The 72,089-nt window shown below is 35.3% G+C and overlaps 4 protein-coding genes and 1 pseudogene across 6 annotated transcripts in view; 2 read left to right on the top strand and 3 right to left on the bottom strand.

The window, feature by feature from the left end:
* Window positions 1–10,332: 10,332 nt before the first annotated feature.
* LOC120267005 (cysteine synthase-like) lies at window positions 10,333–15,949 on the top strand. The gene is made up of 10 exons (XM_039274684.1): window positions 10,333–10,640; window positions 11,234–11,343; window positions 11,432–11,489; window positions 11,958–12,221; window positions 12,318–12,455; window positions 12,576–12,627; window positions 12,708–12,787; window positions 13,490–13,549; window positions 15,389–15,469; window positions 15,704–15,949. The coding sequence occupies exons 1-10, from the start codon at window positions 10,425–10,427 to the stop codon at window positions 15,794–15,796; spliced, it is 1,152 nt and encodes a 383-aa protein (XP_039130618.1). The 5' UTR covers window positions 10,333–10,424; the 3' UTR covers window positions 15,797–15,949.
* Window positions 15,950–35,710: 19,761 nt separating this feature from the next.
* Window positions 35,711–36,613, bottom strand: LOC120267359 (annotated as a pseudogene).
* Window positions 36,614–50,998: 14,385 nt separating this feature from the next.
* On the top strand, window positions 50,999–63,767 carry LOC120267004 (probable serine/threonine-protein kinase BSK3). 2 transcript variants are annotated; one of them, XM_039274682.1, is made up of 11 exons: window positions 50,999–51,105; window positions 51,211–51,474; window positions 51,546–51,766; window positions 52,840–52,975; window positions 53,366–53,499; window positions 53,598–53,703; window positions 53,902–53,987; window positions 54,420–54,608; window positions 55,767–55,931; window positions 62,337–62,450; window positions 63,051–63,767. In XM_039274682.1, the coding sequence occupies exons 2-11, from the start codon at window positions 51,393–51,395 to the stop codon at window positions 63,300–63,302; spliced, it is 1,485 nt and encodes a 494-aa protein (XP_039130616.1). In that variant the 5' UTR covers window positions 50,999–51,105; window positions 51,211–51,392; the 3' UTR covers window positions 63,303–63,767. The 2 variants fall into 2 exon arrangements, with proteins under 2 accessions (XP_039130616.1, XP_039130617.1); XM_039274683.1 differs by having other exon boundaries at window positions 51,022–51,105; window positions 51,214–51,474.
* A 446-nt stretch (window positions 63,768–64,213) lies between these two features.
* Window positions 64,214–67,337, bottom strand: LOC120267007. Its single transcript, XM_039274685.1, has 2 exons — window positions 67,061–67,337; window positions 64,214–64,962 (listed from the first exon to the last, which is right to left on the bottom strand). The coding sequence occupies exons 1-2, from the start codon at window positions 67,255–67,257 to the stop codon at window positions 64,326–64,328; spliced, it is 834 nt and encodes a 277-aa protein (XP_039130619.1). The 5' UTR covers window positions 67,258–67,337; the 3' UTR covers window positions 64,214–64,325.
* Window positions 67,338–70,296: 2,959 nt separating this feature from the next.
* The window catches only part of LOC120267003 (vacuolar protein sorting-associated protein 53 A), a 10,928-nt gene continuing 9,135 nt past the window's right edge, over window positions 70,297–72,089 (bottom strand). For both annotated transcript variants that reach the window (XM_039274680.1, XM_039274681.1), the window contains exons 23-25: window positions 71,895–71,963; window positions 71,722–71,817; window positions 70,297–70,876 (exon numbers count right to left, since the gene is read on the bottom strand). In XM_039274680.1, the coding sequence (XP_039130614.1) occupies window positions 70,556–70,876; window positions 71,722–71,817; window positions 71,895–71,963 (486 nt within the window). In that variant the 3' untranslated portion in view covers window positions 70,297–70,555. The remainder of the gene's footprint in view (window positions 70,877–71,721; window positions 71,818–71,894; window positions 71,964–72,089) is intronic.

Genomic DNA, 72,089 nt, shown 5'->3' with positions numbered 1-72,089 from the left:
CAGTTGTTAGTAAATGTCATTTTTCTTTTTTATCTTTTTCTATTTGCACAATAGATCATTCATTCCAATGATAGTTTAATAAACAGCTAAAAAAGTGCAAAAAGAAATGAAAAAAGGCAGATAACATGTGCATGGCCCCAACTTACAATCTTAATTAGATTCCATGAGTAATTGGAGTGAAACTCTTATCAACTAACAAATTATAATAATATGGATGCAGTTGAAGACTAGACATCCAATAAAAATCAACTTTTTCCTTAAGCTTAGCACTTTATAATAAATTTAACTCATTACATTTAACGTGGAAAATTGACAATAGTGGCAGTTCACTTTACTAAAATTATATTTATTATAATAAAACTTTAAACTGTTTTCAAAAGATTTTATTTTTATTACAAGTTAGATAGGCCCTACTTTGATGAAATTGTAACACAAATTTGTCTTTTTTTTTGTGTGTGAGAACAGATTATTTACTTGGTAGTTTGTTAGACTTGAAACATGAATAGGGATCGATCTCGGATGTATTGACGTAAGGATCGGGCATCATTCATCAATGATGAATTTGTTAAGGTAGTTGAGGAATTTATTTCCTTTTCATAGAGGAAGACATTGGGGCAAGAAGAGAGAGCAACAAACTCAAGGTAATTGAATGTACCTTTATATATTACTTTTACTTTGTTTGTTGTTCACAATTGCATTTCTATAACAATTTTATTTGATGGCTTTAAATTTTTGTGTTTTTAATAAAGGAAGACAATGGGCAAGAAGAGGGAACAAAGAAACTCAAGGTAAATAAATGTTCATGATGGTTTTTTTACTTTATTGATGGATTAGAGAATTTCTGATGATGGATTTTTGGTTGTGATGGAATGTTGTATCATTTGTATGGATTATTTGTATTTTTGGATATTTAATGAGATAATATTTTTTATGGATCATTTGTATTATTTGTATTTCTATGGACAATTTTTTTTTCATTTGTGTAATAAATTGTGTAGGTTGTGTGAAAAAATAATTTCTGTAGCTAATAGCTATGATAATCAATAATAAATAATTGCGACGTATATTCTGTTGCAAATGACAAATGTAATGGAAAAATAATATCGGAAATTTTGTTGCTAATACATATGTTAAAATTGTATAAGATAACAACAACCGAAATTCCGTTGTTATAAGAAAAATAGCAACAGAATAAAAGAAAATCCGTTGCTAATAAGAAAAATAGCAAAGAAAAAAAAAATCCGTTGCTAATAAGAAAACAACAACCAAAATTCCGTTACTACAAGAAAAATAACAAAGACAAAAAAAAAATCCGTTGCTAATAAGAAAACAATAGAAATTCCATTGCTACAAGAAAAATAGCAGTGAAAAAAAGAAAATCCATTGCGAATAAGAAAACAACAACCGAAATTCCGTTGCTACAAGAAAATTGCAACGAAAATATTATGGATTTTGTGGTTAATGAAGATATAGCAACGGAATTTTCATTACAAAGAAGATAATAGCAACAAATATTCCATTGCTTAAATAAGAAAATATTGTGCTATAATAATAATGACGGAATCGTCTGTTGCTATGCAAAAATAGCGATGGAAATATAGCAACAAAACTTTTACGAATCCTCAAAAAATAAATATTTTATTATTATATTAATGACAGAGTGCTTATGTTTGGCAACGGAAGTCTCCGTTGGGACAACATAAGAAATAACAATGGAATTTTATAATACTGACTAAATTTAAATAGCTACTTGAATATAGCCTTCAGAATGACTCCGTTGCATGTCAAGTGGGAATAAAGAAATTCAAAGACTAGATTAAGGCAATTTATTAAAACTAACCTTTGATATACCATGGACAAAGTCATAGCTGATGACACAAATTGCTTTTGTTTCACATTTACCTAACCTCGCATTAAATTGATTGAGTGCATATTTTTATTTTGAGTTTGATTATGTTTATTAAGGACATGTATATCTTTAAGTGTGGGGAAGAGGTTTTAGAATTCCATGTTGGAAATTTTATTTGAAGAGTTCTATGATGGCTAATTGTTGATAATTGGTAATATGGTCTTTTATTGGCATGATACGTGTTCTCTGGGTTCCTTTTTAAACCCAACTTTATGTTATAAGTAATTTCTAGTTCCTTTACACACATTTGGGCACATTTGTCTCTCTTATATAGCTAAATCTAATTATTGAAGTTGAGCATGTTTTAGGGATTTAATCTGAAAAGAAATTATTGTTGTAAAATAGCTTTGAGGCTTTATGCACAACTTTTCTCTTGAAGTGTGAAGCCACTTTTTAACATATTAAACACTTCAAGAAAGAAACATGTAAGCACATTGCCAACCTACCTAATTAAGGTCAATAGCTGATGGCCACAAAATCCGAACAACTATTTGGGTGCATTAACCTCCTGCTTGGTGCATACCCATTTAAGCATGTATAAAACTTGAACAATTGGTCTGGTGTGCTGAACTCCTAGGCATATCTCGTCGAATATCTTGACGAAGTCACCAATAATAACAATATCTAGATGATAGTGGTGCATGTTAGGAACTAAGAAACAAAGTCAAGAATAAAAGAAAACAAGCAAAAAAGGAAAAACACAGAGATTTACATGGTTCACCCAAAACTAGGGCTACATCCACAGCCGCCGGCTGATTTTACTATTTTCATCCCAACAAACTTTTTTTAGAAGGATGAATATATATATATATATATAAGAGGGGAAAAAATGAAAAAAAAACCCTAGTACAGTGGAAATTTCTAAAATACCCCCTCAAATATTTCCAAATAACACAACTGGGTGTTCAGTATGATCAGGCTCCACATAACTGAACAATCTCCCACTTGGAGACTGATCTTATCCAAGTTCTCAAGCTTCAAATCTTCAAAGAAACACAGCTAAACAATAGACCGGCGACAAAACCTTCTAATCATCAGGTGCTCAAACCAACTGAAGCTTTACATAGCTTTAGTTTGTCAACAATATTACCTTGGTTAACATATCAGCTAGATTTTCACTGCCTGAAATCTTCTCAAGAGCCAACAACTTATCTTCTAATAAAGTCCGAATGAAATGATACCTTAACTGTATAAGCTTGGTTTTTAAATAAAATGCTGAATTCCTAGCAAGATGAATGACACTTTGGCTATCGTTGTATAAAATACTATTCTCCTGCCTCTTTCTCAATTCTGCCAAAAAATTTTGTAACCAGATCATCTCCTTGCTAGCTTCTATAACAGCAACATACTTTGCTTCTATTGTAGAGAGAGCAACAACTTTCTGTAATTGAGAAATCCAACTAACTGCAGTGTCATTCAATGTATAGATGTACCATGTAGTACTCTTCCTGTTATTCGTATCCCAGCAAAATCAGCATCTACATAACCCTGCAGTTTCAAACCTGCACCTGTGAAACAAATACATATATCTAATGAGCCCTCAGATATCTTGTAATCCACTTAACTGCTTTCTAATGCTGCTTTCCAGGCCTACTCATGAATCTACTCACAACTTCCATTGCATGTGCAATGTTTGGCCTTGTACACACCATAGCATACATCAAGCTGCCAATAGCTGAAGCATAGGGTACCTTCCTCATGTATTCCTTTTCTTCTTCTATCTTCGATGACTGTTCTTTGCTCAGTTTGAGATGACTACCCAAGGGTGTGCTTACAGATTTGGCTTCATTTATATTGAATATGCTAAGAACTTTCTTCACATACTCTGACTGTAAAAGCTTCAATATACCATTAGCCTTATCTTTAATGATTCTCATACCAAGGATTTGATTTGCAACTCCCAAATCCTTCATTGCAAACTGTTTTGACAATTGTTTTTTTAGATAATTGATCTCCTCAATGCTAGACCCTGCAATGAGCATATCATTTACATACACCATTAAGATGATATAGGAATTGTCAAAGAACTTGATATAGCAACAATGATCAGCTTCACATCTCTTGAACTCAATTTCATGCATAAAACTATCAAATTTCTTGTACCACTATCTTGGAGCTTATTTCAGGCCATTCTTTATTCAGAATACCCACTTATTGTGCAAAACCTTCTTAGTTGTTGGCAACTCAGTCAGTTCCCATGTTTGATTCCTCAGCAAGGAATCCATCTCATCCTTCATGGCTAACTCCCACTTGCTTGAATTCTTATCTTGCAAAGCTTCATCATAACACTCTAGTTTACCACCATTAGTTAGCAGGAGATAATTTAGTGATGGTGAATAATGTTGAGGAGGTCTAATGTTCCTGGAGGATCTGCGAACTTCAGCTATTGGTGTACTCTGATCAACCTGTGAATCTGCATTCTCCTTATCTTCTTCACTCATTTTTTAAATAGTACTTTCAGTCAATTCGTCTAAGTTGACAAACTCAGATTTCTTTTGATCTGTGACATCTGACAGTACGGTTGACCTATCCTTGTACAAAGCCTGTTCATTGAATATCACATATCTGCTTCTGATGATTTTTCTGTTTTGTTCATCCCAAAATCTATAACCAAATTTCTCATCACCATAGCCAATGAAAAACCATTTTTTAGACTTTGCATCAAGTTTACTTCGAGCATCAGAATCAATGTGAACATAAGATACACACCCAAAAACTTTTAGATGTGAAAACTTCATTTCTTTACTGCTCCAAACCTCCTCAAGAATTCTAAACTCTATAGGAATTGATGGTCCTCGATTTATTAGGTAACCTGCAGTGCTAACAGCATCAGCCCAAAAAACTTTTGGCAACCGAGCATGTAGCCTCATGCACCTAGCACGTTCATTGAGAGTTCTGTTCATGCGCTCTGCCACACCATTCTGCTGTGGTGTCCCAGGAATAGTCTTCTCCATCTTAATTCCTTCTGCAGCACAATACTCACTGAACCCTCCATCTATGTACTCCCCTCCATTATCTGATCTTAAGCATTTTATTTTCAAACCTGTTTCTATCTCAACCATGGCTCTCCACTTCTTAAAAGTCTCAAATAAATCTAACTTATTTTTTTAAAAATAAACCTACATCTTTCTGCTTGAGTTATCGATAAAAGTTCGTAGTACCTTGAACCTCCAAGTGATGCAATCGGTGAAGGTCCCCACAAATTAGTGTGCACTAATTCCAATTTTTCAGCCTTTGGAGTCCTGCCAGTTTTCAAAAATCTCACATTTCTCTGCTTTCCTAAGATGCAACTTTCCCACATGTCAAAATCAATAGACTTTATTTCTTGTAGCTTTCCTCTTGACAACAACATCTTCAATCCTTTCTCACTCATGTGACCAAGCTTGTAGTGCCATAGGTTTGCATCAATACTTGCTTCAGTAACTGCACCTATATCTTTTGGACATGAGGTCATATATAGAGTGTCAGTCTTTTTTCCACGAGCCAATACTCTAGCTCCCTTTGTAACCTGCCAGGTACCACCAGCAAACATGATTGCATGCCCTTCATCATCAAGCTGTCCAACAGAAATTAGATTCCTCCACAAGTCTGGAATATGTCGAACTTTCTCCAATGACCAGATAAATCTATCAGGCGATGATATCCTGACTTCTCCCACACCCACAACATCCAAGGCTGAACCATCAGCCAAATACACCTTCCCAAAATCACATGTAGCGTAATTTTGTAGGATTTCTCGGTGTTGAGTGGTATGAAATGAAGCTCCTGAGTCCAAAACCCAATCATCAAGTGGACTGTCTATTGCAAGAAGTAATGCATCATGTATCTCTTCTGTTATAGCATTAGCAGAAACATCTTCATTCTTCTTATTAGGGCTTTTGCATTGGTTCCTAAAATGACCTGTTTTCCCACAATTCCAGCATTGTACTGGATGACCTGATCTAGATTTACTTCTGTTTTGATTAAAATTTCTGGATTTTGATTTGCCCCGATTTGAATTTTTGTTAATGTTTCTACCTCTTGTCTCAAGATTTAGGGCGGAGCCAGATCCTGATGTTTCACCTGCATCTCTCTTGCGAATCTCCTCCGCCAAAACTAGATCTTGTATATCGTTGTACTTGACCTTTTCTTTTCCCATAGAATTGCTTACTATCATCCTCATTGCTTCCCAACTGTTCGACAAAGAAGCCAGAATGATCAGAGCACGAACCTCATCATCAAAATCAATTTCTACATACGACAACTGATTTGTGATAGTGTTGAGGTCATTCAGGTGTTGTGCTACTGATGCGTTCTCTGCCATCTTCAAATTGAACAATTTCTTCATTAGTTACACCTTGTTATTTGCCGACGGCTTTTCATACATACCAGACAACACCTTCATCAGATCTGATGTGGTCTTCTCCTTCACAACATTATATGCAACAGACCTTGACAGAGTTAATCTGATAACTCCCAGCACCTATCTGTCAAGAAGAACCCAATCCTCAACCTTCATCATCTCAGGTTTTATCCCCAAGAGAGGTAGATGTAATTTCTTTGCATGCAGATAGTCTTCAATCTTCATCATCTAATACGCGAAGTCTGTGCCATCAAACTTTTCTACTCCAGATGCCTTTCTTGCTTCCTCTACCATTGCTCCCACTCAAAAACAAAAAAACCTTACTCTGGTACTAGTTGTTAGGAACTAAGAAACAAAGGCAAGAATAAAAGAAAACAAGCGAAAAAAAAAGGAAAAACACAGAGATTTACGTAGTTCACCCAAAACTAGGGCTACGTCCATGGCCGCCGGCTGATTTTACTATTTTCTTCCCAACAAACTTTTTTTAGAAGGATGAATATATATATAAGAGGGGGAAAAATGAAAAAAAACCCTAGTATAGTGGAAATTTCTGAAATACCCCCTCAAATATTTCCAAATAACACAACTGGGTGTTCAGTATGATCAGGCTCCACATAACTCAACAGTGAATGCCTGTCTAGGTGGCCATGAAACCTAAATAGCTGTTGGGTATGCTAAACTCCTATGCAGACATTGTCGGACATTAAGATGAAATCAACAATAATAATAATAATAATAATAATAATAATAACCAAAAAGCAACGGTGCATATTTGTTTAGGAAAAACCTGAATGGTTAGTTAGGTGCACTAAATTCTGCAAACCTTGTCGAACATTTAGATGAAGTTAACAATAATGACAACATTCGGAGAGCAAATGTGTATATCTTTCTAAGCAGGCATAAAGCCTGAACGGCTAGTTGAGTGTACTAAACTCTTGCAAAAACCTCACCAAACGTTTAGATAACATCAACAATTATAATAACATCCAGAGATTTACAGTGCATCACAGTCTAGGTAGGCATAAAATCTAAACTACTGATCTCGTAAGCTAAACTCTTACACAAACCTGCCCAAAATTTTACACAAGTCAACAATAATTACGACCATCTACAAGAATAAGGTAGTGGAGAATGATGTGAGGGGTGTCATAAATATGTTGTGCTACTTGATATAGTAATTCTATTTTCTACTATAAAATAAACATCTCGCTCGCCAAACATATAAATATTAAATCCAACTAGTCAAACAAGGCTGTTTAGGTGGATATTTAACAGATGGTCAAACAACTAACTTGAACAGCTAACAACTTACCCCTAGGGAATACAAGCCCCCTACTTTTAGAATCTGTACAAAAATAAAAAATAAGACAATTAAATAATTGAAGTTACTTTATGAATATGGAGGAAGATGCTTTCACTTTTGTGCAATGTTCTGAAAATCGGACCAAACTAGCCTGTTCAACAGGTTCAACCAAGAATCGGCTAGTAAACCAGTCCGGTTAGGCACACAAAACACCAAATAACCGGACCGGCTATTTATTTTTTTTATTTTAAAATTTTAAATTTAAACCTGTTTCAAAAAAATAAAATGCAAGATATTATATAGTTGTATTTTATTTTATTCCTCATTTTTTTCATTTGTGTAATAAATTGTGCAGGCCCGGTTAGGCAAACAAAACACCAAATAACCAGACCGGCCAGTTGGTTTATTTATTTTAAAATTTTAAATTTAAACCCGTTTCAAAAAATAAAAACCAAGATATTATATACTTGTATTTTATTTTATTCCTTATTTTTTATTGTTGTTTTTGTTGTTGTTGTATACTTATATTTTACTTAATTATTTATTTTTAAATATTTATTGTATGGTTGTATCTTTGTATATTTGTACTTTGAAAAATTTAATTTTATGTAGAGTGACACTTTGTAACCTTATAAAGGCAATATAACTTTGTAATATGCAATTTTGTATTTTTTTATTTTTTAATTAATTTTTAATTAATTTTTACTAATTTTTATTTTTTTAAAATTTATTTATATGAAAAATATTAAATCCGGTTGAACCCGCCGGTTCAACCTGTTGGACCGTGAACCGATTGCCTAACCGGGTCAACAACCAGTCCAATTTTTAAGACATTGCTTTTGTGTCATTCATTTCCTTAACCTCTGTATCCATGGTTGCTTTCTTGTACATATTGTGAATAATGCACATCTTATAGAAGTCATCCTCATTTGCAATCCAATAAATAGTCTTATGCTCATCAAGGATAATATACTTCAACCTTATAAAGGTCCGTTGTAGCTTCCATTTGGTGCAATTCATCTCCAAAACCGGCCACCACGATCTAACTATAGTGAATATTGTTTTCTCCATGCCTTCTCACCATGTCAACAAAGAAATTTATTAGGTTATTGGAAAACCGAAAAGGAAACATGATAACAAGCGGAAGTGAACACCAAGATAAGAACCAAGATGACGATGAAAGATCTTAATGGATTGTTTAGTTTACAGTAATAATATATTGCCACGGTAATGAGATTACCGTGACTGTAGTAATGAGGTCAGGAATATTATATGCCTGAAAATGTTGTGGTATATACTATGATTTTTCCCACCCAAACGCAAACTAAGGACAATTTTTAGTCTTTGCAATTAATAAATAAACATATAGAATTTGATTTGATGTCTTTATGACTGTAGAGCCAGTTTTGTAAGGGGCTGTTTGGTTGCATGTAAGTAGATGTAAGTGGCTGTAAAGTAAATTATTTTACATGTAAAACTATGTTTGGTTTGCTGTAAGTTATCACTTACATGTAAAATTAAATACATCAACCTAGCATTTTGCTGCATTTTGACTTACAGCCAATTTGGCTGTAAGTGAAAATGCAGTAAAAGCAAAAGTTACAATCACCAGATTCACCCCTTTAATTTTCCCAACTACTTCCTAACTCTCTCAAACCACATCAATATCATTACTGCTTCTCCGTTGACCATAACTCCGGTGAGGTTCTGTCAACCACAACTTCAGTGAGCAACCACACCAATATCAACATCATCTTCTTCGTGTGAGATGACGACAATCGACGATAAATTGTAGGTGGAGAGGGCGTTTGATAGCCAGCGACTGTGTGAGCGATGGCAGTGAGCTTCATCTTCTCCGTGATGTTCAACGTGATCATGGTGAAGCTCAATCTAACCACCGGAATCATCTCCTCCATCAATGTCTTCACCAACCTCCTCGGTTTCTTTTTCCGCAAGACTTAGACCAAGATCATTCACAAATTGTGTTAAAGCAACTCTTAACCCATCAAGAGAACACCATTATCCAGATCTTCACAAATCGCCTTCAATCTTTCCTTTATTCTTCCGATGGCCATGGATTTTCCTTTTTTTTTATTTATTTATTTATTAGTGATGTTAATTTTTCGCCTTCAATCGTTACTCTATCCTTCTGATGGCCATGGATTTTCCCCTTTTATTTATTTATTTATTAGTGATATTAATTTTTCAATTAGTCAAACAAATATATATAATATATCTATATATTGGGCTGATGTTCCACAGTTTAGTTATATTATTTTTCTCTTATTAAATTTTAATTTAAAAATGTTGGATTAATTAACTTTAAAATTAGTATTAATCATAAATAATTAGATTTAAAATAATTAATACTTTTTAGGGATAAAATTGAAGCATGGTATTTAATTAAAAGATTTTATAAATAATATTAAATAACTAGTGTTAACAATATGTGATAGGGTAACCTTACCATTACACTTACATGGTTATTATACCTCTCAACTTACATCAAACTAAACAAAAAAAAACAAATACAACATTTCAACTTACAACAAACCAAACAGCTATAATGTAAGTGAAAATACAATATTTTTACTTACACTGTAAATTCAATTACAGACAACCAAACAGCCCCTAAAATGCAGATCTTCCCAGTAAATAATAAAAATATGAAAGTTGGAGCCTTATTTCATAAGTATGAAATTATTGGGGGACTGTAAATTAATTTTCCAGAAAAAAGAAAAAAGAAAAAACGGTAGCTTTATCATTGACCTAAATTGGCTTCCTCCCAACGCCTAAGAGCCAGTAACTCACAGTGCTTTCTCCTCCTCTTCTCTTCTCTTCTCTTCTCTTCTGCTCTGACGAGCGCGGCCATGGCGACCTCATTCTCCAACGCCATGCCTCCCTCCGCCTTCCTCAAACCCCGATCTCCATCTCCTCGATCGCCGCTCCTCACTTCTCGATCTGCTAAGCCTTTTCAGTCTAGTACAAGGTTCGCATCTCTTCTTCCTGCTATCGTCTGCAAGGCCATCTCGACGAAGCCCCATGCGGAGATTGAGGGCCTCAACATCGCCGAGGATGTCACCCAGGTTCTGGAATTCGGCCTCTATGGGGTTACATGGGCTCTGTTGTTATTAAATTTTCAATTGATTTGCCTTATTGAGTTTTCCGCTAAGTTTTTCATGCGTACCGAGTGAGTAGAAGATCTGAGATTATTCCATATTGATCTCAGGCTGACAAATCGGCGTTCTTTCATATTTTTGTTTTGTTTTGTTTTGTTTCTGTGCTGTCAGAAACCATTGAGAAGTTTAGGTCATGCATATTGTTGTTTGTCATTTTTAATCAAGAGTTAGTTGTGCTCTTTTTTGCTAGTCTGATCACTCTAATGTGTTTCTCTTCTTAGAAAAATGTACCTTTTGAGTAAAATGGTAGACTTGTTGGAAGAAAGTTTTTGGACTAGAAAAATTTTGTATAATGAAGTTAATGTAAGATCTTGTTAGAATGCAAGTTCCTTCTTTCAATTATGGTTTGTTTATTCTATTGAGTCTTCATCACTAGATGCAGCATACATATCCACTTGCATTATTACTTTTGTTGTGTTGAAACACATGCTCATCAGATTAATGTTACATCATATTAAACTGCCCCAGGCCTTAGCTATAACCTGTTTTCTATCCTGCAGCTTATCGGGACGACACCAATGGTTTATCTAAATAATATTGTGAAAGGGTGTGTTGCAAACATTGCTGTGAAGCTTGAGATCATGGAACCTTGCTGCAGTGTTAAAGACAGGTGGAGCTTTCTATTTTTCTCTAGTTTTTTGTTAATTTATGATTGGAAAATGATGCGCTGAGTCATAGTGTAAAAACTATATTTTCAGGATAGGCTTCAGTATGATAGCTGATGCTGAACAAAAAGGACTTATTACACCTGGAAAGGTAATTACATTATTACTTTATGGTTTTATACTGTATACCTTTGTCTGGTGCCTTCTTTGTCATTGAGTAGAAGACCTTAGGTAGTTAAGCATTAGAACATAGCAAATAATCTGATGTTGTAGCCTTCATGACAACAACTCAGATATATACATTATCTAATTATCTAGAAGATCTGAAGCACATAGAATTTGTCACCACTAGAATAATGATGGATTAGAGACAAGTACTTTGAAATTTCTGCTGATGATGCAACTATTTAAAGGAGCTCTGTTCATTAACATTTCTTTATCTAGTAACCCTGCATTATTTTCCTTCTGTAGTGCAAAGAACATGAACGTTTTAATGATGATCATGTAATATCTTACAGCATGTTTCGATCTTGTATCGCATGATAGCTCTTGCCATTGAAACATTTATCTTGCTTCTTTTTGCTATTTAATTCTATCTTTCTTTGGTCTTGATTTCTAGAGTATCTTGGTGGAACCAACAAGTGGGAATACAGGCATTGGTCTTGCTTTCATTGCTGCTGCTAAAGGATACAAATTGATCTTGACAATGCCTGCATCAATGAGCATTGAAAGGCGAGTTTTGTTGAAGGCCTTTGGGGCAGAACTTATCCTTACAGATTCCGCCAAGGGCATGAAAGGAGCAGTCCAAAAGGCTGAGGAGATTTTGAAAAAGACTCCAAATTCTTATATGCTCCAGCAATTTGACAACCCTGCAAATCCAAAGGTTGGTAAAGTAACCAATAGTCACCAACCATTTTGATTCATGTGGTGCTTTATTCTTAACTTTGCTTTGTGGATTTCCATTAACTGCAAAATGAAGGTTCACTATGAGACTACTGGTCCAGAAATTTGGGAAGACACGCAAGGAAAAGTGGATATCTTTGTCGCAGGTATCGGAACAGGTGGAACAATTTCAGGTGTTGGACGTTATTTGAAGAGCAAAAGGCCTGATATAAAGGTTTCTTGTGATCTCAATATTTTTTTTTTGCCAAGTGAATGCTTAATTTGCATAGCTAGTGGCAAACCTTTATTATTCTATTTGAGTTGATATGTTTTCACTTATTTTTTGATTCTTCAGATTATTGGCATTGAGCCTACTGAAAGCAACATATTGTCAGGGGGGAAGCCTGGTACAAGCAAAAATATATAACTTGTCTCTCTTATTGCTCATTTTAGATATTTTCCTATTTCTGTTATCTTCTTCATGCAGGGCCACATAAGATTCAAGGCATTGGTGCAGGTTTTGTGCCAAGGAATCTGGATCTTGATGTCCTTGATGAAGTTGTAGAGGTTTGAGCTAACCACTTTCTTTACATATTAAATAGACATCTTCCTTTTTTATTTTTGCGAAGTACAAGTATTATAACATTTGCTTTGTGTATCATCTTCTGTTGACTTTTCCACGAAGCACTTATCTTCACTTGGGTCCTTTTCAAGCATGAATGAATGAATAACTTCTCTTTGATCCTTCTTTCTATAAGAAGCAGCGTTAGATGAGAGAATTGATCGATCAAAATTCTGGACCATAACTTAGGTTCATGCTACCTCTTTTCCAGAATTTGTAAGTGCAAATATATCTGGATTTTTTCTGAGTACCTTTTTCCAACATCTATTATTTGTGTCCATTTGGATCAGCTCGCATCACATCCTTATTTCCTTTTCCTGTTGTTCTTCTATAGATCCTATTCTTGAGAAAGTACCTTGGCTGTAGTATATATGCTTATTTGTATACGATTATACGAGTAAACAAACGATAGCCTTTGTCGTCCTCTATTGTTTGTATCAGTACAGGTACTATTGATGTCTTTTCATTCAATCAATATAAAGTAATCTCCAAATAAAATATGTAGTCCGTCCAGTGATGTAACTATTCAACAGCCAAGCGATAGTCTCATTCCTTAGCATATGCTTCTGCTGAATTCTATTATGTTTTTTTCTCAAACAGCTTCTGATAAGTACTGGTTTTTTGTTTTCTGAATCTGTATGTTACAGGTATCTAGTGATGAAGCTGTTGAGACAGCAAAGCAATTGGCTCTCCAGGAAGGTTTACTGGTAAGTTTCACTAGCTTTACATTTTTGATGTGTGGACTGTTCTATACCAAACTTGACTGGCTGCCTTTGTGCTAACATCTTACAAACTTTCATGCTATCTTCTGCTAAATTAAATTCTTTTCCTCTACTAATCATGCTTTCCTAGAGGGGAGTACCATTATCATGTTGTCATGATACTTTATTCAGTGAAATTAAACGCGCTAGGCCCCCTTAAAGCGATGAGAATGTAAATTGTTTGAGGCGCTAGGCATCATCCTGGGCCATCGCCCAAGTGACATGAAGCGCTATTTAAAAAAAAGTAAAAAATAAAAATAAAATAAAAACAACATTGTAATTGCATAAAATTGAACTTGAATTAATATAATAATTATCTACTAAAATATTGAAGACCCAAAAAAATAGAAAATAACTATAAAACTTCAAGAGAATCTAAATTTTCAAGTTTAGTATGCAGGACTTAATTTAGAATCATTCCCAACTTCCTTATCTTTCATGTGACTTCTCTCAAGTTCGCCTTTTGTTTTCTTCTGGGTTACCCTTTTTGTTATTTAATCCCTTCTTAAAAATAGAAAGTGTTGTTATTCTCTCCTTAAAAAGTCTATATATTCCTTTTGTTGCCTTAATATTGTTTAAAAAAAAATAGAAAACCTCTTTCCTCTCAGTTATTATATTTTCCAAATATAATTATTTTTAACGCTATTCTCTCCTAAAATTCTCTATATTTCTTTTGCCTTAATTTTGTTTTGAAAAGAATGGAAAACCTCTCTCTATTATTACACTTTCCAAGTATAATTATTTATATTTATATTTTTTTCATTTGGGACGTTCACAAGAATGTCCCCGGATTTTTAAAAGGTTGAGAGAGAATGAGGATGAGAGGGATAGGAACAGATTGATGCATGAACTGTATCATCAACAATGCCCGACCATGGTACTCGGTCCAAATGGCTTGTTTTGGTGTGTTTCAAGTTGAGTTTTAGTTTCAACTGTAGGTTTAGTAGAAATGGACTTGGATGTTGGACGATTGTCAATTGTAGGTCTAGTAACATTGGACGATTGTGGTTGATTCTGTTACTGTTACAATCACGATCTACGCTTCAAAGTGTTTTACTGTATGGCTGGTAATCAAGTTTACTTAGATTTCAAATTTGAGGACGTGTGTAGATGACGCAACTTTTTTTTCCTTTATAACATATATTTATTATTCTATAATATAATTTCCTAAAAAGCATTTAAAAATCTTGTAAAAAAGAGAACTAAGGCAACATTTTTCTTGTTTTTTTTTTTGCCTTGTGCCTGGGTTGAGGCGCTTGCCTAGATAGCAATTCTTTGAGGGTTATAAAGTGCTATAGCCTTGCCTTGCTTGGGCACCTAGGTGAATGTTTTTTGTGTTTTTAATAACACTAGTTTTTTCATAGATGAAGACATCCTCCATAGTAAAGTGAAATTCAAGCTTCCTTTACTAATGCGGTTTAAATAAAACTGTTGGGAATACCATTTCGAATGAATCACATGCTTATGAAATTCCAGTCTGTGGCTAGACCTAAAGTATAGATATTCATGTGAAATAGGATTTTCGAATGTGATTCATGTAGAAGGCCCATTTGGTAAGGTTCTAATTATTCCTCTTTTTTGTGACCCTCGGTGTGTACCATAAAGCTTGATATTCATGGTCCATCAGGTTTTTAACATGGACATCCTAATAGAATTTGTTAGGAAATGGACATTGTTGAATCAATGCTAGGGGTATCATAATATACATGTACACAAGCAGTTACTGATGCTTACAATTAAATTAGCATTCTCTACTGTTAAAGTTCATTGTGATCTCTTCTCCAGGTTGGAATTTCTTCAGGAGCAGCAGCAGCTGCTGCTATCAAGATTGCAAAGAGACCAGAAACTGCTGGAAAACTCATTGTGGTATATTCATTATATTTACACCAGCTAATTTTACTACAAATTGAAGATGCTACATATTTTCAGTTTCAGTACATGATCATGTTGCTGTATAGTACTACTATGAAGTCCAGGAACATCATTAGCTCCCAATCATTAGGGTCATTTTCTCGCACATTATTATGTTTATTAATGTTACTCTTTTTTTGTTAAGCAACTATTATGAAGTCCGTTTTGATCTTAGCCTTCTGGTTTCAGGTCGTGTTCCCGAGCTTTGGTGAGCGATACCTTTCCACTGTTCTTTTCCAGTCAATTAGAGAAGAGTGTGAGAAGATGCAGCCTGAGCCATGATGTTGACCTCACTTACAAAAATTGTAGGTCAAAACCAACCATTTTAATATTTTCCATGATCATGAATATAATTAATTGGTCTGCGCATTCAAATGTGTCAAATAAAAAAGAGAATAAAATAAAACAAAAGCTATGCTCTCATTTCTACTTGAATTCACACTAGTCAATATAAACAGATGCTAGAGTTTGACATTTTGGTTAAGGTTAAATCCAATAGAGTTGTATACCAAATGAGGGATTCAATGATAAGAGTTAAATGTCTCTATATTTCTCTGTTTTTCTTGAACAGAAAAAATTTCAATTTTTTATGGAAACTATAAAACTCCAATTTTAAGAAATGTCTACAGAAGCAAATTTAATGAACCTCGCTATTTCAGATCATTATTGATAAAAATTATTATGATTGTTATTAATTGTCCAGATTTTATAAAATAATTTTTTTTATAATTTCAAGAAAAATTGTGATGGTTATTTCAAGAAAATGTTCACTCTTCTACAGAATCAGAATTTTAACTTACTGGTCAAAATTTGCCTGCCACTCGTATGGTTTTGTGAATTCAAGCTTCTAATGTCAATTACTCCAAGTACTTCTTATGTCAATTGCTCCAAATAAAAATCAAGAGCACTTTGGATTAAGATACAAGCACTGTTGTATATGGCTCATATATATATATATATGATGAATGATGAACGGGTAGATGTTGGAGCGGAACGGTATAAGGGTATTTTGGTAAATTGTACTGGGTAGGGTTTATATATATATATATATTCATGTAATATGTAACCCTAATTAATTTTCTAATAAGAGAATTGACAACCGCTCCGCTCCCGAGGACGTAGGCATATTTTACCGAACTTTGTTAAATCTCGTGCCTTTAGTGTGATTGCTTTTGATTTTTTTTTAAGATCGTTGCTCTATTTCTCAACAAGTACAAATAAGATAACCGATAAAAACAAAGAATATATTTATTTATTTCATTGAAGACATACAGGTGATATTATATATATATATGACGATGGTAATGCATCATGAGCTTGGTTTCTAAAAGAGAAGGATGCTCATGCTCTAAACTAAAGGCATCACCTTCGTTGGAATGCTTTCGTCTTTGACATATCTTGAATCTATTTGCTTTGACATTCTCTTACTTTCTTGCCAGAGTGCGCTCTATACCCATTGGATTTGCTGGTTTTAATTTTATTCAACAAGTAGATGTTTGCGGACTTGAATCTGGGTTTTAATGAACTTTTCTTTTCCTTACAACAAAACAACTAATTAGAGCTTAACATATTTGTCTAAAAATTTATCATTAATTTTTTAAGCAACTGAATTAATGATGTGATAAGGACTATCACTGGTAGCATTTGGAATGAGGGTTTAGGTGGGAAAGTAAAGTAAAAGGAGGTTAAAGATGGTCAAGATAAAACATTTCTTTGTTTAGATAATTTTTTTTAATTTTTATAAAGGGAAAGAAAATGTTAACTCTAACTATTCGAAACCCTCTAATACATCACTCTTTTTTTTGTCCCCCATTTGGGTTGCTGTAAAGAGATAATCTTAAAAAATATATGATTTTTTAAAAATACTATAATTTTTTTTAATAATTAATTATAGAATCTCACTTTACAATAAGGGTAGAATCGGTAAATCATATTTTTATATAACTTACTCTTTTCTTTTAGTCTTTTAACCAAACAACTTTCTTTTTTTCTTTCTCTTACTAAAATTTGATTATTCAAATAAAAACTAAAACCCTTTTTTACTTTCCCTTACTTTTTTTTTTCCTTTCACTTTTGGATCTAAACACTATGTAGAATTTGTATATCATGGATCACTAATCTTAGTACTTGCAAATTTGTGATCTATAACAGTGGTCTTTATTTCAATATATAAAGAGGTTATGAACAATAGTAAAGAAAGTTTATGTGGTCACTAAATCCACCTCTAGGATAAGTAGAGTCAACTTTAGTAGTCTCTAAATTAGTTGCTAGCAGAGATTGATTTAGAGGCCACAAACTAGAGATCAACCAAGCAAGCACTAAATCAATCACTAAATATTAATAACAACTGATTTAGAGATCACTATTTAGCAAGGTTTTCAAACTCGGACCGGGCATTGATCTGAAGAAGGGTAGGGGTCAGGGGTCGAGGGGTTCAACCGGGGTCAATAATTTATATTAAAAATAATATAAATTTTAGTTATATATAATTAAAAAAATCAAATATTGAAGAATAAAAAATAAAAAAAATAAAAACATGACTTCTAAAAATTTAAGCAAGTATTTTACATAAATAAATATTGAAGTACACCACATTAAAAATGTGAAATACACCAAATAACATAAAAATAAACTAATACAAAATTAATTGAGAAACATAAAAATATTCACCGAGGAAATACACAACTAAGAAATCCATAAAAGAGAAATATAAAAATATTCCCTTGGTCTCTCCCTTAGTTTTATAATTTTACATTATAACCCCAAACATTAGTATATTGTAAAATAAAATAAGAATTAACAAAAAAATTGTGCAAACCAGGGTTGATGACCCGGCCGGGTTGCCGGTTCAATCTCGGTTTTATTAAAATCTGTTTTTATATATTGAACCGGACCATTTTTAAGGCCGGGTCCGGGTCAACCCGGTCCGAGTCTGAAAACACTGTTATTTAGTGATCAATCAAATGGTTACTAGATCAGTTGCTATATAGGAAAGATTTAGCAACCACCAAAGTTGGTCACTACTTCAAATAAATTTTAAAAAATATGTGAAAATACAAATATAGTACAACTACAAATTAAATCTATTTGTACTCAGAAAAGATCTGTATTAAGTCATAAAAAATATTCATATTCACCAGGAAAAAATGGAACACAATATTAAATACAAATAGATATAACCACATGAAATACAAATGAGTAAAAATATATAATCTTACACTACAGATTGTCCTGATCACCTTTATCCAAACCCTCATCTCTCATATTTCTTCTCTTCTTCTTTCCCCCCTTTTCTTTTTCCTTTGCCATGGTACTAAATATGTGTTAGTGCAAAAATACTTTAATTGGCATGATTTGATACCAAGTCAAGGTGACGTGGCAACTATTGTGACGTGGCATGGATGATGACATGGAAAGCATGGTGACATGGCAAGGAGTCTTAGATTAGAGGAAAATATTTTAGAAGATCTTGGTGGAGCTATTTTTGGTATGTGTTACAACTTGAAAGCAAGATTTTATCAAGACCATATTTAGGAGATTTGATTGAAGACTAAATATGGATGGAACTTAATTGAAGAAATACCTATCAATGGTATGATTGAAGACTATTGAAGGTATGATTTGAAGAACCTTAATAAGTATGATTGAATACTATTAAATGTATGATTGAAGACATGCCTATTGTTGGTATGATTGGCATGATTGATTGAAGATCTTTTTTGGGAAGATTTGGAGGCCAAACTTGGATGAACTGAAGATCAAGTTTGGAAAGTTTCATGAAGATGCACAAAGTCGTGCGCCCCTTACGAAGGGACTGTGTGGTAAGAATATGAGGAGGTAGGCTAGTTGCCGGTCATCGGGATTAGGAGATCTGGTTGCATCGACTCGGACTAAGCATGACCGGGAGATTGATGCCTCTTGAGATCGCTTCGCAACGGAACTAGAACTCAGTTAAATCAGCAGTCAGGGTCATGTTGCAAGTTGTGTTACAACAGAAGTTGCAACAACTAATTTTGGAAGTTTTTAAATTTAGAACCGGCAGAGATTCTAAAAGAAGTATGGACTATATTTGGGACGTTGAGGTGTCTATATAAGCTACCCTGCTCTAAAATTGTGTGTGACTCTTGAAAAAGAGAGTATGTGGGCACTAAACAATCTAGAGAGGGTAGTGATCTTTATTTGAGGGTGAGTGATAAAGTGTTTGTACCCATGATTTATCACCTTTTTTAGTGGATTGTTTATCTCTAGGCTTGATCCCTCAGATATAGGCGAGTCAATGCTGAACTGGGTTACCAATTTCACGTGTCTTCTTTTGTTTGGTTTGTATGAAATTTTCTTGAGTGTTTGAGTGTTCTCCAAACCCACAAACTATACTGGCTGAACTAATAAGTGGTATCAAAGCAAGTAGCTGTATTGCTTTGGTTTCAAATTTAGCAAGATCCTAGCAAATTCCATTGATGGTCAGAAGGGAAGGAGCTTCCGTTACATGACCACCATTGCTCAATGGATCCAATTATCCATTTTTGAAGGCATTAATGAAGGCTTTCATCAAATCCATTGATGAAAGTGCATGGATAGTAGTGGAAGAAGGCTGGTCTCCTCCAATTCAAGTTGATGAAGATAAGAATAAGACCATGAAGAAAAGAAGTACTTGGAGTGTTGAAGACATTCATAAAGCTAATGCAAAAGGGAATGCTCTTAATACAATCTTTGAAGGAGTTGATGAGAACCAGTTCATATATGTGGCAACATGTGAGTGCGCCAAAGAAGCTTGGGAGATTTTTCAAACTATCCATGAAGGTACAAACTTGGTAAGAACATCTAAACTTCAAATACTGACAACTATGTTAAAAGAACTTAGGATGGAAGAAGATGAGACAATAGCCATATTTAATGGCAAGTTGATGGACATTGCAAATCAAGATTTCCAACTTGGGAAAAAATACTCAGATAAAAAGCTAGTCCGGAAAACTCTTAGATTTTTTCCATGATGGAAAAGTTTTTGTAATAGAAAAGGTAAGAGTTATCACAACCATGAGACTGGACGAGTTAATGGGGTCACTACAAGCATATGAGATGAATCTTAATCCTAAAAGAAAAATGGAAGATTTGGCTCTAAAGGTAGAAACAATCAGCCAGAATGAGTTATAACAGGTTGTTGTAACAGAAGATGAAGACAAAGGAGATAGTGAAATTGTTTTTCTATCAAGAAAGCTGCACAACATAATTAGAAAATATAAAACATAAGGTAAAAATTCTAGAGGAAAGATCTTCTTAGTGAAGAAAAGGAAGAAGCTGAAGATCTTCAAAAGAAGATCAAGTGTAGAGAATGCGGTGGCTTTGGACATTATCAAGTTAAGTGTGCCAACACTCTTAAGAAGGAAGGAAAGTTACTCAATGCCAGATGGAGTGATGATTCAGATAGCTGATAGCATGGAGGAAGAAGATGAAGACAATCTAAGCAACCATATACCTCTTTCCCAGTTGTGATAAATGGAGTAGTAGACTTCAACAAGTCCAAGCCTATTATAGAATATGTTGCAACATTAGTTACAACATCTGATGGAACTGACCGTGAGTATGATGAGGTAACTGAAAAAGATCTTCTTATGGATTATAAACTTATGTTGACCAAATTTAATGAGATAATCTTACAAAACAAACTCCTGGAGGAAGAGCTAGGTGAATGTAAAGAAAAGTTGAGCCATGTTGAGATGATTTTAGATTCTCTGAACAAATGTAAATCCAAGCTTGATGAAATCCTATTAATTGGAAGACCAAACAAAGCCCGACAATGTGTTGGGTATGTTGGTAAAACTTCAAGTGTCAAGATAGAAAATTCAGGAGTTGTTTTTGTCAAGTTAACTACTCAACAAATAAGGAAGCAAGTCAAAGCAATGGAAGAGCTCAGAAAAGAAATGCCTACATGTTTTCATTGTGGAGGGATAAACCACATAAGATCTAAGTGCAACAAATTGAAAAAAGACTTGATGAATGGAAGAGTGGTTGGACATGAACAGGTAATCATAAAAAAAAAGTCAGATAAAAGACTATTGTGATCAAGAAGCTGTGAATCCGAAAAAATTAAGTGCCTAGAAAAGATGCAAAGTTCTCCAGTTCAAATCAGGAGATGGCAGAAGTGATGACAAATCAGAGGATTGCAACATCATGGTACAGCCACCAATGCATTGACCAAGGACTTGGAAAGTCAACAAGGAAAATACCCCAATTGGTGAAAATCTCTTGATATCTTTTGAAGTTTTAAAAAAAAGGAAAAGGTGATTAAAAAAAAGAGTGGGGAAATTTTTTCTTGAGAAGTACTATTTTTTGAAAACATGAAAGGGTGCCAAGGAAGTTGTAACTAATTAAAGATAAGGGTTAGTCTTTAAAAACCCTAAATTCCAATTTATTCCCAAAGCTAAAAAAAGGGGAGTTTTTCTTAGAGGAAATCGCTCATGAAGAAGAAGAAGAAGAAGGAGAAGAAGGAGAAGAAGAATAAGGTCTAATTGTAGAAAATAATGAGAACCAAGAGGATGACCCGCCATGCTCGTATGACCCCACAAGAGATTGCTGCTCGAGTTGAAGAGGAAGAAAAGTTGAAAGAAATCAACATTGGTGGAAGCCCGTTAGTAGGAGAAGAACATGAAGATCTTTCAAAAGCAATCATTCCCTACTCTCCCCCTCAGGATGTTGATACATCTCATAAAGTAGATCAAGCAGGGACATCTTCAAAGGATGTATCCATGGGTTTTAAAGATCGAGATGATCTTCTCAGATGGGTGCACGAGTTATTTCCAGGAGCTTGTATTTAAAGATCTGAGGAAGATGACCAAGTTAGTTTAACAACAAGATCAAAGGAAAAGAGTTCAGATGAAGAACAGGTTATAGGAGAAGATGTACCAAAAAAAGAATTTGCTCCAGTAAATGCCAAGGAAACTATTGGTGAAAGAAGTGCAGACATTACCATAGGTCCTGAAGAAGAGGCTGCTACAATTTAAAGTAAAGGCCTGGGAGATATTCACCGATATATAGATTTACCTATAGATACAAAACATGTCGCACCACCAGTTGCAACATCAGACATCTGCTGTGTCATCGACGTTGGAAACCCGTTCGCCGATGTTGCAATCGCTGCCATGGCTCCTTCGTTTTCACAACCTCTTCATGCTTTGGCTCCTTCATCTTCATAGCCTTTTTTAGCTTCTCTGGCTCCTTCATTTCATAGCCTCTTCTAGCTTCTCTAGCTCCTTCATCTTCACAGCCTCTTCTAGCTTCTCTGACTTCTCCGTCTTTGTGGGCTCCTCATCAAGAGCAGCATCAAGTTGTGAGCAACGATGGTGTCAACAGTAGTGATCATATCGGCGATGGCAATGTCAGCGGCAACAGATAGCGGTAGCAGCTTCAATATCTTTGTATTTTTTTTCTCTTTTTTTTTTAATAACTAGTAACGACAACGGTGATGGTGACAACGGAGATAGCGACGACGGCGACAGCAGGCGATGGCAGGCAACAGAGGCGTTATATATTTATATATTTATGTATATATATATATATGTATGTATAAGAGGAGAAAAGACCTTCTCTTTTTCTTCTTCTTTTCTTCTCCCGTCTTCTCTATTTTTTTCTTCTTTTCTTTTTTTTTCCTTGCTGGTTCCTCTCTTTTAAAAGATTCATTTGATCTTATCTTTTCCATCAAAACCCCTCCGTAAAATCATAACCCATAATGAACCAAATCAAGATGAGGATAAAATCAAATTTAAAATTCAAATTTAAAATTTTAATTAAAATTTTGAAATTTAATTAAATTAATAAAAATTCAATTTGCCTCGGGATATGTGCTTAGGTGCCCCAGGATTTACACTTTCTCAGGTTATATGAGATTTAGGATCTCCTCGGGATGTGTATTTGGGCTATCCCGAGATCTAAAATTGCCTTGAGATAGGTGTTCTCAAGGGCAATCTTGTAATTTGCATTTATGCCTTGAGATAAATTCTCAGGGGCAATTTTGTAATTTGCATTTATGCCTCGAGATAAATTCTCAGGGGCAATTTTGTACTTTTTATTTTATTTTTTATTTGAATTTTTTTATTTGCCTCGGGATTTGTATTCTAGTCCAAGACAACCAATAATTTATTTTAAAGGGAAAATCCAAAATAAATTAAAATTATGACATTTAAATTTTAATTCTAAATATATCCATGACTAAGATATATTTAAATTTTAATTCTAAATATATCCATGACTAAGATATATTTAAATTTTAATTAAATTAGAATTTGGGTTCTATTAGGACATATGTTATATTATTTATATATAAACAAATGCCCCCTTCCTACTTTTCTCACGAAATTCCCTTTGGTGAGATTGAGTGAGAGAAGTTGGAACCCCAACCCTTTCTTTTGTCATGGCCAATATCTCTCAACCTTTTTGGGATATGACCCAAAATTGCAATGAAGTCCCCCAAGGTCAAGCCTTTATGCGCCACACTCCTATATTTGATTCTGAAGCCGAACCCACAATCATATGTGAAGGAGAAAAGTAATCAGAGTGGGTGAAGCGCTATCCAAATCGTATGGCTGTTGCCAAATTGTCTATGACGCTGGTTTGAGAACAGCTTGACCGTTGCAATTTGTCTGAAACCTAAAGGAGAAATAAAAGATTTGAAGACACTTGAAACTCTCGGATCTAGAATCATCAATTACCACCCTGGATGGAGGGATAGGGAGCCTATCCAAAATAGTTTAATTGATCTTCCGTATTATGCAGAGTAGGCTAAGTACATGATCAATAACTATTCCAAGGAATTATCTGAAGCAAAGTTGGTGAGCGGGATTATGGATTCACTCGACCATTATGACTTTGACTTGAATTTCTATAAAGTATTAATAGAACTATGGCGTCCTGAAACTAATACCTTCCACTTCTTGCATGGAGAAGTTTCGATTTCATTATGGGATATCAAAGAATTAGAAGGACTTCCAATTACCGGAGATATCTATGATGAAGTCATACCTCCTAATGGCACAATCTGCCGAAGGCATGATACTGAATTTTCTGTTCTGAGAAATCTTTTCGACATCTTTCAATGGCTCTCAAGACGAAGTGCCAACCAATATGTATTTTTTGAGGATTGGGTGGAGGTTTTCAGGAAGTCAAGACTCAGTTCCCATTATAGGTCGGCTTCTAATTCCCCTACAAAGCCCGTTTTCAAAGCAAATTTAGTTGCTTTTATAGCTCTTTGGATTTGCTTTTTTATTATACCGGGTAATCACAAGGTGATTAGACTAGGAGTTTTTATGATGGCATGCAACATTGCGCATGGGAGGAGAGTAGTTTTTGCCCCCGCAGTGCTAGCACGCTTATATATGGGCTTAAATACGATGGCCTATCATAGGAGATGGCCTGGATTTTCTACCACAGTATTCCTTGTTCACTTCTTGTATGCTTGGACTGGTTATTATTTTCGGAGCATATATCTTAAGAGGAAAATAGACGATAATACCTCGAGTATCCCTGGGTTTCTAAGAATACCAAAGATGTTGCAATTTATTAATTCCACCGCAACTCCGTTTGTCAATCCTGTGTATGTGAGGAAATTCATCCGACATGAAGACAATTTCATATCTCGCCCTTTCTCGTTCATGCATCATAATGACAAGGTAGTGCGAGATTCCAGATACCCCGCTGGGCCCAAACTATTGGATTCATATACTATGGAATATGTGATGAGTTTTCGTTGTGGAGTTTTTCCGCTTCGGTGTGTAGCAGATCTTTTTGCAGAACCTTATAATCCGCACCGATTTAGGCGCCAATTTGGATACGATCAGCATACTCTGGCATATATTGATGTTCCTAGGAGGGCTTCCTCTCTCAGGATTCTTGTGGGGTACTCGCTTCATCTTTCTCGCCAGAAAACGTCTAGCTCATTCTACATCCCTGAGCATGACAAAGAAGGAAGACTTATATTTGTCTATGCACAAAAATGGTTGAGGACTGTTGAAGCCTTTTTCCAACAGAACTATTCATCTTTGATCTAAGATGACTTCAAAGACAAGAGAGCCATTAATAGGAAGAGAGGGCAATCTTCGAAGAGCCACAGATTTATTAATGATAATATATTCATTGATCACATTGACCCTACTGTTGACCCAGTTGTTCCAACTAAGCAGCAAAGAGCTGAAGGTACGTTAGCTTTATTTATTTATTCATTTATTTATCTAATTTTTTTTATTATTAGTATTATATATTTTTTTCCCTTTTTTTTGAAAAAAATAAAAAGTTTGCTTTCCTTTATTTCTTCACAATTTTTTTTCAACAATTTTTTTTTGAAAATTTTTTTTTGAATTTTTTTTTTGACATTCAGAAATCTTAAAGATTTCTTTTTTTTTTCTTTTCTCATGATTTTTTTCAACGATATTTTTTTTATTTTTTTTTTTAATTCAGAAATCTTAAAGATTTCTTTTTTCTTCTCACGAATTTTTTCAACGATTTTTTTTTTAACTTCACACTTTTTATTTGATTCAAAGCCTAAATTTTGACTCAAAATCTAACTTTGTAAATTTCATGAGATTTTTGTTTGACTTAAAGCCTCAATTTTGACTCAAAATCTGAACCTTTATTTAATTTATAGCTAACTTTTAATTGTAAAATTCTGAGTTTGTTATTTGACTCAAAATTCGAGTCTCTATTTAACTCAAAATATTTGGTCAATAGGCATACAAATTTGTGACATCTCATTAGACAATGTTAGGGTTATTCACAATCCTCAAAGAATTGATGATGTTCCTCCATCAGGTCTAGGGATGCACATGAGCTCTCATGTTGGTAAGAAATATTTCTTTCTCTTTCTTCTCTTTCATCTATGCATTTTAATGAACTTGATGACATCTTATCTTCAGATCAAGTAAACACAAGGTTTAAGTGTTGGCGTTGAGGAGAATATTGGAGTCGGCGACAATGTTGGGATGGAAGAAAACATTGGAGTAGAGGAAAATATTGGGATTGAAGAAGCTCTTCCTGATCCACTACAAGGTATTATTATTATTATTTTATTATTGTTATTATTATTATTTTATTATTATTATTTATTTAACCTCATGATATTTTTTGCACATTAGCCCTTTCAATTCCTATGAATTTAAGGATTTATGCAACTAGGCCTTCTAACTCCTTCTTTTCACATTTCTTCAAAATTTGCAAATAACCCCTGAACTTTCACATTTTCATATTTTCCACGGTTCTTTGCAATTAAACCCTCTAGCTTTCATATTTTCACAATTTTGCATATGTGTCCTCAAATATTTTTATTTTTTCACATTTCTCCATAGATTTTGCAACAAAGCCCTTTTTTAAATATTTTATTTTATTTTAATTTAACATATTCTTTCATGCAAATTCCCCCAAACATTCCCTTTTCACTCCTCATTCATTTTTAATAATTTTTTTCAATAACTTATTATTTTTTTTACTTTTTTTTATTTTTATTTTTTAATTTTTTTACCATCTCGTACATTCTCTCTTTGGGGTTTCAACATGGTAACCGATTCATGCACATAACAAATATGAATATTTTCCTAATAAAGATATTAATAGGTCTATAATAAAATAAACCCATTTTATTCCTAACTCATCATCAATATATGATTTGAATCATGTGCACATGGAACATAGCCAAACATGCATTTATCAGAAATCATGCATTTGAATGACATGAAATCCATGGTGGGGCCCACCAAGCATATATGTAAACATAACTGTGACATAAATCCAATATTCATCCATTTCATGCATCCATCCATAAGAGATAAGAAATCATGCATCATATTTCAATAAGGGGAACTCTCATATATGTGTAAACAATCACGCTTCAACGTTATCTCTCCTTTTATTTTTTTATTATTTTCTTTTCACCCTTATTTATTTTAGAATTTTTTTGTTAGGTTATACACCGGTTGCCTTGGAAAATGAGCTACCGCAGAACCCGCCAATAATTCAAGAAGGTTTTTTTGTTTTTTTGTTTTTTTTTTTGTTTTGTTTTTGTTTTTTTTTTCACGCAAAACGATTTTTTTTAGCTACTCAAGAGAATGAAAGTTCTTCATCTTTTAATCAAACTCTTTCGGCAAATTTCATTTTAGCTACTCAAGAGAATGAAAATACTTCATCTTTTAATCAAACTTTTTCGGCAAATTTCATAAAAGATGCCCCCTCTTCAATGGAGAAATTGGAGAGTGATGGCAGAAATGCTGATTTTGAGAGCGCACCTCGTGATAGCAAAAATGCTAACATTGAAAGCCCGCCTCATGATAGCGGTGACGTTGATGTTGACAACACATCTTCTCCAGCGCATAAAGAAGGTTTTATTCATTTATTTATTTATTTTGTGCACAAATCAACGTGTATATATATGTATGTATGTATGTATGTATGTATGTATGTATGTATATTATTTTCTTCTCTCTTCTTTTTTTTAGTTGTCAAAAAAATTGCCAAGGACATTCATACTCCCACCGAGGAATTGGAAAGTGGTGGCTCTAATGCTGACGTTGCAAGTTTGCCAAAACTATCCCAAGGTTTTTTTTTAAGCATGAATATTGACAATTTTTTTTTGGAATTTTAGTTGCTCAAAAGGATGACAACTCCCCGCCTTTAAGACAAGGTCCTCCTCCTTTTCCTATAGCAGGATTGGAAGGTGATGGCGTTAATACCAATGTCGGACTTGCAACATCTTCTAAGCAAGGCCAAGGTTTTTTTTTTATTATTATCAAATGTCAAAGTTTATTTGCATATTCTCTTTGTAGGTTCAAAGAACATACCAAATGTAGTGTTACGCCTGCAAGATGAGATGATCAACAATATCAAGTCCCTCGACTATCACAACTACCAAAGCATTATCAACAAAGTGAAGGAGTCAAAATTACTTTTTGAACCTTTCAACATTGATTTGACCAGTCTAGATCCTTTCATAGAGAGGATCGCTCGATGTGTAGCCTATGCTAAAGAAGCCTTAGAGTATCCTAATGTTCAAGCTCGTATCCGTAGTTAACAAGCCAAGGCATGAGTGCATGAAAGAACTTTGGCACTTGAGCGTCTTAACATCAACTTCAGGCCGAGCTTTGTGAGATTCAAAGCACATTGAAGACTCTGGGTGAAAATATAGTGGCTTCAACGAATCTATTTGAAGCTTCCCAGCCGACACAAGCGGACCTTCAAGTTGCGTTGGATGAGGCCAAGGCACAACTTGCTAAGGATCAAGAAGATAACTCACATACTCATCTTATGGCTATTTTCACAAAATTGCTTGATGAGTTGGAAGAAGCAAAAGAATCATTGTTGAAATTTACTAGGCATTAAAGAACCTTTTTCCTTTCTTTCTTAGTTTGCTTTCCTAGTTTGTTTATGCTTTGGTAATTGGTTTTAAGACATTGATTATGAACATTTGATTTGAATAAACTTTAACTCTTTTTATTTTCTCCTTTTAGAATACTTGGAGAACTGAAATCATGATTTTCTCTTATTTCTCTCTCTCTCTCTCTCTCTCTCTCTCTCTCTCTCTCTTTTTACTTGTTATTTGTTTACTTTCTTTTTTTTTTCTTTTGTTTTTCTTTTGTTTTTGTTTTTTTTTATTTGTTTTTTTGTTTGTTTTTTCTTTGAAAGCATAGGGATCGATGCATTTGCCTTAGGAAGCACGCTTAATTGTGCATGACTGGTCCACATAGAGCCGAATGTTCCGTCATAGACAAACACATGTCTCCTTATTTTGTTGAACAAATTTTAATACAAAAATAAGTTTAATACAAAAAAAGCATGAAAATGAATGTTTTGCCTCGAGAAGTACATTTAATTGTACATGACTAGTCTACCCTTGTGAGGGACCAGACGTTCCGTCATAGGCAAACATTTTACATTAAACATAGTATTTCTTCAGGAAACGGCCGTTGATGTGTGGCATCGGTCTTTCTCCGTTGGCATCAATAAGTTGATACGCGCCTTCTTCGTAGATGATCTCCACAACATAAGGGCTTTCCCAATTTGCTTTGAATTTGCCTCGGCCTTTTTGTTGGTGATGATGGGTCTTCTGAGGACAAGGACCATCTCTCCTTTGGTAAAAGTCCGGAAACGAGCCATCTTGTTGTAGGCTTGAGACATTTTTGCTTTGTAGACTTCAAGATTCTGTTGCACCCCTAACCTTTTTTCATCAAGAGAGTCCAACTCATCCAAGCGGAGCTGAACATTATCTTCATTAGGGATTTCATTTTGCACTGCCATTCTCAGGGAGGGTATCTTGATTTCGAGATGTAAGACCGCTTCAGTTCCAAACACCAAAGAATATGGCGTGTATTGTGTCGGAGTCCTATAGGTAGTACGATATGCCCATAGCATCTCTGGGAGTCTTTCATGCCAATCCTTTTTGTTCTTGGACACTACTTTCTTCAACAATTTTGAGAGGGTTTTGTTGAATGCTTCTGCCAACCCATTTGCTCTAGCGTTATAGATGGAGGTGTATCTCCAGTCTATTTTATGATGCTGTGCGAATCTCCCGACCTTCAAGCTTCTGAAGGTGGGGCCATTATTTGAAATAATTCTTCTTGGAGTTCCAAATCTGTATAAAATGTTTTCCCTGAAAAATTTGAGGATATTCTCAGACTTGACTTCTCTCAGCGGGATTGCTTCTACCCATCTGGAGAAGTAATCTATTACAGGCAATATGAACCAATGTCCCAAAGACGATGGTGGTTCGATAGGATCGACTACATCTATTCCCCATATCTCAAAGGGCCATAATGAGGCTGTGTGGTGTAAAGGATTTGGATGTTGATGAATAAAATCTCCATATATTTGACATAGATGACACTTTCTAGCATAATTGATGCAATCTCTGACCATGGTTGGCCAATAATATGCCAAGCGCTTGATCTTGAGTCGCATCTTGGGTCCAGATTGGTGCGCACCACATATCCTGTAATGCACATCATGCATAACTTCTTGGGCTTCTTCATATGAGAGGCACTGCAGGAGTAGTTGATCATATAATCTACGGTACAATATATCATTTATGAGGGTGAATTTTAGGGAGTTTATCATCGTTTTATCTGAAGACCTTTTGATTTATCCTCTGGGAGTTTATCATATTTCAGATATTCTATGAACGGTTTCCTCCAATCTTCCTTTGGTATTTTGAGAGTGAAGACTTCCACTTTACCCCCATCATTTTCCTCTTCGACTTCGTCGGGGATCGTACTAATGGGTCTTCTATTTCTTATGGTTATATGGATTTCTTCGTAATTTAGATTCGCTAGCTCCTTTGCTACTTTCGCCAAAGAATCAACTTCTCCATTTTCTGATCTTGAAACCCCTTAACTGTGCCTGGGAAATTTTCTTCATCAGATTTCTGACATTCTTGTAATATTTAAGAAGTTCAGGTTTGTATATCTTATAGTCTCCTTCGACTTGCTTAATAATGAGTTGCGGGTCTCCAAATATATGTATGTCTTGGATCGCTATTTTAATTACTAGTTCCAAACCAGTTATGAGAGCTTCATATTCTGTCTCATTATTTGTACATGGCTTCATAAGGAAGAGAGCATATCTGAGGATTCCTCCTTCCGGTGTGATGAACATGAGTCCTATCCCATCTCTGATTTTTGGAATTTGGGACATGAGTGCAGGTTTTATAGATGACGCTTCATCAAAGTATAGTCGCCACCTTGCTTTTTCCACTGTTAATGTCTCTTTTTCAGGGAGATCAAGATTAAGTGGTAAACCATCAGGGAGAGGATGTGCTGCTAGAAAGTTTACAAGTGCCTGCCCTTCAATAGCCTTCTGTGGAGTATATGTTATGTCAAATTCCATCAGAATCAATGCCCATTTTGAGAGTCTTCCTGTAAGCAATGGCCTCATCATAAGGTATTTGAGTGGATTAATTTTTTATATGAGTATTACTTTATGCGCTAGCAATAGTGTCTCAACTTCTTGACTGCAAACACCAAAGCTAGACAATGCTTTTCAATTGGCGTGCATTTACTCTTAACTCCTACCAACATCCTGCTAAGGTAATATAACACATTTTCTTTGCCTTTTTCATTATTCTGGGCCAACATAGCTCCCAAAGACCCTTCTAATGTGGCAGGATATAAGATCAAAGGCTTTCCATGAATCGGGGTTGCCAGCACTGGTGGATTCAGCAAGTACTGTTTAATGTCTTCCAAAGCTTTCTGACATTCATCATCCCATTTGAAAGGTGAATTTTCATTGACTAATTTAGATAAGGGCTCGCATCTTACAAAGAGGTTGGAGATGAATCTTCTGATATATGCTAAACACCCTTGGAAGGAGTATAGCTACTTTAGTGTCTGAGGAGGTGGTATTTCCAGGATTGCCTTTATCTTGGAGGGATCTATCTCTATTCCTTGATGCCTCATGATAAAGCCTAAGAATTTCTCGGAGAGGACTCCAAAAGCACACTTCATGGGATTCATTTTCAACTTGTATTTTTTGAGGCATGTGAAAACTGTCCTCAGACCATCAAGATGCTTGTCTTTGGAATTTGTTTTAACCACAAGATCGTCCATATAGCATTCGACAACTTTGTGAATTAAATCATCAAATATTCTGGTCATAGCCCTTTGATATGTCGCTCCTTCATTCTTAACTCCGAACGGCATTACCCTATAACAATAGATGCCCATGGGTGTTCAAAAAGCAGTATTCTTCTGATCATCTGGATGCATTTTGATTTGATTGTATCTAGAATATCCATCCATAAATGAGAACATCTCGTACTTTGAGGTGTTGTCGATCATGATCTCCATAACTGGAAGGGGAAAATCATTCTTGGGACATGCCTTGTTCAGGTCTCTGAAGTCTACACATATCATTATTTTCCCATTCTTCTTTTTCATAGGGACTATGCTAGCTATCCAATCAGGGTACTTCTTTCTCTAATAAAATCTGCTTCAATCAGCTTCTTTGTCTCTTCTATCACCCTTTTTTCTATGTCAAACTTCATCTTCCTCGGTGCTTGTTTGACTGGAGTAGCATTAGGATCAATGGCTAATCTATGAATAGCTACCTTATTATCTAACCCTGGCATTTCATTATAGTCCCAGGCAAAGCAGTCAATATGCTCCTTCAAAAGAGCCTTGAATGATATTTTTTCTTCTTCTAATAGCTATGCATTTAGGAAAGTCGGCTTTGGGTCCTCATTGCTTCCCAAGTCGATTTCAACCAACTCATCAATTGTTGCTTGCTCCATGTCTTCTAGTTCGAGTGGTGCATTCTTCATCTTCATTTTTTCTTCTTCCTCCTGGAACGTTACCATGTAACATGAGTTCCTAGAAGACTCTGAGTAGCCTATTCCTTTCTTATCCACATGTGTAGGATCCCACGATCGACGAAAGCTCTGATGTGACTTCCTCAACCACTTGATTTTGCCCCCAAACCTCTCAACTATCATCCTGAGCTTGTCGGGGTAATGGCTTGGGAAGTTTATGGGTTGAACTTCATCTTTCATTTCCCTTCTCTATTGAAATTTAGAATGGGAAATCTTGGGTTGATTTTTTGCAGGAGTTAAACTGTCAAACACTGTCTTCTGTTCTTTTGAAATTAATTGCTTCTTCTTTTGATAAAATTCTTTTGGCCTTATCTTCTCTGACTGTAGTTTCTTTGATGTTGTATAAGTCTTGTAAAGATTCTGACCAAATGATTTCTTGTGATAAGACTTTGGAGGTCTACCAACCTTATTTTTATTCAGTTAGGGATGCAAGTCTGTAGTGGTTGCGTTCTTTTTTACTAGCTTAAGAGGTTCAAATGAGTTGTTGGAGATACCCATTTGATTATTTTTGTGTGCTTGGAATGACACAAAATCCAGCCTTTGTTTTGGAATTTTGACTTTCCTTTGTGTGAGACTTGAAAACACACTTTTCTTCTTTGGTGTGTCTTCATCAGATGAATGGAAAATTCCACTTTCCTTCCCCTTTGCTGTAATGGTAAAGGTGGGTTCATCATCATCATCATCCATAGGAATTACCCTTTTAGGGTGGGATAGCCTCTCGAATACAGATACTCATGGTAACTCCCTGACAGCAACGTCCTCGCTAATTGCAGGAACAATCACATTGGGCGACGACCTTCAGATGAAAGCCACGGGATTGTCAGGTTCTCCTCCAAAGGTGCAAGTCTCTTACGAACTACACCGACTTAGATATTATGCTAAAACTCAGCTCAGCTCCTGCAGCTCCGGTGTTGAATGTGCAGTTGGGCAATTGCACTTTAGTTCCTTCGCCAAGGAAAATTATGAGTTTCGAGCTTCTAGAGATGGTTGAGTTCTTGAGTGTCATTTCTTTCAAAATAAATAAACAAAACATTATTAGATTTTTTTCAAAGGATGTAGGAACAATGCCTTTACTTGTACTTTTGCCTCAAAGATGGGAGGAAAAATGGGTCCCCACCGGGCGTGCTATAATTTGTGGGATCGAATATATGCATCTGGCACTATGTTTGTGAAAAAGACACTAGATGATATATCAAAGCACAAATATCATATTTGTTTCATGAATTCTTCCAATCCTAATAGAGGCAAGCCTCTATTATTAATTACCCCAGAAAGTATCTTGGGAACCTCCGATTAAGGGCAAAAGTACAAGTAAAAGGGAAGAAAATTTGCGAATTATAAATTTTGTTATTTTATTATATATATAAATATATTCATCACATCATTTATATATCAACATATAACTTATATATATATCTCTCTTATATTATTGCCGCTGTCTGTGCTCTATCACAGCGTTGTATGCCTCATTGCTACTTTGAGATATATATATCTTGTTATCGCCTTAAAATTCGCCACTGCCTGTGCTTTATCACCGCATTGCATGCCTCATTATCATTTTGAAATGTCTTTCTCATTACCGCCTTAAGATATATATATATATCTCATTTCCATCTTTCATATATTTTCTAAAATTTGCCGTGTCCTTGAATTGAACATTCTTGTTATTGCTTTGAGCCGAGTAAATTTGTCGTTGCTTTGGAATGAGTGTCAGATGTTGCCATGAGGCTACGCCTTAATACCAAAGAGGATAACAGCATGTCATCAGTATTTGATATATTTGTCCGAACCTTTTTCTTCATTGCTGCACATCCCATAGTCCTCTTCATGGTTCGTATCACTGTAGTCACCATCTTTTCCTTATTTAATCAGCATCACCAGCATTCTTTTCATTAACCATTTCAAACTAATCGTTGGGATCCTTACCAAGGTTTGGAAACATTATTAATGATATATATATATATATATATTTTTTTTTTAAAAAAAAAGTTGACTCAAGGACAATGAAGCCAAACTTACCACCGTTGCTAACCCTTTTTATAATCAATTAAGCCTCTTTCTTAAACTCATGAGATGTCCTGACGAAGCTAAATCATGTATGGTTTTTCAAAGGAAATATAAAACAATTCAAAAATCATGCATGCATGGCATGATGTAATGTTGGGTTGCATTCCCATTGGTTTTTTTAATGCACGTAAATAAGCATGCTTCTCATTTTGGAAATTCCACGTGCATGGTAATTTTTTTTTAAATTTAAAATTTTTTTTTTTTAACAATCAAGGTTTTTTATGTCATCTTTTTGCTAATTTAGAATCCTTTTTTTATAGCAAAATAAGATCTTTATTCCAACATAATATTTCATTGGAATGTTCGTCTTTTAATTGAGACTAAGAGATTTAATCCTTGTTTTTCATATCTAAACACAGCTATTTTTTTTAGGCTACGGTGAGGGGTAAAGAAGGTATGACTCTGTTCTTTGTCTGTTGTAATCCAAGTTGTGGCCATCGGTGGAGAGATTGATTACTCTAGTTCTGTTTATCCACCGGCTCATTGTTTTTCGCCAGTGCTCCTAATTTGATAGATCCTCAATAAAACTAGCCCTTGCTTTGTGTCCTTTGATGTTCTCTTTTCGTATTCTCAATGGCTTCATTGTGAAATTCATACTGAATCAATGTTTATGCTCTATTTCATCAATATCATGTTTCAAACATTTCATGCCGAAATTCACATTGATAGTAATTTTGTTTCACAATCAACAAGCCAAATTCTATGTAATCAGATACTATATATAAAAAAAAAATTCAGATAGTTCTCAACATTTCATCACATTTGCAGTAATTATCAATGATCATGATCGATACAAATTATCAATCCATCGTTATCATCTCCTTCACCCACAAAGGAAGAGATAAATGAAAACAAAGAGCCGAACTAGAAATAGGATTATCAAAAGACAAACTTTTCAGCATGAAGTGCATGGAAATCAAACTCGACGCCCTTCCACTCAATCACACGTCCATATTTAACATCACCTCTGATCGAAATTCCAAGATACTGACAATGAAGCCGAATCTGATGAGTTCTACCGCTCTACGACCAAGCTCTTATTAGTATCTCATCTTTGCCAAAACCACTTTCATCTGCCTTACTTTCGACAGTTATATTCAAATCATCACACAAGTTGTTCTTCTGTCCATTGATCGATAAACTTCAAAGTAGGTCATCATGTCCTTCACCATCGAACCACCTAGAAGAGTTTTACCAACATCTGACATGGAATATAGGCGCCACATGTCGAAATTGGACTGGCCATGGCCAGAGCTTATGGTGAGCTTCTTCAAGTTGGGTGCATGGCCAATACAGAGAGCAATGTATGATTTCTTCACTTTGTGATTAGTGAATGCTTTCACTAACTTTGCTGCTACTTTGTTTGATTTAGTTATCACCATTAAACCACTTGTGTCTCCGTCTAGCCTATTGGCAAGATATAGTGCATTGTCTTCATTTGTTCCATTTTCGAGGGACGGAGGAGCCATATCGGAGAGAGCTTTAAGAAGGGTTTTGCAGTAGATCCTCGAGGGCTTATTCACAACCACCATCAACTCATCCTTGAATACGACATCACCAGCGCTGAGCTCGTACGCCCCCGACCTCGCCACCGCCATCATCACCCTCCTCAACTCCACCCCCTTTAATATCGCCCGGTACAGCTGTGTCATCGGCGTTGGAAACTTGTTCGTCGATGCTGCCGATGCTGCAATCGCTGCCATGGCTCCTTCGTTTTCACAACTTCTTCATGCTTTGGCTCCTTCGTCTTCATAGCCTCTTTTAGCTTCTTTGGCTCCTTCGTCTTCACAGCCTCTTCTAGCTTCTCTGGCTCCTTCATCTTCACATCCTCTTCTAGCTTCTTTGACTTCTTTGTCTTTGTGGGCTCCTCATCAATAGCAGCATCAAGTTGGGAGCAATGATGGTGTCAACAGTAGTGATCATGTCGATGATGGCAACGTCAGCGACAACAGATGGCGGTAGCGGCTTCAATAACTTTGTATTTTTTTTCTCTTTTTTTTTAATAACTAGTAACGACAATGGCAACGATAGTCAAAGCGGTGATGGTGACAACGGAAGCAGTGACGCCGGCGACAACAGGCGACAACAGGCGATGACAAGCAACAGCCGGCAATAGAGGCATTTATATATATATATATAAATATTTATGTAAATATATATATATATATATAAGAGGAGAAAAGACCTTCTCTTTTTCTTCTGCTTTTCTTCTCCCGTCTTCTCTCTTTTTTTTTCTTTCTCTCTTTGTTTTCCTTGCTAGTTCCTCTCTTTTCAAAGATTCATTTGATCTTATCTTTTCCATCAAAACCCTCCGTAAAATCATAACCCATAATGAACCAAGTCAAGTTGAGGATAAAATCAAATTTAAAATTTTAATTAAAATTTCTAAATTTAATTAAATTAATAAAAATTCAATTTGCCTCATGATATGTGTTTAGGTGCCCCATGGTTTGTACTTTCTCAGGTTATATGAGATTTAGGATCACCTCGGGATGTGTATTTTGGCTATCCCGAGATCTAAAATTGCATTGAGATAGGTGTTCTCAAGAGCAATCTTGTAATTTGCATTTATGCCTCGAGAAAAATTCTCAGGGGCAATTTTGTAATTTGTAATTTATTTTTTTATTTGTAATTTTTTATTTGCAATTTTTTATTTGCCTCGGGATTTGTATTCTAGTCCAAGACAACCAAATAATTTATTTTAAAGGGAAAATCCAAAATCAATTAAGATTAGGTCATTTAAATTTTAATTCTAAATATATCCATGATTAAGATATATTTAAATTTTAATTAAATTGGGATTTGGGTTCTATTAAGACATATGTTATATTATTTATATATAAACAATCTTTATTTGAGGGTGAGTGACAAAATGTTTGTACTCATGTTTTATCATCTCTTTTAGTAGATTGTTTATCTCCGGGTTTGGTCCCCTCAGATGTAGGGGAGTGGACGCTGAACTGGGTTACTAATTTTATGTGTCTTTTTTTGTTTGGTTTGTGTGAGATTTCTTTGAGTGTTTGAGTGTTCTCTAAACCCACAAACCACACCGACAGAACTAACAATATTGAAGGTGGGAATGTTGAATGTTTATATTATTTGTTGGAACTTCACATCATAGGTAGCAAACTTGGCCTACATCTGATCTCTCTCTGCCTTTAGCACTTGCAATATTTTTATTCCATTCTTCCTCCTTATGTTATTTCTTCTCCTCAATTATTTCTTTAGGCACCCATTTTCATGATGACAACCTTGGTCTTTCAACTTATATAATTAATTATATCCTTCAACCATTAGCCTTCTCCTTCTTGACTTCAACTGTATCGCACAACAGATCTAACTCATTGGGTAGTGGAGGTTCCTTGATTAGAAAATCTTTGTATTATCTCTTACTACCTCTAGTGGTTTTAGTTTTTCTATTAACACATGAAAAAAATTATATGAAAACTATTATTCATATTGAGTATATTGTTAAGAATATTCTATAAATATAAAGAGAGTAATAAGAATAGAGAGCCAGAATATTTACCAAAAACCCAAAAACACTGTAAAATTGACCTCTTCTTCTTCTTCTTCTTCTTCTTCTTCTTCTTCTTCTTCTTCTTCTTCTTCTTCTTCTTCTTCTTTTTATTTCTCTCTCTTTTCTTTCTCTTCTCTATATTACAAATTATACAAATGAGGGGGTATTTATAGGATTACAAGAGTTGAATGAACGGGTAGGATCGATTTGATCCAACGGTCCAAAATACCTGATTGGTGGAATAGTAACAGTACCGGTGACTGCTACAGTACCATATGGATGACTGCTTCAGTATTTTCTAGATGGTTGCTACAGTAATACCACATTGCTACAATAACATCCATTATAATATTTATTTATAGCACTCCCCCTTGGATGCCTACGACTAAAGGATATGCCTTATTAAAACCATGCTAGGAAAAACCCAGTGGGATAAAAACCTAGCTAAGGAAAAAGAGTACACTATCCTTCATACATTTGAGGGTTACTGTCTCATTAAAAACCTTGCCTCAGAAAAATCCATTGGGACAAAAACCTTGGCGAAGGGAAAAAGAGTATAGTCTCCCCCTCAAATAAATAACTTTTAACTTATATCAGAAGTACTTACATCCTTAAGTCTTCTCATCCCGATTTTGTGTTTAAGTCTTTGGTGAATGCACTTAGGAAGTGATTTTGTGAATAGATCAGCTTGATTCTCACTGGATTGAATCTTTTGAACTTCTATAAAGCCTTCTTTCTGGAGATCATGAGTGTAGAAAAATTTTGGTGATATATGCTTCGTTCTGTCACCTTTAATATAACCTCCTTGTATTTGAGAAATACAAGCACTGTTGTCTTCATAAATTACTGTAGCATTTGTTGTTACTGATGGTAATTTGCATGATGACTATATATGCCCAATCATAGATCGTAACCATTGGCATTCACGACTTGCTTCATGGAGAGCTAGAATTTTAGCATGATTTGATGAAGTAGCTGTAAGAGTTTGTTTTGTGGAACGCCATGAGATAGCTGTACCATTGTAAGAAAACATGTATCCAGTCTGAGATCGCCCTTTGTGAGGATCAAACAGATACCCAGCATCAGCAAAGCCTGTGAGGTTGGATGAAGAATCTTGTGGATAGAATAAACCCAGATCTATAGTTCCTCGTAAATAATGTAGCACATCTTTTACTCCTTTCCAGTGTCTTCGTGTCAGTGTAGAACTGTATCTTGCTAGAAGATTTACTACAAAAGCTATATCTGGTATGGTATTATTTGCAAGGTACATTAATGCACCGATTGCACTTAAATATGGAGTTTCTGGACCAAGAATGATCTTTCCTTCTTCAGGTGGGCGAAATGGATCTTTCTGAACATCAAGAGTCCGGACAACCATTGGCGTACTCAGTGGATAAGCCTTCTCCAAATTGAATCTCTTTAGTACCTTTTCTGTATAGGTTGATTGATGCACAAATATTCCTGAGGATAAGTGATCGATTTGTATACCTAGACAGAATTTGGTTTTTCCCAAATCTTTCATTTCAAATTCTTTTCTCAGATATGATGCTGCAATTGCAATTTCAGAAGGAGTGCCTACAAGATTTAAATCATCCACATATACTGCTATCACAACAAAACCGTTAGTATAACTTTTAATAAACACACATGGACATATACTATCATTTTGGTACCCTTCTTTTAGAAGATATTCACTGAGACGGTTATACCACATCCGTCCAAATTGTTTTAATTCATAAAGAGATCTCTGCAATTTAATAGAATATAAATGTGGTTGATTTTATATCCTTCAGGGATTTTCATATATATGTCATTTTCAAGTAATCCATACAGATATGCTGTGACAACATTCATTAACTGTATATCTAATTTATTACTTGCTGCCATGGCAATTAAAAATCGGAAAGTAATTCCATCTATTACAGGAGAATATGTCTCTTCATAATCAATACCAGGCATTTGAGAAAAACCTTGAGCAACCAGTCTTGCTTTGTATCTCATAATTTGATTATTTTCATTTCTTTTTCTCGCAAACACCCATTTGTAACCGATTGGTTTGATCTCTTCTAGTGTTGGCACTATCGGCCCAAACACCTCACGTTTTGATAGAGAATTTAGCTCAGCCTGGATAGCTTCTTTCCATTTTGGCCAATCATTTCTTTGTCGACATTCTTCAATAGATCGTGGCTCTAGATCATTATCAATATTTATTTCTATATCTAAAGCCACATTGTAGATGAATATATCATTTATTTCGGTCTCATGCCGATTCAATCTTTGACCATCATCTACATAACAAATTGAATTTTCAACATTTTCAAAAATATCATTCTCCCTTGATTCCTCACTAACTTGTTCTGAGGGTTTTATTTTTCTGCTTCCTTTTTCTAGGAGCTGAATCTTTGGCGCCAATTGGTCTTCCACGTTTTTGTCGTGATTTATTTTCTACTTGATTTTCTTTCAATGGATTCTTAGGAATCTCAATTCTTGCAGGAGCATTGGTAGCTGGTATATATGATTTGGTTACCATTTTAGTATCAGTGAATGCATCAGGTATTTCATTTGCAATATTTTGCAATTTAATGATCCTTTGAACTTCAAGTTCACATTCATTGGTGCGAGGATCATATGTATGTAATCGTGATACACTCCAATCAATTTCTTTTGGCTCATTTTGAGTAATCATTTCTCCCCCTAATATAGGGAAGACAGATTCATCAAAACGACAATCTGCAAATCTTGCAGTAAATACATCCCCTGTTAATGGTTCTAAATATCGTATAATTGAAGGGGAATCATAACCAACATATATACCAAGTCTGCGCTGTGGACCCATTTTTGCACGATTTGGTGGTGGTATTGGAACATATACTGCACAACCAAATATTTTTATATATGAAATATCAGGCTCTTTACCCATAACAAGTTGATGTGGTGAATATGAATTACATGCAGTGGGTCGGATCCGTATTAAAGCTGCAGCATGTAAAATAGCATGACCCCACGCATTTGTAGCCATTTTCATCCTTAATAACATTGGACGGGCAATAATCTAGAGTCTTTTAATTAATAACTCTGCCAACCCATTTTGGGTATGTACATGAGCTACTGGATGCTCAATATGTATTCCAACTGCCATACAATAATCATAAAATGATTTTGATGAAAATTCACCACCATTATCAAGACGAATTGTCTTTATGGGATAATCTGGAAATTGTACTTTAGGCCTAATAATGTGTGCCAATAACCTTACAAATATTACATTTCTTGTAGACAGAAGTGAAACATGGAACCATCTAGTCGATGCATCGATTAAAACCATAAAATACCTAAATGGTCCACATGATGGATGTATTGGTCCACATATGTCTCTTTGTATTCTTTCTAAAAATTTAGGAGATTCACCAGTCACCTTAGTCATAGAAGGTTTGGTTATTAGCTTTTCCATTGAGCATGTTGAACATGCATATTCATTATGTGTTAGGATTTTATAATCCTTCAGTGGGTGTCCATGAGAACTAATAATAATCCGGCGCAACATAATAGCACCAGGATGTCCTAGTCTTTTATGCCATATTTTAAATATCTCTGGGTCATTAACCTTCCGGGTTAATACCGTATGTGATTCCATCACTTTAATACGTGTAAAATATAATCCTGAGGATATACAGGGAAAGCTTTCAAATACACGTTTTTGGCATGAAATAACTTGTGTAATATAAAGATATTCTTTTCCTTCCTTATCAACCGTCTCTAAATGATATCCATTGAGACGTATATTTTTAAAGCTTAAAAGGTTCCTCCTAGACTTAGGGGAATAGAGAGCATTTTTCATCTGCAAGGATGTCCCATTTGGCAACATCAATGCTGTTTCTCCAGGACCTTCAACCAGGTCTGATGACCCTGCTATTGTGGCTATACATGCCTTTCTCATTGATAAGGATATAAAATATACTTTTCTTGTCAAAATAGTATGCGTTGTCCTGCAATCAATAATGCATTCATCATCATCCATATTCTAACAAAACATAAGAAAAACATAATTTAATAAAACATAAAGACATATTACAAATTAGACTATATGGAAATTTGACATATCTAAATATGTATTTTCAGTTACATTTAAATTATTTATATAATTATTCTCTATTGGATCAACTATAGGGTTGTCAGCAAAATTTGTCTCAATATCTTTACCTTTCTTATTTTTAAGTGATTCTTGGTAAAGATTGACAAAATGTTTAGGGGTCCTGCAAATTCTGGACCAATGACCTTCCAGGCCACAACGACAGTAGGTATCCCTTTTTGTTTCTGACCCCATCTTGTGGCTTTGTTGCTTTTGTTGATGTACATCAATTTTGCTATCGCGTGGTCCGATATTATTTCGGCCCCCACCACGACCGCGTAGTCCTCGACCACCATAATATCCTCGTCCACCTTGGTTTTTAAAACCAGTACTGTGACCACGCCATCTTTTTTGCCCAAAATTAATTTCTGGCAGTGGTGCTGATCCAGATGGTCGAGATTGATGATTCTGCATCAACAATTCATTGTTTTGCTCCGCCACAAGAAGACAAGAAATTAATTCAGGGAATTTTGTAAAATTCTTTTCTCTATATTGTTGTTGTAATATAACATTTAGTGCGTGAAATATTGTAAATGTTTTCTCGAGCATCATACCTTCCATTACTGTTTCTCCACAGAGACGTAGTACTGAAACAATTTTTAAATAGCTCGGAATTATATTCTTGCATGCTTTTAAAGTCTTGAAACCTGAGGCTTGACTAATCATTACGTGCTTTGGGCAAGTAAACCATTATGAGATGTTCAAATCTTTCTTTTAGGGATAACCACAATTCTTGTGGATCCTCAATGGTCAAATATTCATTCTTCAGGCCATCATCAATATGATGCCTTATAAATATTAAGGCTTTCGCCTTATTATCAATAGGCTCATTGTTATTAGCTTCAATAATTTTGCTCAGATTCCTTGCTTTCAAATGGAGCTTGATATCGAGGCTCCAGAATATATAATTGCTTCCTGAGATTTGAAGGGCCTCGAATTCTCTTTTTGCGATATTTGCCATTTTCTCTTCAAAACAATAATATAGCAGGTAATTAGAATAGAGTGTATAGAATAAATATAAATCATATACAGTGTTCATGTATATGGTACTATTCATATACGGTACTATTCATATCATACTGTTCATATGTTGCAATTATTGTAGCATCGGGAATAAAAATTTGTTTAAAAATGAGTATGAGTAAAGAGGAAGAAGAAAGAAAAATAAGGGAGAGAAGAAAGTAGGGACCGACGGAGAAGAAGAGCCGACGGGGAAGATCGAAGGGGCCGGCGGAGAAGAAAAAAGGATCGGATGTTCGCCGGTGGAGTTTTTACCTTATTGCCGATATTTGAGGTTCGCCATGGCAAACTTGGGGAAGATCATACCAGAGGATTTAGATTTGATGGAAAAACTCATTTAATATTAATATTATTGTTTTTCATGTTTATTTTAGATGTACTTGTATTATTAGCCTTAGTGGCTTTAGTATTGTATGTTTTTTATGTATGCTTCTAAGAAAAATATTATGTATAGTTGACTGAAATTATGTATTAAATAAAATGTATGGTTTGCTAGCAGTATTATGCTTACCTGCCGGACCTCCCTTCATTCAGTGTTAAAAATAGATGCCATATATATAACATATATATTAGATAAGCCAAAGAAAATTAAAGTCATATGAGCAAGTTCGTGCTGATAACATGTTAAGAAAATTTTATAAATATAAAGAGAGTAATAAGAATAGAGAGCCAGAATATTTACCAAAAACCCAAAAACCTTGTAAAATTAACCTTTCCTTCTTCTTCTTTTATTTCTCTCTCTTTTCTTTCTCTTCTCTATATCACAAATTATACAAATGAGGGGATATTTATAGGGTTACAAGAGTTGAATGAACGGCCAGGATCGATTTGATCCGACGGTCCAAAATACCCTGGTTGGTGGAATAGTAACAGTAACGGCGACTGCTGCAGTACCACATGGATGACTGCTACATTGTTGCGTCTGCTACATTGTTTCCGGGATGGTTGCTACAGTAACGCCGCGTTACTACAGTAGTCATCCATTATAATATTTATTTATAACATATTTTATATAATTAACAAATATATAACTTATTTACATGTATAGACTCTTATCTCTTATCCTATCCACCCAATGAACTAATCTTCTTTACAGTAACAAATGTAGAGAAACAAAGTAGCCAGAGATGGGGCAACACTAGTTGACTTAGTCTACTAACACGTGTCCAAATATGCGTGTAAACCGCAAGTGCATGGGTGTCAAAGTAATAATTACCCCGGTGAGTGGGTAGTCGAATCCACAGGGAACAGAAGTATTAGTATTAACCAATTCTTAGTTATCTAGTCGAAATCAATGGATATGATGAAATGAACTAATTGCAAGAGAATTAATAAGCAAGCAAACGGGCAAGAAAACAAGTAAAGGAGATCTCAATCAATAAAGATGAGGTACCCGGACAATGTTCCCCCTAGGATCTAACATGAAGCTCATGATTCACTAAATGCTTCTAAACCGAGTCTAATGAGTCGAGGTAATCCAAGAACAACCGGCCCTTGCCTCCAAGCCACCGGTACTAGTCCCCTACAAGGTCCCGGCGGAGAAATCGCTCAATCTCAACACCTCGCACCCCATATGACCGCAATACGCTCTAGGGACACCTAAGAGTGAAACCGATTCCTAAAGATAGATCCAACCCTAATTCCCGGCGAAGGATCCCTAACCCCCTACAAGGTCCCGGCGGAGAAATCTCTCAATCTCATGCCTCACACCAAATATGGTTGCATAGATTTTAGGGAATATGGAGATAGGAAACACTTAATCGGAAGGGAAAGGGGACACTCCACTATCTCATAACTCACCCTCTCAACCCTCTTTAACCTTGAAGTTCTAACTCTAATGGAGACCTCTCTCTCATCAAAGTAACAAATCATGCGAATCCAATCAACCACAAGGATTAATTAAACAAGCAAGCAATGGGAATACAAGATTAAAACTCAAATCAACTCGGATTTAATAGAAACATAAAGCAAATCATTACAAAAACATAGATCCTAAGGTTCACATGCCCAAATACCTACTAGGGTTTAGCCCTCCATGGAGTAAGTTACAAAGCAATGATTAATACAATGAAAAGCAATGAAAACCATGAAGTAAAACCCCCTTAAATTCATGATGATGGCCTTGATGGGTCGCCCAACGTCTTGAAAAATCCTTCTCCGAAGCTAGGTCGCCGAAGGCTCCCTCTATGCTATGATGGAGAGAAGATCGATCAAAGTTGGTGATGGACGCCCCCCAATATCGCCAAAGACCTCCTCCAAAACCCTAGCCGCCTTGCCTTCAAAGTGCTCGCGAAAACCCTCGCCGAAAAATCTCTCTAGAATAGGGCAAACGGCCTATTTAAAACCCAAAACCGCGGCTGTCACGTGCCCCCACGCACCCATGTGGATTTTCCACGTGCCCATGTGGGCTGCAGAAATTTCCACACGGGCGTGTGAACAGTAATTTTGCTACAATACTTTACTACAGTACTTTTCACAAAACACGGTCCAAACACTTTTCTCTTGAGGCCACATGTCCGGGCACACGTCCATGTGGTAGGCTATAAAACTTCTCTTCATCAACGTATCTTTGAGAGGTCTTGCAATCTTCACAAAGAGAAGGAACATGAAGATGTGGCTGCCTTTGTGCCCTTCCAACTAGTGAATTGATTTGAATCTTCTTGGAAGTTGGCACATATCTCCACATTTATGAACTCTTCTCGTGTCTTGGTCCTTGAATTGAACAAGAACTCCCAACATTGTGTCTTTATAGCCTATCTTTGCTTCCTTTTTACTCTTCAAGACATTCACAACCTATATGCATAAAAGAACACCAAATACACAATATGAGATATAAACCATGATAAAAAATGATGCTCAATGCATGTAAAACATATATAAAAATATGTCTACTCAAGCACTTATCATCTACATTATATATGGGCATAGTTGACATCAGCCTATATAGACCCAAGCAATTATGTTCCACACATTTGAAAATAACCCATCTTTAAATTTGTAGAAAATACAAATATTAAAATGTTCTAGCTGCTTTCATATGGTGCTAAAGTTTTAAATATACAAAGATACTAAACTTTACCAGATTGGCCCGATGCTATCATGAGGTGATAAAGCTATAAGTATATAGAGAGAACCTCAAAGTCCTCTATAATTAAATAATTCTTTATTTTATTATTTTATTTTTTTTAAATGTAGTAATAAAGCCACAAATATTAGGTAATGGGTCCCACATTGCATCTCCCTCCAACCTTATAATTTTCTTCAATAGAAATTCTATTAAGATTATTTTTCAAAATAATGGAACTGTAATCTTCAAAATTTTTCTTCACCCATAAAACATTTATGGCAAGTTTGGCTGCAAAATAAAAAAATAGGATGGACCAGTGCCAGGTGGCTAGATCGTAAAATAGAGATTTTTTTACAATGAAAAAATATTCCACTTTTAGTGGAATATTATTTTATGTCATAATACCTATATTATACCATAATATTATACTCTAAAATAAGTGACCAAACAAGCAATATGGCACAATTCTCAGAAAATGTTAAATTAGGGATATTGTATGGATTATGCCATAATTTTGGCGTATCCAAACAAGCCCTTAAGGAGAAAAAATGGAAAAGGGCCTATAGTAAATGCAATAAGATTTCTTAGACAATAAAAAGGTTTGGACTTAAAGATAATTCATGTATGTAAAATTAAATAACTACATGTCAACCTCCTCATATGGTGCCTTCCTCAATGATGGCCATTCATTGCTATAATAGCCTCTAATGAGTTGATTAATGATATTTGTCATAGTACAAGAGGGTAAGAAATATAGAACCACAAATATAATTAGTGAAGAGTAGTGTACATAAATGTAAAATTCTTGAAGTATTAAGTTAATTAATTACCCGGCAGCTTAACGCTTAAAAATATTTTGTCAATGTTAAAGTATGACACTGATTCTTCCTGTGTGCTAGTGGATCTAGCTTTAGGGCTAGGTTTTGTCAATGTTAAAAATATTTTGTCAATGATGAATTCCAAGTAGCAAGAAATAGATGTAAATAAGCAGATCATGATATTCTTATCACTATGGCAAGTGGAGTATCAAGTGAAAGGAAGTGGGAGAATAGCCCATTGATCTATGCTTTTCACTTTTTAACACCCCATTGGCTCCTTTCTTTTCCTATTTGGTATAATACCCTAATTGGTCCCTCTACTTTTCTCTCTCTTTTCTTTTGGTCCTTCTACTTAGCAATGCTCCCGACTAGTCCCTTTACTTTTGAAAATGTGCCCACTTAGAGAGAAATACTTCCAACTAATCTCTCTACTTTTAAAAATGGGCCCACTTAGTCCCTCCACTTAGTCCCATTTTTAAAAGTAGAGTGACTAGTTGGGAGCATTTCTCTCTAAGTGGGCACATTTTCAAAAGTAGAGGGATTAGTTTTTGAGTAGAGAGACTAAAAGGGAATAGAGAGAAAAGTAGAGGGGCCAATTTGGGTATTATACCTTCTTATTTTGATTTTGTGGCACATATGATTATCATTCACAAATTAACTTAAATGAAAAGGAAAAACAAGCAACACATAAACTATTGGATTCTGAGATAGACTAAAGATCCAATACTAACATATATATATAATACACATATCAAACAAAATAAATTACAATCCACTAGTGCATATAACCAAACATCAAATACAATTGTAATAATAGATAAATGCAAAAAAATTATATAAATTAATTGTTCAAAGTCTTAACTATCATCTCAGAATAATTGTCATATTTAGGTTCATTGTCTTCCTCATTTGTTTCTACAGCAACCTTGCTATCTTCTTCATTATTTACTTGGATGACTTCTTTAGCCTCAACAAATTCGTCTCTTAGGTCTTCAAGGGGGCCACACCATTAGCTGCTAAATCAACATGAGCTATATTTTTCTAAAATATATACAACATTTAAAGTGTAGCAGTTGTCCTCTATTTCTCTTGTTTCTTAGTCTTAACAACAACCTGCTAATCTACTTTATCTAGCATTCATTTAGGATTAAATAAATAGTATACTTGAATCGCATTTTGAGGTAGCATGAAAATATCATACTATAAACATTTCTAATAATTTTGTGGGGTCATTTGACCCCACAATTGCTTACTTGATTCTCATGGAACCAGAGCCTTAAGAGAATACAGAGAAGTATGCAACATGGATCAAGGACAACGGTATGATATGTGCCCTGATCATGAATAGTGTCATCCCCTGCATCGGTGATATTGCGACTGGATAATTATTGGGTCTACCCTGGCCATATCGAAAGAGGCATATAGCAAACTAAGCTGTATTATTGTTCCTTTTCCTGAGTGTCCAGAGACTTCAGCCTTGATTACCTTTACTATGCATAGAGGACGTGGTGCTCCAAGTCCTACCAGAGGACGTGAGCGAGGTAGGAGCAAGTTTAGCCGAGGAAAAATACAGTGCCTAAATTACGGCAAGATAGGGCATTTTGAGAACCAGTGATGGTCCAAGCATGGGAAATAAACATTCACCTCAAAGGGGGGGGGATCAGTTACTATTCTTCGAAGGAACTTTGATGATCTGCTTTAGTGACTTGGTTATCTCCAACATCTTCATCACACTACAGCTACTGTGGCAGTGACCTCCTCAGTAGACTCTTCATCAAGTACTTTTGGATGCTCTGTTAGGCAGGTGCACAAGTCCTATTGGTTGGTAGATTCGGAAGCCTCAAAACACCTTTGTGATGGGAAAGCGGCCATTATGGAGCCCAATACAGTCTGACCTGGTGGAACAGGACAAGCGGCAGATGGAAGACATCCCTATTTTAAGCCATGGGAATGTCACTCTAGGTCCAAATATTAGGCTAACAAACATGTTATTTGTTCCATATTTTCCTATTAGTTTATTATCTGTCAGTCAAATTTGAACACAGCTGAATTATCATCCTATTTTTAATATTGTCTCTCTTATCTTCCTGGATATCTTGATGGAGAAAACGATTGGTGGCGGCTAGAAGAAGGGGAAGTCTTACCACCTTACTTAGTCACCAATAGCTACTTTTGTCCTTTTTGCTCATAGCCTTGAGTCATTTACTTCGTCTGGAGCTCTTAGTCATCAATGTTTGGGTCATCCATCACTGAATAAGCTCCATCATGTTCTTCCCCAATTTTCACCTACAACTAAGTTGGACTACAAGGCTTGCCAACTTGGAAAGCATCATCGGAATACCTTTATATATTTTGATCATCCACAGTCTACATCCGTGTTTGATCTAGTTCATGAAGATGTATGGAGTCCTAGTCAGTATCCTGATAGACAGAGACATAGGTATTATCTAATTATGGTAGATGATTATTCTTGTATTTCATGGGTATTTCTTACAAAGAATAAGATTGATGTCAATTCTATTTTTGTAGAGTTTGTTAATGAAATAAAAAATCAATTTAGAATAGTTATCAAAATTATTTAGTCTAACAATGCATGCGAATTTGTATCTACTACATTACTTACTTTTTCAGGTCTCTTAGAATTATACATCAAATTTCTTGTGCTTGCACCTCACAACAAACTGGGGTAATTGAGCGAAAACATCGCCACATTCTTGATGTTGCTATAACCCTTTTGTTTCACAACAATGTCCCTTCTATGTAATCTGAGATGTTGTTCTTACTGCCATCTACCTCATAAAACGTATGCCAACTACACTTTTGAACGAGCAGATACCTTTGGAGATTTTTGGGTGTGTTGTCTTTGTCAACCTCCTAGGTTCAAGTAAGCATAATTTAGCACAACAGGCTGTCAAATGTGTCTTCTTGGGGTATGCTAGGAATCGAAAGGGTATGTTATGACCCTAATGTTACTTTCTTTGAGTCCATAACTTTCTTCTCCTCTTTGAGTCCATATCAAATGTGTATTCTTGGGGTTTGCTGGCAGCTTCACTTTTAGTTACATGGACAGATAGTTTGGGAAAAAAAACTTCAACAAATGGACATATAAAATGAGATTGAGGGAGTAAATCAATATTTTTTTTTCTATTACATCTAACTTAAATCATATGTTCGAAGTTTTTGGATGCGTATAAGTAAAACAAACCAAATTTTAAAAAAAATATATCTTAGATTGGATTATATTGATAGGTACTCAATTAAGTAAAATTTCAAGGGTTTATAGGTGAAAAAACCCAATTATCTGGAAATCTTTTAAAATATTGAAGGAACTCTCTATTCTTTTTGATTGAAGAATATACAAATTTCTTCATTGGGTTATACTTCAGACTTCAGTCATTTTTCCAAAAAAAAAATGATATCTTGGAGGGAGGTTGTTGTAAAAAAATCGAATAAAAAAACATTTTTCCTCCTTATAATATAGTCTTCACGGTTGGAAAGGACGGCATGTCGGTTTAAATAATTAATTAATTAATTAAACCACAAAGAAATACATATTAAATACATCTCTAGTCCCCCAATCCGCTCCAGATCCACTCCAAACCTCGGTCTCAAATCCACTGCTGTTTCTCTCATCGAATCAGGTACTTCTTGATCCCCATTTTGATTCTCGCTGGTTGTAATCGATTTCTGTGAATATCTATTTTTGGATCTTTGTTTTGATTCGTTGTTGTTTTTCGATTGAGAAGTAGAATCACAGCTGAATTTCTGGTGATTTCGGTAGTGTTCAATCGAGAATCTGGTTATTTGATCTGAGTTTTTCTGTGGATAATGCTCTAGTGAGTAGATAAAAGCCCGAATTTTTAGCGAATCTTGTGCTATATTTGGTCTATCTCTCTGTTTCTATATATATATATATATATATTGTGTCATGGGGTCTTGTTTCTCCAATTTGAGATCTTTCGGCTGGGATTCTCAGTACAAAGCAAGCGTCCTTGAGGCCCCTGATGTTGGTGAGTCTCGTGTTCTTTCTTTCTTGAGGTTAAGTGTTGTGGATGGTTGATGGTGGTTGTTTGTGGTGCAGAGAATGAGGTGAAGGGTGAGGTGGATGGCCTGCCTGTGTTCCAGGAGTACTCATTTGAGCAGCTCAGGCTTGCGACCTCTGGATTTGCTGTGGAGAACATTGTTTCTGAACATGGAGAAAAGGCCCCTAATGTTGTTTACAAGGGAAAGCTGGATGCACAGCGGCGAATAGCTGTCAAGCGGTTTAATCGTGCTGCATGGCCTGATCCTCGCCAATTCATGGTATGCCCTTTCCAATCTTCCTTCTTATTTTACTGGCTTAGTGCATTTGTTTGAATGGTTTTGGTTGCATCACTTTTTGGCACTGCTAATGGCATTGTCCATTTATGAGTTTGGATATGTTTGTGTAGATGGTGGCGTTGTTTAGTTATATGGTTGCTAAAGGAAATTTATCTTTGTTTTCATGACTGCACATGTAGAGGGGACCATTGTCCACATTGCAGCTTTTCTAACCAATTATTGTTGTATGTGTGGCATCTCCAGTCACAAAGTTGCAGCTTTTTTAAGCAATTATCTTCGTATATGTGGCATCTCCACTCACAAAATCAGCTTTATTGCTTGTTATTGTTTGCCATTTGTTTAATGTTATTGTGCTTCGTTCTTCTTATTTGTGCTCTTTGAGCACTTAAAACGAGATAAGACCTTTTATTGTAGTGATGCCTCCACTGATTTCAGTTCCTTTAGCATTGTTGAAATTTCTGTCTTTGATGATTCTACAGCTCTATATACTCCAGTGCAGTCCAGTTTTTCAGGTCTTTTTGCTTTTATTATTATTTTTTGCCCATTGAAGCTGATCTAGGTTATTAACAGCTTTGGTGTGACATTAATCACTGAAATATATGAAGCACAACAATTCTCTTGGCCAAGAAATATAAATTATGTATTTTGAAGATGTCAGCTAGCCCTGATGTCATAAGTTATATTGGCACATGGTTGCATATTGGTATGTGTGTATGCTTCTAGAATTCACCTTTGTATTAGCGTTAGAAGTACATATTGCTTATTAGTAATATTCACGTTCAGCTATCACACCAATTTGGTAAGTGTAGTTTGAAATGTGGAACTCCATGCACGCTTTGCAGGTTGCCTGGATATTATTGTCTTTTGATAGTTGAGCTGCCTCTTTGTTTTGATTTGATTTTGTTTAAGCTCTCCAAGTTTCATAGTTAACCATTCTTTGGCTTGCTAAAAGTCATACAACAACCATACTTCTTTCAGTCTTTTGCAAAATTGAAAGAGTGTTCTTTGGATGTGATTATATTGCCACCAACTCCAATGTATTGTTTTTGCTATAGGAAGAAGCGAGATCTGTTGGTCAACTCCGAAATCACAGATTGGCAAATTTGCTTGGGTGTTGTGCTGAAGAAGAAGAGAGATTGCTTGTAGCAGAGTATCTGCCCAATGATACACTTGCCAAACACCTTTTTCACTGTAAGGTTCTTCTTTGCCTCTAGTAATCTCTTCTTACGAGGCATCTAATTTTTGTTTACAGTTTCATGCGTTTTGAAGTGAAGCCCTGTCTTGAAATAGAAGTTGCATTGTCAGTCGTTTCATTTTCGCTTTGCTTGGATTGTAACTATCTTCTGCTAGACATTGTTTTGACTCTTTTGGGCGATGTTCATAAACACGAACTATGGTAATTTGTTTTATTTTTAAAGTAAAAATGTTGTATGAATGGTTGATGGTTCTAACTTCCTTTTACTGATTGATTGGTAGCTTCCTTGGTTAATGAGACATCAAAGTTAGTGATCTGTCGGTGTTTCAGCTTCTTCATTCCTTCTTTCATTTTTACCTTCTGTTCTAAAGTTTCAAATTCTACAGGGGAAACTCAACCTATGAAATGGCCAATGCGATTGAGGGTGGTACTTTATCTAGCCCAAGCTCTTGAATACTGCACTAGCAAGGGCCGTGCACTCTATCATGATCTTAATGCATATCGAGTTCTTTTTGATGATGTAAGTATAAGAGCCTAAGTTTGTCCCCTTATACTTACTTTTTCTTCCTATTATCTGTTGCTTCTTTATTGTGTAACTGATGGTTTATTACCTTGCAGGATTGTAATCCCAGGCTTTCATGCTTTGGTCTGATGAAGAATAGCAGGGACGGGAAAAGTTATAGCACAAATTTGGCATTTACTCCTCCTGAATATTTAAGAACTGGTACACACTACATATCAATCTTTACCATTCTCCTTTTTGCCGCATGTTTCTTAGGGAATGGTCCCTTTGTTTCTTTGCATTTAAAACCTTATGTAATGTTAGTATGAGGGCTCACATATTTTTGCCTGCAAGCAATAAATAATTTTTTACAGATAATTATTGTTCTTTTGTTTCACTTTCTTGTGTTGTAATTTGTAGGAAGGGTCACTCCAGAAAGTGTGATATATAGCTTTGGTACGTTGTTGCTTGATGTTCTTAGTGGAAAGCATATCCCACCTAGTCGTGTAAGTACTCTATCACAGCTAAGATGCTAGATTTATTCATTAATCTTGTTGGTTCTCAAGATATATGAAGATGCTCATTATTATCTATTAATGATTGAACTGTTAGAGAAAATGAAAACTAGCTTCTCTGGCAACAAATGATTTTTTACTAGCTTCTCTGGCCCTTAAAACTGCTTGTTAACAATCATGAATTGGATTGAGATACCTGGTTCATGGTAACATAATATAGTGCCTTGATCTAACATAAGTTTAGAGGCTACATTATCTGGCTTATCGCATAATAGCTTCTTTAATTTTCTCTCTCAGACGATTCATTTGCATTGGTACAGTGTTGTCTAACTTGTGTGTTAATTTTTCTTATCTTGGTTGTGTTTCTAGCTTTTGTCAATTATCTTGCCATATCTAATATGTTGGTTTTGTTTCTTTCTTTAGGCACTTGACTTGATAAGAGATCGTAATTTCGAAACACTCACGGACTCCTGTTTAGAAGGACAATTCTCAGATGAAGATGGGACTGAACTAGTGCGTTTAGCTTCCAGATGTTTACATTATGAGCAACGTGAGCGACCTAACGTGAAATCATTAGTGACTGCTCTGGCACCTCTACAAAATGATGTTGATGTGAGTTTCCTAGATTACATAAAAATCATTTGCATATTCAAATTTGGGAGTAGGTGGCTTATTTTGCAAATCAGTCAATAGTTTGCTGGTTGAAGTTTCTTTCCCATCATTTTTTAAGTATTTGTTTTTGTGATTTTGCTAAATTCTGGTTCTTTCGCTGTTCTTTTCCTATATCTCTTCTATTACTTTATCAAAGGGTGTTATTCTTGTTTCATTTGATATTCTTGTTTCATTTAATATTTGCTTTGATAGACCAATGCCTATCAATATTACATATTCTTATCGACTTATTGTCATCTACATGCATATTTATTGTAGTTTCGTGAGTTTCAACTTTGGAGTTGTTAGTTTGTGTTTGTTTGGTTTTTATGCGCACATTTACTTTATATTATAGAAATGATGTTCTATCCTTTGATTTTACATGGTTATGTTTGTGCGTCTTCATCTTCTTTATGGTAGATATGTTTGCACTTGCTACCATTAGCTGATTGATCTGTCAGTGGATGCATTATGTACATGTTTGGTAATGTGATTTAAGCTCAATTGCAATTTGTGTTAGTCTATAGTACATTACTTAATATGCAGCAAATATATATCCAAATGTATGTGTGTTTCTTGAAATTAGCTGACATGAAGAGTCTTAATGTTAGTGTTTGTTTCGAGGCATTTGGAGATTGTGGATATTATGGCCCAAATTGAGTGTAAGTTGAAATCTCACATTTTAATGCTAAAATGGGATTTGGGGAGACTGCATCTGAATCACATCTTTCTAACCATCAGATCTGGATTCAGAGTTCCATGAGCTCCAAATTTTACTAAACAAGAGCTCTGAATTTCACCAAACAAACACTGCATTAGTGTTGCCCAAAAGTCATTTGCTTTAAAACTTGTTTATGCTTTTAGCTGGTCTTGTTTTCTATTATTAGTCACCCTCATATCCGACTTGCTTCTGTTATGTGACCATTACGAAAGTCAGACCATGCTTTATCCATGCCGATGATATCAATTGTAACGTTGGAAACTTGTTTCTTGCATATAGATGGTAAAAAATAGAAACTCTCTTGCAGCAATTCAGTTTTAGTACTTGAATCAATTGATTTCCAATTTGAATTCTAAGAGTCCAGAGTCTTGACTCTTGATTGTAACATGTAATTGCAGGTTCCGTCTTATGTATTGATGGATGTACCGCATGGCGGAACATCCTCATTAGAATCACTTCCTCTTTCCCCCCTTGGTGATGCTTGCTTCAGGATGGATCTAACAGCAATACATGAGATACTGGAACAGGTTGGATATAAAGATGATGAAGGAACGGCAAATGAGGTTTGTGTTGTCGCATTTCTTCTATTAAAAGTAGAAGCAACTCCTGATTACTCTGCCTAATCCATTCCCCATTCCACCGATGCACGTAATTACATTATATTAGGTCTTTTGGCCCAAGAAATTCACTGTAACTATGTCAGTGTCATGTTTTGTTAAAAAAATCAACAAAAAAATTTAGTTTAATGTGACAAACTAATTTTTATATAACCACTATTTTTATCACTCACCATAAATGCTTAAAGTGTTGAAAACTGCCATTGTAGTTTTAGGTTATTGCCAAGAATTTTGAGATGTTCAACTTTTGAAGACCAATTTTGTTATGTTAGATTCCTGAGCAAAATTTTAATAATTCCGAAAGCATCATACAAGAGAGATTGAGCTTTTCATTTTGTTCTTGGGACAATGTAAATTTGTTTGAATGTTCTGTTTTCTTTTGTGCATAGCACAAAAATATTACTTTCATTGATAAAACTTGAACTTTGCGGTAGCATGCTGATCGGTTTATATTGTTTGAGTGATAAACTCAGAATAATGACCAACCTGCGTATCTATGGGGCGTAATCTTATTTTGTTATAGATGCAACAATAACAACAACAAGTGGTTAGTCTCAACTATTTTGTTACAGATATTGTCACTGTTGGAAACTAATAGCAAAACCAATGAGAGACAAGGAGAAACCAATTTTTTTATTGATGGATGGAAGCAAGGCTCATCTTGTATAGGAAGCAATAAGCAAGAAAGGAAAAGAAAGAGAAGGAAAGTCTACATAAGGACATACATTTGTCTTTTATTGGTTTCCTATTGGTTTCTAGCACTCCCCCTCAAGCTGGAGCATATTTGTCCATGCTCAGCTGCAACACCGATCAAAGAGTGGATGTGGGAGTGGCTTGGTGAAGATATTAGCCGTTTGATCTTTGGAGCTAACACTGGCAGTGTGCATGAGACCGTGTTGAATAAGATCACGTGTATAGTGATAGTTCACCTTAACATGTTTTGTGAGCTTATGAAACATAGGATTCTTTGCTATGTACATGCATGCTCGATTATCACATCTGAGCTTCATACTCGTAGGAATAGTAATGTACAAATCCGGAAGTAGCGATTGTATCCACATCAATTATGTTGCCACTTGTTCTATGACCTTATATTCGCTCTCAGTATTAGAGCGAGTGACAATTGCATGTTTCTTGTTCCTCCATGTGATAAGGTTGCCTACTAGATAGGTATAGAACCCAGTAGTGGACTTTCTGTTAGAAAGATAGCTCGTATAGTCAGCATCTAGGTAAGCAACTAGATTAATAACACTGTCTTTAGGAAACAGTAATCTTTTCCTGGGTGAGGACTTAATGTACTGAAGAACCATCATGGCAGAGTAAGTGAGTTTGAGTAGGATTGTTTATAAGCTGACTTGGTTTCTGACCTACAAGAAAAATATCTGGACACCTAATAGTCAGGTACAATAGCTTCTCTGGCAGACTTCTGCACCGTCATGTATCAACCACCATGTCCTTGAATTCATATATATATATGCTCTTTAGGGTCCATCGAAATATTTGTAGGTTTGGATCCCAACATCCCAGTCTCATTAAGAAGATCTGTTGCATATTTCCTCTGTAAGAAAATAATTCCCTTTTTGTTGTGGGTAACCTCAATTCCCAGAAAGTACCGGAGTGGACAAGATGTTTGATCACAAATTGCTCAAACAAGGCTTTCTTCACACCAACAATGCCTGGGTATCATCACCAATTAGTGTGATGTCATCAATGTAGTCCAACATGCCAACAAGTCTTCTCCCTGTTTTTCTGACAAACAGGGAATGGTCTGATGTGAATTTTGAGAATCCTAAGTTCTCAAAAACTTCAGACAGTTTTTAGAACCATGCTCGTGGGGGAATTCTTTCTAACACTCTCTCTAAATCTCAAAGCCAGGTGGTTGCTCAAAGCTAGGTGGTTGCTGCATGTAAACTACCTCCTGCAAGTTGCCATAGAGAATGCATTCTTAACATCAAGTTGATGAAGAGGCTAATCAAATCGAGTTGCAGTCACAACCAGAATCTGCACAGCAAATAGTTGTGCAACGGGTACAAGGTGTCAAAAAAATCAACACCGGAAGTTTGAGTGAACCCTTTTGCCACTAGTCAGGCTTTATAGTGAGCCACAGAACCATCTGGATTATTGTTAATTACAAACACCCATCTGGCACCAACTTTGCACCCTAGAGGTGGTTCAACAAGCCCCCAGCTACCACGAGAAATAAGAGCTTCCATCTCTTCCTCCACAACCTTATGTGGTCGGAATCTATACCCCAGAGAGGGCTTCCGCAAACTTCTTATATGCGTCTCCAAGACAATAAAAGGTCACTGCCTTTGATATAGGATGCAGAGTACATGTTTGGGGCATCTTTCTGAGAGCAATTGGAAAGTCAAGCGTGGGATTTTTCTCACTTCCATTAGTATTGTCGTGTATCACTTGCAGTATCCTCAACAATAGTGGTATTAGTCCATAAATCCTCTTGTTGAGAACTTATCTCCAGGGCTAATGACAGTATAGGCTCAGAAGGGAGAGACCGACGCTGATAGGTGATTGTGAAACAATTCCCTTCTAATTCCGAGATTGGGAAATCCTCCAAGACAACGGGTGGTACAGCCATGGGAGTTGGAGATGGAGAGACAGTGGAAAACATAGTGGAGAAGAAAGGTATGGACTCAAAGAAAGTAACATTAGCACTTACGTAGTGGTGTGTCCTAGGATCATAACATACCCCTTTCGATTCCTAGCATACCCCAAGAAGACACATTTGACAGCTTGTTGTGCTAAATTATGCTTACTTAAACCTAGGAGGTTGACAAAGTCAACACACCCAAAGATCTTTTGGGCAAGAGCAAAGAGATGACCCCTAGGGTAGAGAATCTCCAAAGGTATCTGCTCGTTCAAAAGTGTAGATGGCATACGTTTTATGAGGTAGGTGGCAGTAAGAACATCTCCCATTACATAGAAGGGACATTGTTGTGAATCAAAAGGGTTATAGCAACATCAAGAATGTGGCGATGTTTTCGCTCAGTTACCCCATTTTGTTGTAAGGTGCGTGCACAAGAACTCTGATGTATAATTCTAAAAGACCTGAAAAAGTAAGCAATGTAGTAGATACGAATTCGCATGCATTGTTAGACTGAATAATTTTGATAACTGTTCTAAATTGATTTTTATTTCATTGACAAACTCTACAAAAAAAGAATTGACATCAAACTTATTCTTTGTAAGAAATATCCATGAAATATGAGAATAATCATCCACCATAATTAGATAATACCTATGTCCCTGTCTATTCGGATATTAGGACTCCATAGATCTACATGAACTAGATCAAACACGGATGTAGACTATCGATGATCTGAAGAGGGAAAAGTATTTCAATGATGCTTTCCAAGTTGGCGAGCCTTGTAGTCCAACTTAGTTGTAGATGAAAATTGGGGAAGAACATGACGGAGCTTATTCAGTGATGGATGACCCAAACGTTGATGGCTAAGAGCTCCAGACAAAGTAAATGACTCAAGACTGCGAGGAAAAAGAACAGAACTAGCTATTAGTGACTGAGTAAGGTGGTAAGACTTACCCTTCTTCCGGCTGCCACCAATCGTTTTCTCCGTCAAAATATCCTGGAAGATAAGAGAGACAAGATTAAAAATAGGACGATAATTCAGCTGCGTGCAAATTTGGCTAACAGAATAACCTAATAGGAAAATATGGAACAAATAATATGTTTGTTAGCCTTATATTTGGACCCAAGGTGACATTCCCATGGCTTAAAATAGGGACGTCTCCCATCTGCCACTTGTCCGGTCCCACTAGGTCAAACCGTATTGAGCTCCATAATGGCCGCCCTATCACCACAAAGGTGTTTTGAGGCTTCCAAATCTACCAACCAATCGGACTTGTGCACCTGCCTAACAGAGCATCCAAAAGTACTTAATAAAGAGTCTACTGAGGTCACTGCCACAATAGTTGTAGTGTCCGGTGGTCCAAATGAAGATGTTGGAGATAACCAAGATGTTGAAACAAAGCATCAAAGTCCCTTCAAGGAATAGTAATCAATCCCCTCTTTGAGGTGAATGTCTGACTCCCATGCTTGGACCAAGACTAGTTCTCAAAATGCCCTATCTTGCCGTAATTTAGGCACTGTATTTTTCCTCGACTAAACTTGCTCCTACCTCGCTCACATCCTCTTGGCGGAACTTGGAGCACCACGTCCTCCATGCCTATTGAAGGTAATCAAGGCTGAAGTCTCCAGACACTCAGGAAAAAGGAACAACAATACGGCTTAGTTTGCTATACGCCTATTCCAATATGGCCAGAGTAGGCCCAATAATTATCCAGTTGCAAGCGGTTGCATACGTGAGATTGACTCCAGCGAGAAACAAGAGAACCCCATCTCTCTTCTATTGGCCTTTGGAGTCTCACAAGTGCAAATAGGCCAGCAAGCATTGTTTATCTCAATCAATGCCTTAAACTGAGAGTAATACTGTGATAGGGGCTTATCTTCTTTCTTCAGATTCATCATCTCGTAATAGGTCTGGAAGATGAGGCTGAAGTTCTTATGGGAATAAGTGTCCTCCTGACTATCCCACATCTCCTTGGCTATCATGTAACATGATTTCATCACCGATGCAGGGAACAACACTGTTCATGATTAGGGCACATATCATACCATTGTCTTTGATCCATGTTACATACTTCTCTGTATTCTCTTTAGGCTCTGGTTCCGTGAGAATCAAGGGTGAAGCTAAGTAAGCAATTGTGGGGTCAAATGACCCCACAAAATTATTAGAAATGTTTATAGTATTATATAGTGTGTGTATATGTATAAGGAAAACCATTAAATTGAACCCATTAAATAAAAAAAATTAGGAGCAAATATGCGATATTAAAAAGATTTTATGAGAAACATGTGGGTTATTACAAGTAAACCCAAATTTTAAGACCCATATATTTTTGCCCCGAAGTACAGGCTTCAAACGCAACTGCAAGCTCAACAAGCACGTATGCTCTCATCTTGCGTGGGCTTTGGAGTTTGATCTTAGGTCCTCCCTAAAACAAACACCTTACGCAAAGGGCCCGATGCCAATAGGTCAAAAGGCTGTTGGCAAAACTGAAACTATTGTCTTTTTTACTGTCAATATTTTCCATCTACTTTCTTAATATTTTGTCTAATTTGACAAAAAAAACCACCAAGGTACCACTCTCTTTTTTTAATTTAAATTTTTTTCGCCTTTCAAGCTACATCAAAGCATTCAATTAAGTTCGAAGATCAATTTTAATTTTTAGTCATTTGAGATAATTTCTTAAATATAAATTCCTTAATAAAATTTCCTAACTTTTTGTAATTTGTACCTTTATATTGTTTTAACTATGATTGTTATATATTTATATTGCATTGTAGATAATAATATTATACTTATATATTGATCCCACTTAATAAATTGTCTGGCTCCTCTATTGGTGAGAATATACTCCTTTCTCATGACCTCTAGCCAAGATCAAAAACGTGTGTAACCACCGTGCGTAGTTGGTCTCATCCAACTTGGGTGCTTGGTACTTTCTGTATCTGCATCCCCCAATGTCACCTTCGAACTTTCTGATGTTGTGGCCATGTCTACATGAACCCTAGAGCCACAAAACTCGTCAAATGGAGACAAGGAGTGACATCATCAAAAACTTGTGCACAATGGCACCATCAAATCAGGCAAAAGAGGTGGAGGGTGGCCGATGTGTTGTTGGGAGCTGCTGGAAGTGAATCGAGGCTACGGGGAGACGGCGGAGAGCCGTTGTCCGCAGTGGGTGTGCCGCTTGGTCCACTGGGGAAAGAGATGGGCTAGGGCTTCGGAAAGATAGGTATAGGACTCGATCTAGGACCGTTGCTCTGATACCATGTAGAAAGTAGGAACTAATTTTCTTATTGGTGGATGGAGGCAAGGGTCACCTTGTATAATGAGAGACCCTGGATGAGTGTAAGGCAATAACATTGAAAAATGTGAATATTGAGGAGGAGATGAGAAGGAAGCAAATCCAAGCTTAGGTAGTCAAAACTAGGAACAAATCAACCATACATAGGAAATAAGCCAAAAAGGAAAAGAAAGGAAAGGAAAGTCTAAATAAGAACATATAGTTGTCTCTTATTGGTTTCCTATTGGTTTCCAACAATCACTAATTAATTTTGTTTAATTGACTTCCTCCTTATCAACCTTAATAAGTAATTATGGGCACATGCCTAATCTTGGTCGAAGGCACATAATATATATGAAACCTTAGATTCAGATTGGTTTTTCTTCATCTTTGAAGTGGTTTTTCACTTTCTCAATAACCTGTTCTGCAGTTTGTTTTCAATTACCCTTTTTCTCTAATTTTCAGCTTTCATTTCAAATGTGGACTGATCAAATGCAAGAAACATTGAACTCCAAGAAAAAGGGTGATAATGCTTTTCGGCATAAAGATTTTAATACTGCTATTGAGTGCTACACACAGGTAAATCCGCTAAATGCTTTTCAGAAAATTGTTTCACCTTTTCACAACTCTTGTCATCTGCGCAGGAATGCTGTCAGGTTTTTTTTCTTTGAAAATGACCTTGTGAGCAACCCTTGAAGCATCATGCACTATGCAATGCATATTTGGCCTCTTATTTCTTTTTCCATTTCTAAAAGTTAAGATTTTAATGTCTAATCATTTTGTCTGTTTTCATGAGAAGGTCTAGAATATTGCTTCATTCTTACCATAACCTACCAGGATTGATTACTGTTCACAATTATAGTGTTTTAATGTTATGAAAACTTCTGCTGATCACTTTAAATTGGATAATATCTTATCATGACCTGAGCTTTTAATAATGTCTTATCATGGCCTGAATTTTTTGTAAATTATCATTTGGCCCAGCGGAGATGCTTGGTGGTCATTGAAGAAATTAAGGAATTAATTCTTGAAGCTTCCTTTAGCTATTATGAAGACCTGTATAATCTCTCTTGACACTGCACTAGACAGAAAGGCCTTTACTTCATTTGAATAATGTGATAAATGAATTAATTGAACATTCTGTTCACCATTGTTATTGATGACCTCTATGACGTGCAGTTCATTGATGTTGGTACAATGGTTTCGCCAACTGTTTTTGCTCGACGGTGTCTGTCTTATCTGATGACTGACATGCCACAGCAAGCTCTTAGTGATGCAGTACAGGCACTGGTTGTATCCCCGATATGGCCAACAGCATTTTATCTTCAGGCGGCTGCGCTATCTTCTCTCGGAATGGATAATGAAGCTCAAGAAGCATTAAAGGATGGCTCATCTCTTGAAACCAAAAAGAATGGGAATTCTAGCCATTAATACTAGAGCCAAGTTTTGTGGTTCAGTCAAAAGTTTGAGGCAGCTACCCTACTTTGATGGTTGGATCATTGTTGCAAATTGAAGGGCATGCCTCTGATTTAATTTTTTCTGCAGATGTCCAAGGACTGGTCAAGACTTGAATTGGAAGGGCGAAATCTTTGTCATCCTTTTGTATAAAACAAATATGCTGACAGAAGAATGAGTTCAGAACAGATGAAGGATTGTGAATCTCGAAACTTGGTTTGCTGCAAAAAAGCAAGTGAAAAGAAAACCTCACCATTCTTCATCTTGAGTTGGGATAATGGTGTTCTCATTTTGCTGATAAAACATGTAATTTGTGTACAGCTGTTGAATGCTTCATTTGAGATTATTGCTTTCTTTTGCCATTGAGATTGTTTCAGGTTGGTCAAATGTAAGTCATGTTTGAAAAACTAGAATATCATAGTATTTGTGTGAATTAGAGTTGATGTTGATGTCAGCCACCAATTTGAATAAAAGTCTTTGAAATTTGCTTTCATATGCATTAACGGTATACCATTGGGACAAAAGTAGAGAAAAAAGGTCGGGTGAAGTTTTTGGTATAGTATCAAATTATTATTATTTTTTTTTTATTTTGAGTCAAAACTCAATTTGAATCAAAATGATTATCTAACTTTAATTTCGTTTTACTGAGTGGTTATTCAAGTGATTTTGGTCTTTATTTTTATGATGTAAATACTAAAAATTCTCTATCATAACATACATAATACATGTCCCTGCAATAAGCAATTCCATCTCATCTGCTAACAGAAAATTTTCAATATCAAATCACAAAAAAATAAACTAAATTCACTTTGATGATCACCTAGTGAAATAAAATTAAAATACCCAATCATTTTGATTCAAATTGAAGTTCGGACTTCAAAATAAAGATAGATTATAGTTTAATGCCCTTAAAAAAATTTTAACCCTCAATGAATTTAATTAACAGCTAAAACATTCTTAAAAAAAATCACATTTGCATCTTTTATGGTGTTTAACTGCTTACAGATGGAACGGAATGACAATATTACTAAGATTTCTAACTTTATGAAGTTCATTACTTTCGGCTTTCTCCCTTAGGCTAGACCAGGATTTCCTCCGCCGTTTGTTCGATGCACTGGCCCCTTTACCTGAATCAACAATTCTTTCTGAACTGCTGCCTTGAATAGGAATCTCACTCTGATGGGATTTACTGGCTTTCCTTTTCTTCTTCAATGCACTCAATGATTTTTCCATTGTCCACACTGCATCCGTAGTTTTCTCCATTGTCCGCACGGCATCCGTAGTTTTCACATCAACATGCATATTATCAGTGTTTGCAGCAGCCTTAATGTGAGTGAAAGATTTAAGCTCTGAGTTGGCATCTAGAACTTCTAAGATTTTCTCATGTGGATTCCGGTTCGATGTCTTGTTCCGAGCATTCGAGTGTGAATGGGATCCCAGTCTCGATGCCAGCAGACCTTCAACATGGCCTGTTGGAGTGCCCCATTTAATGTTACGGTGTGAACAGAAGTGGCAAGTGTAAACCATGCTGTTCTTAGAGGTTGTAGGGATAGACTTCTTTTGTCGTCCCTTGTTCTTCACATTCTTTTCAATTCGGATGGTGCAGTTAAATCCAGGTTGTAACACGGTCTCACACCTGTAAGACAAAGAACATATATTATAAATGTTCTCATGAAAAATTTTGAACATCTATTGGTGCCGGAAAAAGTTTCCAAGGTGGAAAATCAGTTGCAAACTTTCTGACTTTTCCCCCCTTCATATTCATTTCTATTCAGATTAAAAGTTAGAAGTTAAAACTTTGTGGTAGCATAGTTGCAAATTTTCTGACCTTTTTCCCCCTTCATATTCATTTCTATTCAGATTATAAAGTTAGAAGTTAAAACTTTGTGGTAGCATAGTTTTACATGTACAAGACATTCAAGTGAAATATAAAGAGTTCACAATAACAACCATGCCTCCTTTACCGCATAAACTGAACCATTTTAAATAGAAGAAAGGGCACTTTTTGTCCACCAGCAATACCCCCCCTCCCCAACCCCATCTTCATTTTGATTCCTTAACCCAAAAAATGCAAAAAGGTTTGGTTCTAACAATCTTCCATGTTTAGGGCATGTTCTAAACATCAAATAAACAAGGGAATGTGTTTGGAATGTAGAAGATCATGGAAGGTGTTCATTTGTCTGTTCTTAAATTTTGTTTCATTTAAGAAGACAGAAGAAAGTAATATCCCTTCATGATTTTCATTATATTGGCTTTTCTTCCTCAAAACAAATACATCTAAAGGTTCTGGAGCTTGAATTATGTTGTAGTAACAAAACCTAGACCTCAGGATATTCACACCACAAAAAGTAGAAAACAAATATATGTGAAGGGAGTAAATAGCAATGAGGCACACATAAAGACACAAAGGTTTGTGTCGTTTGATTTACATTCAAAGACAGAAATGATCATGAAGGCGGTGGCTTTTAAGTTTTAACAACAAAATCTCACAGGCATTCTCTTTTTCCCTTTTAAAAAAAAGAGGATGTAAATCATCAAAGTGTATAAGTATGGTTCTTACCACTTCGTATGAGAACAATAAAAAAGACAGAAATGATCATGAAGGCGGTGGCTTTTAAGTTTTAACAACAAAATCTCACAGGCATTCTCTTTTTCTCTTTTAAAAAAAAGAGGATGTAAATCATCAAAGTGTATAAGTATGGTTCTTACCACTTCGTATGAGAACAATAAATTTTGAAAAAGCTATCTGTCAAACTAAGGATTTGAATCCAAAACCACTTTGAAGGATAGGTTTTGTAATTTCAGTAAGCCCTCATAAAGTGATGCATAGGTATTATACATCAAGATGATAACTATAAGCAGATAGACTCTCATTGTTGCTTGGTCAAAGCCAAATAATCCAAAGCAGAATGGAAAACAAACAAGTAACATGACAGAAACTAATTCTAAGATTCAACACACAAATTTTTTGAAATATTAATTCAATCAATGCAGTACCAAAGCATGGTTTCACATATATATATATATATAACAGAAACAACTTAACAAATCAACAAATGGCATGTAGAACTTGACATAACTATCTCAAGTCATATTCCTAACATTATTATTAATGTGAGATCAATTGCATATGGGTAAAACTGCACCATTGATCCCTGAACCCAAAAAGGCGCACTTTGGTCTCAAACTCCATCCTTATTTGCAACAACCAAGACTAAGAAACAACTAACATGGGAAGAAGTGTATATGTACTTTAAATATTACTCTCTCCGTTCCTTTTTATCTGTCATTTTTAACGTTAAGAAGCATTTATTATTTTTTTTTCCAAAATTATCCTTAACACTCTATTCAATTATCATCTTAGAATTAGATATGATTGAGAGCTGTGAAAATATAAATTAGGAGTAATTTTGAAAAAATAACTAAATTTTTATAAAATTTTGTGAAATAACTAAGTTTCTTGTGAGATTCAGTTAACAGCATGGTTTTTTCACAAATAACAGAACAAAAATGATATACAGATTTCAAAAGAACAAACTCAAGTTCAAACAAAGCCATTCAGCAAAAAACAACTAAACGTCATTTAATGTGATCGAAAATTATGTATTAATTAAGTGAAACATTATTAAAAAAGCATCCAGTTTTTATAGAATAAAATGCTAGAGAAGAAGATTATTTTCTATTCTATCATCAAAATATAAAGTAAAAAAACAAAGATGAAGGAAAGGTCTGACCTTTGGCAAAGAAAACAAGAGGAATCCAAAGGAACACCTGCAGCCTCAGCATTAGAAGCAAGATTGTGACCAAATAAAGCAGCAAGAGGAGGAGGAACACCAGCACACTTTGCCAGCTTTTGAAGATGTTGTAGCTTCAAGATTGAACTCACACTTGTCTCCTTCTTCCCACCCTTCTCTTCCCTAAGCGTTGTCATTTCTTTCAGAGAGGAAACGCCGCCGGGTACGGACTCCGGCGAGAGGGAGAGAGAAGCGTGGTGGAGAGAGACGACCAGGAATTTAGGGTTTCTATAGATTTAGAAGGACATTTGACCAAAAACCCCTTATAAATATATTATTTATTAATAAGTTAAATTAAAATAAAAATATTATTACACTCTGAGACCTGACAAATAATAAAATTATTTTTTCAAGCCCTGACAAGACCTCGGGTTAAAAAGATTTTTTTTTTTTTTTACCATTTACAATGCACGCCATTAGATGTTAGACATATAATTAGTTTTAGGGTTTTTTTTTTCCCAAATTGACCCCAATTTTTTTTAATATTGTAAAAATGACCCTAGGGTCATTTTATTTGTCAAAATGCCTTACGATCATCATATCAATGCTTAATTAACACCCATGTGTTGACTGGGCATTTTTAAATTAAAAAAAAATTATTTTTTTACATTTTAACCCCTTATTTTTTTATAATTATTTAAATAACTTATTTGTGGCATTTTACCCAAAATTTTTTAAAAAATTATTATTAAAATATAAAACATTATTTGAAATTAGAATTCTTATTATTAATTATTAAAAAAGTAATTATTTAAAATTATATTAATAATATTTTGACACAAGAGTTGGCCCAAACGGTGCTCTGCCATCCGTTGCAGTGCTCCAACACCACTGCTAGATCACTTGATCACCCGAGTGCGCTCGAATCAAAGTCATGACCTGGATGTGATTTCATCACTAAAATAATTTAAAATAATTTCCATTATAATAATAATATTTTACTACTAATAATAAAAATAATTTTAAATAATTCCCACTTTAATAATTACCACTCTAATAGTAATCAAAATATTATTAAAATAATTTAAAATAATTACTGTTTTAATAATTAATAATAATAATAATTTCAAATAATGGTTTCTATTTTAATAATAATTTTTTTTAAAAAATTGGGTAAAAAAGCCACATATAAGTTATTTAAATAATTATAAAAGAGATGAAGGGTTAAAATGTAAAAAAAGAATTTTTTTAATTTAAAAATATCAAGTCAGCACATGAGTGGTGACTGTGCATTGATGTGATGATCCTAGGGCCATTTTGACAAATAAAATGGTCATAGGATCATTTTGATAATATTAAAAAAAATTAAGGCCAATTTGGATATATATATATATATTGTTAAAATAAAAAATATATAATTGATTTTAATTATTAAAAATAATGGGTTTTCTTTAACAATGAAAATAATGGGTTTTATATTAGAAGTAGAAAGCATTCATTTATTTTTTAGGTAAAATTAACTTTTTAGTCCCTAAACAAGTATAATTTCAGTCCTTTTGATCTCTTTATTAGTTTTTAGGCCCTTTAAGTCCTTTTATTTTTTAAAATTCAGAAATGCTAGTCCTCCATATGACTGACATTAGATTTTTAGTTCTCTTATTTTATTACGTGGCATTTTTTATTTTCAAATATTACTAAAAATCAAGAAAAAATAATAAAAAAGTGCTAGAAAAACGGATCCGGATCCACTTTTGTGGATATGATCCGAATCCATGCCCCCAACCCCTCTCCTCTAACCCCCGTGAAAATCCCTAATCTCTAATCCTTAATCCCTTCTAATCCCTCAAATCCTTTCACTAGTTCGGACATCCTCAATACAAGCTTCAAGCAAGGAAAGATCTGGCCTCAGCCCCTATGAAGGTAGACATTAGAGAAGAGAAAGAGAGAAAAAGAGAGATCCTCAATGCATGCTTCAAGCAAGGAAAGATCCAGCCTCAATCCCCATCAAGGCATACATTAGAGAAGAGAGAGAGAGAGAGAGAGAGTGTAAGCAAAGGCTATCAATGGAAGATGATAATCAGAGCATGCTAATTTGTGTTTTTTTTTTCTAATGTATTTGATGTCGTTTTTAGATGGTTGTCAATTTTTGTTCAACCGTGCATCTGTTGATGTTGTTCTATACAATGATGTTAGCATGGATTTGTGTTTTTTTTCCTAATGTATTCAGATTTTCTTGTATCTTCTCAAGGATGGGTGGTAAAGGCTACAATACAAACGTATCTTCTCTAATGTCGGGTTTCACTAGCATACGGGAGCTTTGCCGGCGTCGAGTGTCCGAGAGCTAATCGAGGATGTCTGAGAGCAAATCAAGATCCACGGGAGCTTCGCCGGCATCGATGGCTGGAGTGATTAAAGATTAGAGATTAGGGATTTTAAGAGGGGTTGGGGCCTTGGGGGAGATGAGTTTTTGGAGTGGATTCAAATCCAAGAAAGCGGATCTAGATCCGGTTTGTAATCATTTTTTTTATTATTTTTTTATTTTTGTAATTTTTAATAATATTTGAAAATAAAAATGCCACGTAATAAAAAGATAACGGAAAATCTAATGCCGGTTAGACAGAGGATTAGAATTTCTGAATTTCAAAAAATAAAGGGACTTAAAAGGCCCAAAAACTAATAGAGGGAAGGGCAAGAATTGTACTTGTTTAGGGACTAAAAGGGTAATTTTACCTTTATTTTATTGCTACCTTCTAATTATATGCAATATTTAAAAAGGGTGAAAGACGTACATGAGGTGCTGTGCCTTAGTGAGACAGACGTAAATTATATAAAATAAAGAAAATAGGTAGCAAGTAACGAAATAGTCATAAAATTTATAATAAAAATATTACTTGTATTTAATTTTTCATAGTTTTAATTTAAGCTAATTTCATTGTAAATAATTGACTTTCAGTTTTGGTACACTGGCTTTTAGTTTTGGTGCTAAAAAAAGGCCAAAATTATCAAAGGAATGGAACAAGGGTGCTACTTTGGTTGTTGGCCTTTCAAACATATGACATCTCATCCTGCTTTCAACCCATGAACAAACATAACAAACAACCCCTGAACAAACACCACAAACTAACTAACAAGGACAATGAAGACATTGCCAAATATCTTCTTTCTTATATATATATATATATATATAAATGGAGTTTATTATTGGGCTATGTATGCAATTCCATACTTTTCAGGGGTGTATATGTCAAAATGAGAAAGGAAATAAAGTTACTTGATTCAAGAACTGTACACAAAGAAACAATTTTTTAAAAAAAATACACAGCTGATGATTTTCTAGATCCAATGTTGCAATTGGAAAAAAAAGAAAAAACATTATCGGCAAAAAGATATTCCATCTCTCGATATGTTTTCCGCTCCATTTGTATTCGAAGCCTCCTTTTTCCCGTGCGCGTTAGAAGAAAAAGCACTACAACGATATCGGCAAATGAAACAAAACTAAGGATTGAAAAGCTTTCGAAAAGGTCCATCCTTTCGATCTTTAGCAGCTTCAGTCAAGGCGAGGAACCGCTTGAACCCGATTGTTGCAGCTCCCCGGCCTAGTGCAGCTGCGCGCGCTAGGACATCTTCTCGGGACACAATGGCTCCTCCAGGCATTGTGGTTGTTGAGGAGGAAGTTGAAGTAGGTGCCAGAGTTGGAATGGTCGGAGGGGCCGGGGCAGGTGTCATGACTGTTGGGGCCATGGAATGGTGTTTGATTCCTGTATTGTGCTTGTTGAAGTCCTCCATTAAGGATTGTTGATCAACTTTCTTGAGTCCCTGGAATACAACTTAATTCCATTCAATATTTCGTATTCATTCACATAATAGCTAAATGAATGAACAATTAGTTAAACGACAAAATATATTTCCCAGTAGATGGATTATAGCATCAATCAAGCAAGGAGGATATGTATAAATTATGACACCTTACCAACTGAGATTTCACAATACATAACTATTCATACATAAAATGGATTTGCGCATAGAAACTTATGTGGTTGGATTAAGGCTTTTTCAGGCATTAGTTTTTGAAAAAAGTTGTGATCTGTGGTATAATTATGGTAATGAAACTGAATTGTTGCCCCCTCAAGAAACAATAAACAGTAAAGCTATAAATACTAGAATCAGCCTGTCAGGAGAATTATTGGTGACTGAAATGATGAGAAATGTGTCTGTAGTAAAAAATAAATTGTCAGATATAATCCAGGAAACCTATGTTAATTGCCTTGCATTGCTGATCAGTCCACATTTCAGTATGACTTCTTCCTAAGTTAAAGGATTTTCATACATGAACAGGGCTACGCATTTTACTATATCTCTTCAAAAATCTAACTTCCTGTAATTGTCAAATCATGTTCTGATGTTCAATTGATGAGGGAGCTATTTAAATCTTTAGCATGATATTGATCAAAAGCAAAGAATCTTCAATTTAAATGGAAAAGCATGAGAGTAAAAAAAATACAGAATAATTGATAAAGTTCTGAGTTATCTCTCTCAGTGAGTGTTTGTAATTGTGTGTGCAAATAGGTTAGTTTCAGTAATCAAATGAAACTAATTCTACCAACAAAGAAGTCGTGGAGATGATTTTCAATCATTTGAAAATGTATTGCCTAGGAACAAACCTTGAGATCCAGTATTCGTTGGAATTCTAAAGGAGTGCCCTCAGGAATCAGCGCTCTGTATGTATCTCCAACAGATTCAATTGGGGATAATATAACCTGCAAAAGCAGTGTCCTGTTAATGATTAGAAAATCTTCACCCAACTCGAGCAATGATTATTAAAAACCTCTATTACCTTTAAGAGAGCTTCCGCTTTGCTCATTTCACGATTTACAAATTTTGAATAACCAGCAACAACTGTAGCCTGTTGCAGTACATATCAATTTGTTAGACAAAATATAAGAAAAAACAGCTACTGCTCTTGCTTCCAGACTAAATTTACATGCATTGTCAAGCAACAGTGTTCAAAGTAACAAATTTCATGTTGGTA

This window comes from Dioscorea cayenensis, chromosome 8 (genome assembly GCF_009730915.1).
Source record: "Dioscorea cayenensis subsp. rotundata cultivar TDr96_F1 chromosome 8, TDr96_F1_v2_PseudoChromosome.rev07_lg8_w22 25.fasta, whole genome shotgun sequence".
NCBI classification, from domain to species: Eukaryota; Viridiplantae; Streptophyta; class Magnoliopsida; order Dioscoreales; family Dioscoreaceae; genus Dioscorea; species Dioscorea cayenensis.
The sequence above is the reverse complement of the archived record's forward strand: the minus strand, read 5'-3'. Positions and strand labels throughout refer to the sequence as shown.

Bases quoted from the DNA above. Each gene is read 5' to 3' on its own strand.
- LOC120267005 (XM_039274684.1), top strand. From the start codon at position 10,425: ATGGCGACCTCATTCTCCAACGCCATGCCTCCCTCCGCCTTCCTCAAA. The intron at 11,344-11,431 runs GTGGAGCTTTCT...CTATATTTTCAG, and splicing joins TGCTGCAGTGTTAAAGACAG to GATAGGCTTCAGTATGATAG. The intron at 12,222-12,317 runs GTTGGTAAAGTA...TGCAAAATGAAG, and splicing joins ACAACCCTGCAAATCCAAAG to GTTCACTATGAGACTACTGG.
- LOC120267004 (XM_039274682.1), top strand. From the start codon at position 51,393: ATGGGGTCTTGTTTCTCCAATTTGAGATCTTTCGGCTGGGATTCTCAG. The intron at 52,976-53,365 runs GTAAGGTTCTTC...CAAATTCTACAG, and splicing joins TGCCAAACACCTTTTTCACT to GGGAAACTCAACCTATGAAA. The intron at 62,451-63,050 runs GTAAATCCGCTA...TATGACGTGCAG, and splicing joins CTATTGAGTGCTACACACAG to TTCATTGATGTTGGTACAAT.
- LOC120267007 (XM_039274685.1), bottom strand. From the start codon at position 67,257: ATGACAACGCTTAGGGAAGAGAAGGGTGGGAAGAAGGAGACAAGTGTG. The intron at 64,963-67,060 runs GTCAGACCTTTC...TTTGTCTTACAG, and splicing joins TCTTGTTTTCTTTGCCAAAG to GTGTGAGACCGTGTTACAAC.